This window comes from Anastrepha obliqua, chromosome 5 (assembly GCF_027943255.1).
Source record: "Anastrepha obliqua isolate idAnaObli1 chromosome 5, idAnaObli1_1.0, whole genome shotgun sequence".
Classification (NCBI taxonomy): Eukaryota; Metazoa; Arthropoda; class Insecta; order Diptera; family Tephritidae; genus Anastrepha; species Anastrepha obliqua.
In genome coordinates, this window is record NC_072896.1 from 111,022,493 (window position 1) to 111,094,581 (window position 72,089).

General features: G+C 39.1%; 5 protein-coding genes across 5 annotated transcripts; all 5 read right to left on the bottom strand.

Moving 5' to 3' along the window:
• Positions 1–23,984: 23,984 nt before the first annotated feature.
• Positions 23,985–24,422, bottom strand: LOC129248923 (uncharacterized). The gene has a single exon (XM_054888536.1). It carries the CDS (start codon positions 24,420–24,422, stop codon positions 23,985–23,987), a length of 438 nt encoding a protein of 145 aa, XP_054744511.1.
• A 6,769-nt stretch (positions 24,423–31,191) lies between these two features.
• Positions 31,192–36,447, bottom strand: LOC129248924 (uncharacterized). Its single transcript, XM_054888537.1, has 2 exons — positions 36,097–36,447; positions 31,192–31,457 (listed from the first exon to the last, which is right to left on the bottom strand). The coding sequence occupies exons 1-2, from the start codon at positions 36,422–36,424 to the stop codon at positions 31,192–31,194; spliced, it is 594 nt and encodes a 197-aa protein (XP_054744512.1). The 5' UTR covers positions 36,425–36,447.
• A 5,956-nt stretch (positions 36,448–42,403) lies between these two features.
• LOC129248241 (ctenidin-3-like) lies at positions 42,404–43,159 on the bottom strand. Its single transcript, XM_054887717.1, has one exon. The coding sequence runs from the start codon at positions 43,107–43,109 to the stop codon at positions 42,588–42,590; it is 522 nt and encodes a 173-aa protein (XP_054743692.1). The 5' UTR covers positions 43,110–43,159; the 3' UTR covers positions 42,404–42,587.
• Positions 43,160–58,184: 15,025 nt separating this feature from the next.
• On the bottom strand, positions 58,185–58,685 carry LOC129248925 (ctenidin-3-like). Its single transcript, XM_054888538.1, has one exon. It carries the CDS (start codon positions 58,683–58,685, stop codon positions 58,185–58,187), a length of 501 nt encoding a protein of 166 aa, XP_054744513.1.
• Positions 58,686–70,953: 12,268 nt separating this feature from the next.
• On the bottom strand, positions 70,954–71,426 carry LOC129249111 (uncharacterized). The gene has a single exon (XM_054888746.1). The coding sequence runs from the start codon at positions 71,347–71,349 to the stop codon at positions 71,089–71,091; it is 261 nt and encodes an 86-aa protein (XP_054744721.1). The 5' UTR covers positions 71,350–71,426; the 3' UTR covers positions 70,954–71,088.
• Positions 71,427–72,089: the final 663 nt, after the last annotated feature.

Sequence of the window (72,089 nt, forward strand, 5' to 3'; positions counted from 1 at the left end):
TTCTTGCTTTACTATCCTGCGGTAAACGAAGGCAAGAAAAAGTACCTTGAGTCAACAAACAAAACAACAAACAAACGCATATTGGACAGCAAGTTGGGAGTGACAATTACAAGTTCAGTGTAGTCAAGGACTTTGTCTACCTAGGATCCAGCATTAACATCAACATCAATCACTCATCCTCCCGGTCTTACTCCATGGTGCTGCGTTCTGGATATCGATGGGCGGTTATTGGTAGCTCTTCAAGAGAAAAATTCTGCGCAAGATCTATGGTCCGATTTACGTGAATGGTGCATACCGAATAAGATAGAACCACGAGCTGTACAAGCTGTACGCCGACATCAACGTGAAGCGCATAAAAACACAGCGGCTGCGCTGGCTAGGGCACGTTCGGCGAATGGACAATAACGCGCCAGCAAAGAAGATGCTCTTTTCGAAATGCACTCGGGGAACTCGTAAAAAACGACGTCCTCATCTAGGTTGGAAAAACCAAGCCGATGGCGACCTCACCGCCCTTGGTGTTTCTAACTGGCGTCCATGCGCATAATGCAAAGGCGATCGGTGCAACATTTTGGTAGCGACCGAGATCGACCATCGTTTGCAGCTGCCAGGAAAAAAAGTAAGTAAATTTTGATGTAATTTTTAATTTCGTCTTTCGTTATAGCTGGTCACGTTAAATTTTGAGTAGGTATTGCCTGATGCGCAGATCTACTGACGTCGGAGAAATGGAAAAAGAATGAATATATTCTTGCCACGTTTTTTTCTTTTCACAAGAACCTCATTATTGTCATTCAGTAAAAAAATTGTCATCGCTTTGCGGTAAATTCCGGCACTTTCTTTAGGCTTCTTGTGAAGCTTATACGCGTCATGTATATTAGTTTTTGTAGTCTCTAAATTTCTTCACATTGGTTGTTCGTTAGGGCGGGTTGATTAAAATCGCTCATTGCTCTGTGAAAATCGTATTCTAGGGATCGAAATAAGAAACTTTGCCGAGGGAACCATACCTCCAAAACGAATTCTGATGTCCCCCAATTTGGGTCGAACGAAAAATCCCACTTTGACCCATTTAGAGTGCTCCAATCGAGTACAAATGTATGACCGACCCCCACTAACTTTGGACGCCCGATCCACCCATGCAAATGGCACACCCCCTGGAACTCCCCTGGGGGGGCTTCCCATACAATAATTTCAAAATATCACCATTTTTGGCCTTTACATGAGAAAAGAAACTAAAAAGTTCGACCCAAATTGGGGGGACATCAGAATTCGTTTTAGAGGTATGGTTCCTTCGGCAAAGTTTCTTATTTTGATTCCTAGAATATGATTTTCACAGAGCAATGGGCGATTTTTTTGCCTCACTACAAAAGACACTAAAAGTTCGATCCAAATTGGGGGACATCAGAATTCGTTTTAGAGGTATGGTTCCTTCGGCAAAGTTTCTTATTTTGATCCCTAGAATATGATTTTCACAGAGCAATGGGCGATTTTTTTGTCTCCCCACAAAAGACACTAAAAGTTCGACCCAAATTGGGGGACATCAGAATTCGTTTTAGAGGTATGGTTCCTTCGGCAAAGTTTCTTATTTTGATTCCTAGAATATGATTTTCACAGAACAATGGGCGATTTTTTTGCCTCCCCACAAATCGACCCGGCCTATTGTTCATCCACTCAATTTTTGTCTGATGTATTTTGCGTCTAATCTCATTGTTAAGTTCTCCTGTCTGATTCTGGTGTGCCAAGCCGCATGATCGCACCGATGATGTCAAATGATGAACGCCCGCCCTGAGACGACGCAGCCGTCAAATTTCTGCTATACAACATCGAATGCTGAGTCGTTTGTATGACACGTAGTGGCGTGTTTTTGGAACCGCAGCTTGGATAATCGATGTTGGCGAGTGCTGCCTCTGTACCGAGAACTGTGTCTTCTTCATCATATCGGGAGGTGCATTTTTTAGGGCAAATTCAAATTGACGAGTGTGTACATCCTAAATTCCTTTTTCTCCTTCTTGTTAGCTTCACAATTCGTGGTGGACCATAGCTGAATCAACAATTTTCCTCCACTTTATTCTATCCGTGGCTACATCTCTCCAGTTGTGTATGTCCTAAGTGCCATAGCCTTAAAAATTTAACTACACCTGAGAGGAGGTTTTTCCACGAATGATCTTCGCCAGTTTCTGCGTCTGGAAGAAAAACAGAAGCAAAAAGAAAGCGCAAATTAACTTCGCACTTTAATTAAAGTGTACGATTTTTTTCAATGTGGCGGCGATGGGCACCGATATTAATTTAAAATTTGCCTTCAATTAAAATATAAATAAACAATTAATTCATTAAAAGCAGCTGTCGTTTGACTCGTCAGTTGAGATGAATACTCAAATGCACAGACTTGTTTTTAATTAACCTAATTTGATAAAGTAAAACAACAATTCGACATGATTTGAAAAACAAACATTGGAAAAGACTAAAAAATAATCCGCATTATATAATTTGATGGCGATATTATAATATATATAATTTAAAAAGTTAATTAAATTAATCCGATTATTCCAGTTTATCAACTTGATTGCAATTCGCTAATTTCAGTTGCAGCACTGAACGCGAAAATATAAAAGTGGCGTGAGCCCAAAAGCAACGCATGCACAGTTCGATCAAGTCTCAAATCAGCAACATGAAATTCTTCGCTTTATTTTTCGTTCTACTCGTCGCCTTGGCTGTGGTGCAAGGATACCCCCATGGTGGTGCCAGTGCCTCGGCTACGAGTACTGCTAATGCTCAATCAGTCGGATTCGGTGGTGATGCACAGGCTAGCGCAGTTTCTAACGCAATAGCATCAGGTAACGGCAATGCAAACGCTAATGCCGCTTCGTCAGCCTCGGCAATGGCCCGCTGATCCTTAATAAGAAAAATAAGCAGCAAATAATCTTAATAAAAATATAATAAAATTTTAGTTTAGTTGCTTAACTTAACGGAATTCTATTGTTGTTTTATTTCGTAGAATTTTTTCTGTCGGTCATTGGCGCAGCGTCTTTTGTGCCAGCTGTCAGGTAGGTTTAGTCATAAGGCAGGTTTATAAGGAATTATGTAGATATACTAAAGTTTAAAAAGTCACAAATCTAAAGAAACTAGAAAATTTACTATCGAATTCATGAAAACTTTGGGGTATTGTTTTTAAAGGAAACATCTATCTATGCCAATAACCCGAGTAAAATTTCCGAACTTACCGAGGGGCATGCCAATGTGGCATTGCATGCCGGAGCATTGCCTTTGAGTGATCCCCACCTCAAAAGGTCATTAAAAATATAGCCCAAGGAACGAGACTCCAATCTGTTTATATAAAATGGGCAAAAACAAAAATTGCTTTAATAATTTTCAGCATAAAAATGTCTAAGCATCAATTTGCTGCAATATGAAAGCTCTTCCAATTTTCAAAATAAGTTGAACACTGAGAAGTTTAGCTGCAAAAGGGAGATAAGCTAGCAATGAAAACCGAGCCTCTAAGACTTTTCGAGAGTGACGTCAAATACAAATGCATTTTTAAAATTGTATCACAATCTGGGATTTATCGTTCTATGTTATTTTAGCGAATTAAATGATGAAAGAAAATAATTGATTTTTAGTTTTTGTAAAATCTAACGATGTTGGACTTCAGGATCTCATTAAGTTCGCACAGAGTCCGAGCAATAGCCGCATTGAACTCGAAATTCGTTTTGTATATCCTGAGATAAAAAGGCTAAGAGCTTCGTAAAGTTCTCGCCGAAATAAGAAAGTTATTGCGTTGCGACAGAAATGCACAATCAATGTCTCCTTGAATTACACTAAACACAAAAAAAAAACGATAAAATCGACCTTCCGCACACAACCGACTTTAATCCAATTTATAACAAGCGGGAGCTATAGCAGGGAATTGGGGAAGAAAATATTAAAGATGGCTCAAAGCTCGAGAGCAGGGTGGGTGGATGTGTATATTCCGAGCATCTAGGGATCTCCTTCAGTTTTCGGCTGCCCGACTACTGTAGTGTCTCTCAGGCGGAACTGATGACAAAAATGAAAGCCGGGAGACTGATACAATGTGATGTGATGCCTGGAAATAATATCTACAGCAGTCGATAACCACTGATCATCAAACAAACAGTCGGCGCACTCGCTTATCGGCATCCACGTCACTGCTGACAGTTATGTTTTCGAGGTTGTAAAGGACTTCGTATACTTAGGAACCAGCATTAAGACCGATAACAATGTCAGCCTTGAAATCCAACGTAGAATATCTCTTGCCAACAAGTGCTACTTTAGACTAAGTAGGCAACTGAGCAGTAAAGTCCTCTCTCGACGAACAAAACTAACACTCTACAAGGCTCTCATCATGCGCGTCCTAACGTATGGCGCAGAAGCCTGGACGATGACAACATCCGATGAAGCGACACTTGGAGTGTTTGAAAAAAAGATTCTGCGTAAGATTTTTAGACATTTGCACGACATAGACATAGTGCAGCGAATAAAGATCCAGCGGCTTCGTTTGTTGGGTCATGTCGTCCTCTAAAAGTATTTAATGCGGTACCAGCTGGTGGTAGGAGATGAATAGGAAGGCCTCCTCTGGGTTGGAAAGATCAGGTGAAGAAGGACTTGGCTTCACTTGGTGAGAAAGAAACGACTGGCGCGCTTTGTTCAATTCGGCCAAAATCGCGTAAGCGGTTATAGCGCCAATTAAGAAGAAGAAAAAGTCGATAACTTCCAAGGTTTCCATGAAATGTCACACATCTCTTACCGAGATGGCTGAGTGATTTCACCTATTGAAGATTGAATGGCAGGGTCGATGAACTAGCGAGACTCTATACCAAGTTGAACGAATGAACCGACAATAACAAAGAAAAACCCTTCCAATTCCACATGTAAGCTACTTATCCTTGAGGTATTCGTAAGAGCAGCGAACGAAAGATAGCGTACTGAAGCCACTTACAGAATCGCCCAACAATTTTGGTTGACTCTCAATGCTAAACGCACAGAATCTCTGCTAAGCGCACATAAACAGAGTTTTAACACACTGATTTCAGTTATATCGGGGCATTACCTAATAGGTAGGCACGTCCAGAGAATGGGTGTGCCAAGACATGACTCCTGCAGGAGCTGTCTAAATCAGGAAGATACGATCTCGCACATTCTTTACTATTGTCCTACTCTATCCCGGCGTAAGTTTACCAGGTAGACATTTTTTTTAATGAATTCAATATTCTAAAATTTTTGGGAAGCACACACAGGTTTTAGGAGAGATAGGAACAAGTTCCCCATGCAGCATCACAATGGCGTATGAGCCTGAGTATGTTGCACAGGACAACCGCTTCAACCTAACCTAACATAGGACATAATTAAGAAACATCTTTTGGACCCCTTCTGTTCTTGTGATAGCAAATTGTTAATGAGGTCTACAAGTACATGAAACATATTCCAACCTAGATCGAACTATTGTGGTGAACAGTAATTTCATCGTGTAAGGGTATGAGCAGTTTGCACTATTAAGTTTAAGAAAGCCCAAAAGTAGTCCAATTTTCAGGTAATATAATGGATTTGACTGGAGAGTTAAGAATTAGAGTCAAAAATTACTCCAAGGCTCTGATCTCAACCACAGATAGGAGGGCAATTTTAGAGGTATTTTATGCCGATTCTAAAATATCGCGTGACTTAGAGTAAGTGGCTTGAAAATAGTTTTTAAAATTTAAAGAGATACGTGAATATGTATACCCGGAAATGAGTTCTTTAAAGACAGCATAGAACTAAGCACAAGCTCTGGGTTTCTTATTCAAGCAAAAAATTTTAAGTCGTCTAAATAAAATTTAAAATTTTTTTTTTTGTTTTCGCGGATGAGGAGGTTTAATATGCCTAATCTATCACCAAAGCTGCCGTCGTAGCATTGGTATGCCCGTAAGCTAAAAACTCTTCCCCATTTGGAACCATCGTACACCCTGGAACTGCGTTCTCATTATTTCATAGTGGAGTTCCATCTTCCTCTTTACAAAGTCTATGCTCGTGTGTAGGTCCCGCTTTCTCATCCGCTGAATTTTTTCCGCGAAACCACTGATGTTTTCCCACGCTTCCTCGCTGCTTATCATCTTGTCTATTACATTTTCAATGGTTATGTCACCGACTGCATTCTCCAACGTTCGACGTTCTTGTTCCCAGCGCGATCATTGGAAGATGTGTTCAGCGTCATCTTCGGCTACGTCGCCGTATTTATATGTACCTATGGTAGGGTGGTTTGCATTTCCTTATTTTGGACAGGTATTTCCTCGTGCCCCGAAAGCATTTATATATATAGATATAATTGGCGCGTACACCCGTTTTGGGTGTTTGGCCGAGCTCCTCCTCCTATTTGTGGCGTGCGTCTTGATGTTGTTCCACACAAATGAATGGAACTACAGTTTCGAGCCGACTCCGAACGGCAGATATTTTTATGAGGAACTTTCTCATGGCAGAAATACACTCGGAAGTTTGTCATTGCCTGCGAGGGGCGACCGCTATTAGAAATATGTTTTTCTTAATTTTGGTGTTTCACCGAGATTATTGTCATTTCTCTTTATTATAATAATACTGGTATGGCTCAATTACGTATGGAACAAAATATCGGCCAAATGGCTGCCGCGGCTTTGGCGGCACACCTCTATCCGATGGTCCAAATTTTCGATGACGCTGAGGCATAATTGAGGTTCTATGCCATTAATGTGCCGAATTATCTCTTCCTTCAGCTCTTGAATTGTTGCTGGCTTATAGGCGTACACCTTTTTTTTCAAATAACCCCAAAGAAAGAAGTCCAACGGTGTCAAATTACATGCTCTTGGCGGCCAATTGACATCGCCGCGACGTGAGATTATTCGGTCATCAAATTTTTCGCGCAAAAGAGCCATTGTTTCGTTAGCTGTGTGACGAGTGGCACCATCCTGTTGAAACTACATATTGTCCACATCCATATCTTCCAATTCGGGCCATAAAAAGTTCGTTATCAACTCACGATAGCGAACACTATTCTCAGTAACTGCCTGACCGGCCCATAAACCGCACCAAACAGTCACTCTTTGTGGGTGCATTGGTTTTTCGGCAATCACTCTTGGATTATCGTTCGCCCAAAGGTGGCAGATCTGCTTATTGACGAATCCACTGAGGTGAAAATGTGCCTCATCACTGAAGATGATTTTCTTCGAAAATTGGTCATTCACTGATACCCGTTTTCATAATAAACCTGAATAACTTTAACGCCTTGCTCGGTTGTGTATCTTTCCATGGTTCAAATTGAATTAGTCTGAAATTGAAAAATGTCAAATGAAATGTAGAGAAAAACTTGATGTTTAGGTCTGGTTCACATTCAACATCGACCCTTTTAATTTAACCACAATTTTACAAAAATTGACTTCACCGAAGTTCCTGCTGTAGTGACGTCTTGCCATAGCTTTACCGATTAATAGACTATTTCGCGCGTTGCAAGTTTGCTAACTAACTATTTCATTATCACGTTTTTTAATGCCCTTAGCCTTTTCCTCTCAAATGCGAGTAAATCTTTCGGTATTGAGCCGCTTATCACTTGCACAGCTGGCCCCGATACTGCGCTGCAAACAAACACAACTCTCGGAGCTGCCGTTCGTTGTACCGATGCTAACAAAGATGATTTGCCTTTAACACATTTGCCGACAATTCAGCTCCGTATAAAAGAACGGAAGGCCATCATTATTTCCCGTTTCCTTCGGATTGGCCCCCCTATGTTTGTCATCAGTCTACTGAGTACACTGCCTGACAAATGAAAAGCATCTGCTAATATCATTTATTCACCCCGATACAAAAAAATAGTTCAGAACTGGGCTTCTAAAAGGTGGTGTAGAATTATTATTCATCATAATTGTTTTTAAATAAGATTTTTGCAAAAGCAAAAACAATTGATTTTGAGGGATGCAAAGCGTTTACCTTTACGCGCTACATTGCTTGTCTGACTGCAGCTGTCTAGTTCACAAGTGTCAAATATGATTGACGTATGACGCAATTTGCAAAGCTATAATGTCTTCCAATAGGGTGACTAATTTTGCGTCACTTTGCAAATTTAGCCGCACTTGAAATAATTTTTCAGCATTTATGGCATAAAATGAAGTCAATATTTTGGCCGTTAGCATTGTACAGGGTGGGCCAAATAAGACCTACCGAAGCACAAATAACTTTTTTATTTTTTCACATATTTATTTTTCTCTTTTTGTAGGTTATAATTGAATTGTTGGAAATTTATTATGAAACCCTACAACACAACGCGTTAAAATTGTCGAGTTTTTCTATTCTTGTCAACGATCAATTGTTTTAACGCAGCGTAAATATCGGCAACATTTTAATTCCACATCAGCTCCCACAGCCTACATGATTAGAAGTTTGGTCGGTCGTTTTGAGGAGCTGGATTCAGTGGCCGACCGTCCTGGACGAGGTGCCCATCGAAATATTCGCACTGAAGACAACGTGTAAACTGTGCGGCAGAGTGTTGCAGATGATCCATCTGTCTCAAGTCGCCGTCGTTCCAGCCAATTGTGTATTTCCAGAACGACATTGCGTAGAATTTTAAAGTTGGATCTTAAGAAGTACCCATACAAAATTCAAATTGGGCAAGCACTGCTACCGCAAGACCACCAACAACGACTACAATACCCCATTCGTTTTACACAATTAGCCACACAAATTGATTTTTTAAATAATGTTTTGATGACGGATGATGCGTTTCATTTCCATTTAAATGGTTATGTCAACAAACAAAACTGTAGATTGTGGAACTCTGAAAATCGAAGGGCAACACACCAACATCAGTTGCACCCATCTAAATGTACTGTTTGGTGCGGTGTTATGGCCATTCGAGTTATCGGTCCATATTTCTTCGAAAATGAGGATGAAACGCCGGAATCGATTTCAAAAACTACTTACAGAACATTGATTGAAAACTTTTTGCGGCCAATGGCGGAGCAGTATCCTAATTTGTGGTTTCAACAAGATGGAGCAACTGCGCATACTGCTAGGCAAACTATGAACCTGCTGCGTGAAATTTTTGGCGAACGTCTGATTTCCAAAAATTCAGATTTCCCTTGGCCACCTCGTTCGCCAGATTTGACTGCGCCCGACTTCTTTTTATGGGGATATTTAAAAGACAAAGTGTATCTTAACAAACCAGAGACTATTAGACAGTAGACGCAAAATATTCGAGACGAAATACTGAGCCTTCAACCAGAAACATTACGTGGTGTAATGGAAAACGCGTTAAAAAGAGCCAATCTTTGTGTCGAGAAATAATTTCCATAAAATATATTCAATATATAAAAGCAATTAACCAAAATAAAGGATTTTTGCAAAAGTTATTTGTGTTTAACATTAGTAGGTCGTATTTGGCCCACCCTTAGTTGTATGCGTACTCCTTTAAAGAAAAACCCCCCTAGTTTCTACGATCTGTCCAATTTAATTGTTTATTTGATTTTTGCATTCAAACACACTGATTCTTTCTATGGCATGCACATTTTTGTTATGCCCCTTCACAGAATTTCGGTCTTCTTCTGTATTAATTGTTTCAAATCTTTCTTCCACACAACATCTAATTGAACCAGTTTGAGATATTTCAGGTTTGCCCGCAACCAGCAGTTTGTTAAACGTGCCCGCAAAATCGTCATTTAGCAAATGCTCATGCAAACAAACACATAGCAGCTATCCCATCTAAATATGTATATATGTAAATTTTTATGATATCGACCAATTACTGCTTCTGTTATAAAGTAAATAATCTGTAAACAAAACAAACAAAATTATCATAAAAGTGGCGCTGATAGGTAAATCACATAATTTTAGAAACAAAACAATAGAAGAAGGAATTTTATTTACACTATTAACTACTTTTTGGTATACAAATATAGTTCTTTATTGTATTCTTCGCTTTTCATTTTAATGTATGTTAATTTGTTAACATTTCATGTAAACTTCTGCCATCAACAGTTGGTCGCAGATAGTTGTTCAGGTTGTTGTCTTCTATATATACCTGGACCATGAAGGATCGTACTACTCTGGTTGGCTCTGATTTGGCTTCAGCGCCACTTGCTGAAGGATAAGTGCTCCACGCAGGACAAGACGCTAAGTTTTATCTACATACCAATTTCATTTTTTTGAAATTTATTTGACATCTTTTCTTAATTACTTAAAGTGAACTGTTTTCGGGAAAAAATAGACCAAATTTTGCACAACAACCCGCTAGAAAACGTAACGGCCGGTATATACGGTTAAATCTTATTTATGGTTCATACTCGCACAATATTTTAATTACTTCAAGATTTGTACCAAACAATTTTTTTATTTAATTTTTATTTATGTATATACCTATGAAATCAGACTTTCAGCTATGAGTCCATAGATGTCGCTAGGAGTATTTTTAAACCTTCCCAACTGTCTCGTTTCTTTCGTCGGTCATCTGTCAACAATATTCAGTTCATTGTTTGTTACGTTTCATACAGCAATGCATTTTTGTCGCTCTTAAAAATGTTGAATTTCGTGCCTTCAAACTACGATTTGCGGACATCGTTGATTTTCTGTTATCAATTGAAGAAAAACGCTTCTCAAGCTCATCAAATGCTTATAGAATAGAAGCTTATGGTGGACATGCTCTATGGTTACTAGAGCACAGTGCTTCAGGTGGTTTGAAAAATTCTGAAGTGATGATTTTAGCGTGGAGAACGAGGACCGTGGCCGGCCACCGAAAAAGTTTGAAGACGCCGAATTGCATGCATTGTTGGATGAAAATGATAGTCAAACGCAAGAAATGATGGCAGAGCTGTTGGGAGTGACCCAAAAAACCATTTCCAAACCTTTGAAGGACATGGGTATGATTTTAAAGGTCGGAAGATGGGTGTCGCATGAACTAACTGAAAGGCAGCAAGAGAACCGAAAAACCAGTCGTGAAATGCTGCTCTCCCGGTTCAAAAGGAAGTCTTTTTTCATCGAATCGTTACGGGTGATGAAAAATGGGTGTATTTCTCCAATCTCAAGCGTAAACGATCGTATGGTCCGCCCGGCCACAAGCCAAAAACATTGGCCAAACCAAATCGCTTCGGCCGCAAGGCAATGCTGTGTTTTTTCTGGGATCAGCGTGGTATGATTTGGTACGAGCTATTAAAACCAGGTGAAACAGTTGACGGTGCACGCTACCAACGACAATTGGCCGAATTGAACAGCGATATACTCCGAAAACGCCCAGAATATGCCGATCGGCGTCACAAAGTAATTTTTCTTGATGGCAATGCACCGCCACATCGAACAAGAGCGACCCGGGAATTTGTGGAGACGTACGATTGGAAACCGCTCGTGCATGCGACTTACTCACCAGACTTGGCGCCTTCCGATTATCATTTGTTTGCGTCGATGGGCCACGCACTTTCTGAGCAGCGCTTCAATTCTCACGAAGAAGCCAAAAAATGGCTCGATGATGGGTTTGCGGCTAAAGACGGCCAATTTTTTTGGCGCGGCATCCACAAATTGTCTGAGAGATGGGAAAAATGTGTCGCTAGCGATAGCTATTATTTTGACAATAAAATTTGTAACCATTTTTTGTTAATAAACATTTGAAATTGAAAAAAGTCTCATTTCATAGGCATATACCACATATTTAAAATTGTTTTTTGTTTAATCAATGTAATGATTAAGGGGTTAGGTGGGTTACAGAGGTTCAAAAAAAGGGTATTTTTACTATTTTTTTTTAATATATACAATCATATATTTTATTCAAACAATTCAGCATATCAAAGATACATATTTAAACAGTATTTTGTGAAATTTTTATTTAAAAATTCCGAAAACTCAGCCGTTGGTACCTCATCTCCCTTAACGTCTCACAAAAAAATGCTCTTGCCGTGGACAGCATAACTCATTATTGGTTCATTTAAAATCAAAAAACCAAAAATATTTCGTTAGTACATGGATAAATCTCGTTACTGGACGAAGGAAAAAAAAAATAAAATTTAATTTGAATTTTTGACAGACTTTGAACAAAAAAACACATTTTTTGGTAAAATTTTCGTCATGTGTTGGCTCGAAAAAATTAGTTGTAATAAAAATAAAAAAAAATCCTTCGTTCAATAACTTGATAATTTTATTCCAAAGATGTGTGCAAAATTTGAACAAAATCGCTTCATAACTTTTCGAGAAATCGTGTCCACCGACTTAAAAAATCGAGTTTTGAGATAAACGCGTGTACCTGCGAAACGCTGCACTGACATGGCCTGATGGGCGGAACTTCTGAAGGGTCTATCTCGTAGAATTTTACTCGGATCAATTTGAAATTTTAGGAGAATATTTTAAACATATTATACTATTTAATAAGACAAAAAAAAAAAATCGATTTTTTGAAATTTTCAAACCCACCTAACCCCTTAAAAAAAATAGACGCTGTATGTTTTATCTACCTAAAAGAAATATTTTTAGGCCCACTAGAAGGTGCAGTGGTGGGTGTATTCGAAAAAATAGTTTTTATGCCTCAATTTGGTCCAGACTGGGGAAATATAGTAACAATTTAAAACAACATTTGTGAAAAAAATGTATATATAAATTGCTTAAAAAATAAGTTTGTAATAAAATTTTCAAATAAATATAAAAAAATTTAATTTATTTTAAATTTAAATAAAGAAAATAAGAACGTAAATTTAAGTATTTCTTATATTATAGCTCGTCAATCGTGACGACTCTATTCTTTGCGTTCGATCGGTGGGAGAGGCATTGTTACGCTGCCGACTTTAGACGCGTTTTTCTCAAAACTAATATATATTTTTCGAATTGGCGTGCACGATAGCTCGAAAAGTTATCGAAATTTTGCACACATCTTTTTTATGATATTACTTTATATGTGAATTTACAATTAGAAAATTTTTCGAATAAACAATTTTTTCGAAGCAAAAATAGTAGGAAAATTCGTCCCAAAATTAATTGATTTTTTTGAAGCATTTTATTCCGCGATTTTTTTTTTATTTACTGTTAATTCATATAGAAATTATGACATTAATAAACAAAAAAATTATTTTTGTATTCAGGTCACTGACGCCGATGCTACAATGCACGCCGATTGAGAAGCCCCGCTACGACTGTCCTGGAAGAATTGAGTGTACATCCGCTATTTTAAATGATTAAAATAAAAAAAATGTATATTATTTTAATATATAAATAAACTATATGCCAATTTGGAAAACAATATATTGACTTCTTCATTTAAAAAAATTTTAATGAAAATCAGGGAAAATATGGCCGTTTACAGACAGGTATATGTCCGTTTAAAATAATTTTTTTTTGTAACTTTTAAAAAATTAAATTAATTCTTAAAAATGTATATTTTAAAACAATTCGTGAAAACAGTTTTTATATACATACTTCCTATAAAACCAAAATTTTCATATTTTAGCAAAAAATACATTTTTTTAATTTTTAAAAATTAAATAAAAAAAATCTTTCAAAATTTTTAAACAAATATTTTTTGTTTATTTGATTTTTATGAAATCAAATCAATTTAAGTTTTAAATATTTTTCAAAAAACAAATATTTTTAATTAAAATTTTTAATTTTTTTTAAATTTTAGACAATGAAATTTTCAAATCCTAGAAACTTTTTAAATTTTGTAAAATTAATTTATTTTTTCGAAATTAAAATTAATTTAATTTTTTTCTAAATTAAAATTAATTTAATTTTTTCCTAACAAAAAAGAATTTTATAATTAATTTCCTACAATTTAAAACGAAAATGTTCATATTTAAAAATTGATAAAATTTTCCCGTTTAAATTTTTGTTTTTAAAAAATTAAAAAAATTTTTTTTTAACTACAAAAATGTTCATTTTTAGTTGTAATCTCGATTTTCGAGAATTTTTCATTTTATTTCTGTTTAAGCTCAAATCAAATCGGCCTGAGTTTTTCAGATAATCGAAAATTTTATGTACGGTTTTTGATAAATTTTTTTACAGATTTTTTTTAATTTTGAATTTTTAACGGTGCCCATCTCTAATTCGTTCGTATTTACCTTACATTCCGGTACTTTTTTCGCAGTGCATTTGCATTTTGTGCAGTAATGAGAAACGATCAGCCTCTGGCTTGAAGCCGCTAATATTTGAGATGTAACTGAAGTACTCAAGATGAATAGCAGCTCAGTTGTAATTCACAGAATTACTAAGCTCATTTGTAAATACGAAACTATAGCCACACACAACTATTTACTCGCACACACGCAATCGCAACTACATTTCCCAAAGCCATTTATCCAACTATTTTTTTAATCTGTCAATTGGTTTTGAGTAAAATTAGTGGTAGGATTACATTGAAGTGCATGAAAACGCATTTATTAAATAAGGCTCAATGTTTAATAATAACTGTGAAAAATATCAGACATAATACAACTCAGAATGCAAATGTGAGAAAATAAAAAACAAGCAAAACTGTGTTATTTGAACAGAATTGCATTTAATTCGAAACTGGTTGGTGTATCCAGTTCTACCCAAAAATTAATTTATTAGATATAATAAAAATTGTGCACATTTATATGTACACATGCACTTATATAAACAAATACACACGCACAGAAGTCAGGCCTTGCTTTCCCCCTATAAAAAGGCTCGCATTTTCAGAGTGCAGCATTATAGTCTTCAAATCGTTTGAACTTAACTGCAATAAACATGAAATTCTTCGCATTCATTTTGGTTCTATTTGTTGCGTTCGCAGCTGTGTCGGCGCGTGGACGCCACGGCGGCCATGGAGGTTATGGCGGCGGCGCCCAAGCTAGTGCCAAAGCTGATGCCAGTGCCGTTTCCTATGGTGGCAATGCTGGTTCTTCAGCAGACGCACATGCAAGTGCCAATGCCCAGGCTGGAGGATACCACAATTAAATGCAAATCAAATACGAGATGGCAAAGGAGTCACCGAGTCACCGAAAGTCGCAAATGATTGAAAGTGGATTAAATAATTTGTAAAACAAAAAATTAAAAAAAAAATAAAAATACTTTTTCTCTTAATTTTGCTTACTCTTAATCAGCTGGTTGGATGGGTAAATATTTTAAAATAGCAAGAGGTTCCTTTAGTGTGGACGATGTTAACATCCGATGAAGCGACGCTTGGAGTGTTTGAGAGAAAGATTCTGCGCAAGATTTTTGGTCCTTTGCACGTTGGCAACGGTGAATATCGCAGGCGATGGAACGATGAGCTGTATGAGCTTTACGACGACATAGACATAGCGCAGCGAATATGTGAATCTCGGCGATTGTTAGAAAATGATAATCATTGGGACGAAACTATGGAGGAAGCGGTACAATGTCGATCACCAGATAAAATCAGGGAACTTTACGCTACGCTTTTATCTTCTTGCGGTATTTCTAATCCTCAAACTCTTTGGGATAAGTACAAGAATAGATACATGGCCGAAGATATTTTACATCAACTGCAGCGAGTACATACAGATATGACTTTCAATGAAGATATCTGCAACGAAACGCTAATTATAATCGAAAATAAGGTTTTTACAATGGTTGGGAAAAAATTAAATGATTTTGGAATGCAAAGCCCTCGACGAAACAATACAGATGACTTTAATAATGAAATTGCTCGAGAGTTAGATTATGATTTTATAGCACTGCAACATCAAGTAACAGAATTAGTCCCTCAATTAATTCCAGAGCAATATCATGTTTTCCACCAAGTTTTACGTAAAATAGACTCCGGCAATGGTAGACTCTTCTTTCTCGACGCACCAGGAGGAACCGGAAAGACGTTCTTGCTTAACCTATTATTAAGGTCCGTCAGAAAAGACAAACAAATAGCTTCTTCGGGTATTGCCGCGACGCTATTAAACGGCGGCCATACAGCACATTCTGTTTTAAAATTACCATTAAATCTGGCACAGGAAGATCTGTAATTTCAGTAAAAATAGTTCGCGAGGTAGGATGCTGCGAGAATGTAAGCTTTTAGTGTGGGATGAAAGTACAATGTCTCACAAGAAGGCTATAGAAGCTTTAAACCGGACTCTCCAGGACTTGCGAGATAGTTCAGATATAATGGGAGGAATGGTAGTTTTATTGGCTGGTGATTTCCGACAAGCCCTTCATTCAGAGAGGGACAGCAGATGAAATTCAAGCATGTATTAAATCATCATGCTTGTGGTCGAAAGTTGAAAAACTCAGCCTGAAAACGAATATGAGAGTTCATCTTCATAATGATGTGGACTCGGGACTTTATGCAGAAATGTTGTTGAAAATTGGTGATGGTTGTTTAGACGTTGACAAAGAAGGTTATATATCACTATCAAGAGAATTTTGCAATTTAGTAGAAAATGATGTGGATCTCATCGCTCATGTTTTTCCGGAATTGCAACAAAATTTGAGTTGTGATCAGTGGTTGTGCGCAAGAGCAATATTAACGCCAAAAAATGAAGTAGTTTCTAGGATCAACACTGACATTTTTAAAGAGGTGCAAAGAGAAATGGAGGAATATTTGTCAATGGATACAATTATGGATACGGAACTAAGTACTTCATATCCTATGGAATTTTTAAACTCACTTGAACTGTCGGGTGTACCGTCACATAAAATTCAATTAAAATTGAATGTACCAGTGATGCTTATGCGAAATCTAAATGCTCCTCTGATATGTAATGGAACAAGGCTTCGGATAACAAAATTGGGGCAAAATATACTTGGTGCTACTATTTGAACAGGTATGGGTAAGGGAAAAAGTGTCGCATTCCAATTATTCCCACTGACTTTCCATTCCAATTCAAAAGGGTCCAGTTTCCCGTCAAGCTTAGCTTTGCTGTTACCATAAACAAAGCGCAAGGGCAGACATTGCAGATAGCGGGAGTGCATTTAGAAAAGCCATGCTTCTCTCACGGTCAACTATATAATATGTAGCATGTTTGCGAGTGTCTAATGCCCGGAATTTACACATATTTGCAAAAGTCTACAAAAATATCCTAGCTTAATACTCTCCATTATATCTTTTTGAATTATAAGAATTTAAAATTATTTATTTTTGTTACAGTGAAATATATTTTAACATTTGTTTTTGTAATTAAATAAAGCATATTTTAAGTTTTTGAAACTGATTGTATGTAGTAATTTTAAAATACTAAATCACATTGATTCAGTCCTGTAGAAATGTAATGATCTTTGATATTTATTTAAGGGCTTCAACGTGAGCGAAGCCGCGGGTAACAGCTAGTATACCTATGAAATGCGAAATTTTTCAATTTCAAACGTTTCAAAAAATGATTACAAATTTAATCTTCAAAATAATAGGCATCGCTAGCGACACATTTTTCCCATCTCTCAGGCAATGTGTGGATGCCGGGCCAAAAAAATTGGCCGTCTTTGGCCGCAAACCAATCATCGAGCCATTTTTTGGCTTCTTCGTGAGAACTGAAGCGCTGCTCGGAAAGTGCATGAACCATCGATGCAAACAAATGATAATCGGAAGGCGCCAAGTCTGGTGAGTAAGCCGCATGCACCAGCCGTTCCCAATTGTACATCCCCACTAATTCCCGGGTCGCTCTTGTTCGATGTGGCGGTACATTGTCATCAAGAAAAATTTCATCGTGTATATCGCTGTTCAAAGCGGCCAATTCTCGTTGGTAGCGTGCACCGTCAACTGTTTCGCCTGGTTTTAATAGCTCGTACCAAATCATACGACGCTGATCCCCAAAAACACATTGAATTGCCTTGCGGCCGAAGCGATTTAGTTTAGCCGTTGTTTTTGGCTTGTGGCCGGGCGGACCATACGATCGTTTACGCTTGGGATTGGAGAAATACACCCATTTTTCATCACCCGTAACGATTCGATGCAAAAAAGACTTCCTTTTGAACCGGGAGAGCAGCATTTCACAAGTGGTTTTTCGGTTCTCAACGATGTCCGCAAATCGTAGTTTGAAGGCACGAAATTCGACATTTTTAAGAGCGACAAAAATGCATTGTTGTATGAAACGTAACAAACAATGAACTGAATATTGTGGACAGATGACCTACGAAAAAACAAGACATTTCGGAAGGTTTATTAATACTCCTGGCGACATCTATGGACTAATAGCTGAAATTCTCATTTCATATGTATATGCTCCTTTCATAGGTATATATAGAATCTTATAATATCAGCGTGTTATCGCTTTAGGCTATTATCGTGTGCAGCTGTAGCTATAACAAAATGTGCATAGTAGGCTGTCCCTTACAGGCAAATTTTTTTTTTTTTTCAAATTTTGAAATGCATACCCTCTACAATTTTTACTAATGCTGTAAGGCACTTAAATATAGAATTTCACCTTTCCTGCTTAATTGCAACCAGTGCCGATCGAGCTTCAAAATTTAGTAAAAAACGTTGTTTGTCTTTCTATGAAATCACTATAAATCCAATAAATTAAGTGAATAAAAGTAAAAATTAAATGAGATGAACATTAGCATTTAATTAAAAACATAAAATATCAACAACCAGTTAGGGTATCTTCTTTATAAGTAGTTTTTTACAGACCGGACACAATTTTCTCTGTTCCTGGGTAAAACGCAGCAAGAACTGGTTTTGTTCTTCTTCAGCCGTGATAAGTCCGTTAAAATCCGATTAATTTAACAGCCTTTTCTGCAGTATCATTCACAACATTCAAATGACTTATTCTTCATTTAGCTTCCAGAAAAGCAGGACTATTATCCTAAGAAGATGCATTTTCCTTTAGACAACTGTCGTCGATCTAGAGTCGTGATAGAAATTGTTTGCACTTCTCGTCTGAAAAAAACAAAAAATAAGTTAAATAAAAAAAAAGCAACAAAAAATTTAAAACTAATATAATATATCACAAAAAGTTAATTTAATTCACCAAACAACTTTTGAGTCGGTTCTTCCATTGACGGGTCATAGCGTTTGCTAAAATCTAAAGTTTTGTCCCTGTTGAATCATTTTCTTTTTAGTTTGGTTATCAACTTCATCATTAGTTTAGTTTGGTAATCAGCAACATCACCCATGCGGAGTTGCTTGATCTTCCATCGGGCGCATCCATAGATAGGGAAGCTCTGGCATTCCCAGTTAGGTTAGATTCCAACACTCGTGTGATGACTCAAAGTTGGTATAGAATCAGGTTGCCATACGTGAACCAAACTAGCTGAACAAAAACCTAAAAAGGTAATGGAAAACGAAGGATCGATTAGTCCAAGTGGAACCCACACAAATGGCAATCCACCCGTAGAGCCCTTTTGTCCTTCGCAATTATTCTGAATTGTGACTGAAGTCAACGTATTTTTAAAGAATAGATCGCTCTCGTCATTCAACATGCCTGATGTATAGCCCAAGGGGGCCTTAGTTTCAATTTTTTCTCTGTGTCTCCTCCCAAAAATATTACACACAGTTCGACCAATTCGTGGTAGTCATCTCTTATAAAACCTTTGTCTAATTCTGCCTTATAAAATATTAACAAAGCTTGAATGTCTGTCTAGATGACACGTTCTTTTATGAAATTGAGAGATGGTTCAGGGATACTAGAACCGATGTTTTTCCAATTTTCACTGAACTTTTTCAATATCGGAATATCTGGGCTGCTAGCTATATTATTTGTGTAATCTTGATTTCAAAGACAGCTTTTAGGACCAATGATAGCCGAAAAGCAACAAGGTTCCAGTCAAAGAGTGGCAGCGGAGTTCGTTCCAAAATTACTGAATTTCGACCAAAAACAACGTCGCATGAGCATCAATTGTTGAATGACGTCAACGATGATCCAGATTTACTTGAAAGGGTCATAACTGATGACGAATCATGGGTACATGGTTATGACATCGAAACCAAAGCCCAATCGTCCCAATGGAAGAGTCCATGAGAGCCAAAACAAAAAAAAGCAAGCCAAGCTCGATCAAATGTCGAGATTTTGCTCACTGTTTTCTTCGATTGCAATGGCGTAGTGCATCTGATGTTCTTACCACAAGGTCGCACTGTAAATAAGGAGTTTTAACTTGAAGTTATGTGCCGTTTGCGTGAAGCAATACGAAAAAAACGCCCGGAATTGTCGAAAAAACGCATGGCTTTTGCATGATAATAATGCACCTGCCCCCCCCATCTTTGCTTGTGGGAGATTATTTGGCCAAAAACAACGCCATTATCATGTCTCAGCCACCGTATTCACCAGATTTGGCACCCTGAAACTTTCCTCTGTTCCCACGATTGAAGAGACCCATGAAAGGACGGCGGTTTTTCGATGATTGAGGATATAAAAACCGAATCGCTGAGAGAGCTCAAGGTCATACCAAAAAGTGCATATCAGAACTACTTGGAGAATTGAATTGGATTGCTGGCTCAAGTGTATTATATCTGAGGGGGACTACTTTGAAGGAGATAAAATAGAAATTGATGAATAAATAAATATTTTTTGAGAAAAGTGAAAATTCACCTTATTTTTGGAATATACCTCGTGGAAAGGACTGTATGGAAAAAAAAAAGTTTTGAAAATCTATCTTTGTAGTTAAAACTTATGTTGAGAGAATTTCGCGTAAAAAAGGTGTAAAACCAATTTCTTGCTATGTTTGAGGTTATGTAACGAGAAAAAGTCGTTTTGGTTTCTTCAGTATTATCTGGTATTTTTGTTTTTTTGTTTTTTTACTATGAGTACACCCCTACGACTTTAATTCGATTTCAATAACGGACTTTCGTCGAAATTGGAGCTCTTTGTCTGTAATGGGTGGTGATTGGACTTCGATGACGGCATACGAGGGTCGGGAGCTTAAGAAGGTGGTAAGAGTCTCCCGATGAATGTCGTTAATTGTCTGTCTATACACTGTCTGATCTAGTAATTTTCGGTCTGATTTGTCCTGGATCGCGTTCGCGTAGTTCAGAAGGAGCCTCCTAACGTGCCTGGGAGGCGGCTCAGGATCAAGCAGGTGTCTGCATGGAACTGCTTGCTGAGCAGTTTATTATGCTCCTTTACATATGGGCCTCGTCGTGTAGATATTGATTTGGGAACATCAAGAGACATCCTGTGGCAGTCCAAATGGTAGTTTTTGACAAGTCTGCAGCTGCGTCTACTGCGAATCACTGATTCCATGCGACCAGACAGGTGCAGGGCTATTGCCTTAAATGTCGATAGCAACATTTCTTTGTCTTTGCCCCCACTGCTGCCGGCAAGCGATTTGACGACCTTGTTGCAATTTTGGACTTTAGTGGCAATAGCGGACTTTAGTGTATGCGCTGAGAAGGCGAGTAACTCCCAAGATTTTGGGGTTGTTAACAATAAGAATTGGTGTGCCATCGACTTTTACCTTAAGAAATGCCATCTTAAAGTGTCAATGTGCCTTTAATAGCCATGAGCTTAAGGGGTAGTTTGTTCAATAGGCGGACAGTATGGCTGCCAACCACAATAACGCCCCTCCTAATCCAAAATGAAGACTCAGCAAATTACGTATGTCTGATAATTTATTAGTAAACACTCAATTAATATAATTATTTGCCATTTAAACTTTCTTCGCTTAACGGTTTAAATTTTCATTTGTTTAAATTTTGCCTGCTAAACATATCAACAGGCTGCAGGCGCCATAAAAGTAACAAATTTCGAACAGTTGTTTAATTTATGCAAAACGTGTATTACTAGAAAGTTTGAAAGCTTTTGCCAATGCTTACGTTTAACGCACACACATTCACATATACGGTAGGTGTTCCCTGTAGAGCAACGCCAAATTATTCAGCAAAAGTGCATTAGTCATTACTTCTGGGAAGAAATCGTACTAGTTCGAAAGTGGCAAGAAGTGAACCAGTTGCAGAATATCCACTTAGAGGTGCAAGCTGAATGAATATTCTTCTATTACTATAATTAAGAATGAGAATGGCAGCGGAATGGAGACTCAAGCCAAACGTCGTGCTTTAGATGTACAACGTAGTAGTTCCGTCAAGCTGAACATATGAACGGACGCCTGGTATGGTGGGAAGCTCTTTGGAAGGGCTATAATACCACTAAACTGTGGCGGGTGCATGCATGCATTGGCATCATCGGAGCATCTAGAAGTTGTCCCAGTGCTGTCCTGATGTCGTTTTGCACTTACTTCCTTTCAACTTTTACGTTATTTCCATCGCTGCTCAAAGTGCAATCAAATTAAAGAAGGTTGGCCTCTGGAGGCCATCTTTCAAGGGACAAGATAGCATTTTTGGGCAGTTAACACCGTAATCCTCTGAATTTCGGACAGATCTCTATACGCAAACTGGAGTTTGAGGGCCGTGCCAGGGCAATCTTTGAAAGTTGGCAGGATTGTAATGAGGAAAAAACCTGCACCGAAGCTGGTAACTCTGTCTTCACTGATGGCTCCAAGATAGAATAGGGAGTCGGAGAAGGTGTTTTCTCTAAATGAGCCAATTTATCTTTGTTCTAAAAATTGCCGAATACTGCTAGTATTTTTCGCATAGAAGTATCTGCGATCCTGCCGGCATGTTAAATGCTTAGGTAACGTGGAAGCGAGGGAGGTATTCACATTTTTCCGGTTGTGTAGCTGCTATCGAAGCTCTGACGATGGTGCAGATCCAAACTAGTGAGCTCTTATAAGGAGGATACCAAATTTCTTGTGTGTGCAGATAAAATATCTCTGATCTGGGCATCCTCCTGACTGTTGTTAAAGGGGAATTTTTCAATTTATTCCACAAAACATTGAGGACCCGATGTGCCTGTCTTGCTTAGAGGAGGCGGATAGCACTAAGCACTTTCTCTGTGAGTGTCCTACCTTTGCTAGAGCACGACTATGAGCTTTGGGTTCCGATGAGTCAAATTCGTTCTATAAAACTGGAGGATATTTACAGATTCGCCAAAGAATCTGGAAAATTCTCACGGAACTAACTATCTCTATCTCTGTCCCTATTCTTTCCCATCTCTTTCTTTCACACTTTTCTCCTTCCCTCCTTGACTATGGAAAAAGGGTTCCAGAGCTCCAAATAACCTGAGTGTTTTAGGAGCCACCAAATCTCTTGGCGCTTCTTGGCTCGACCTAATCAAATTTCAATTTCAATATAATATCTTATGGGGGTATTCTAGAGGCATCGCGCGGTTTTCGAAACGCTGTACAAACAAACAAAATTTTTATTATAATTTTTTTTTAATTTTCACACTAAAAACTAACCCAAAAAAACAAAATTTATATTCACTAAATTTTGCGCAGTCAAAGTAGGGGGTTCAAGAAAAAACAGGATGTCCTGGCGTGCATGATTCCAACCCTCCTGGTGATCTGAAAAATTAAAACCAAACGGACTCTTAATTATTATAGATGCCGCTATCGAATGAGACTTGGACAAGCTAAAAAAAGATTTTTCACAATATGGCGGCTGTTTGGAAAAATATTTTTTCATATATTTTCAACAATTCCGATTTTTTTTAAATACTAAATGAAAAGTTAAAGTTTCGAGCTAGGGTCATCCGATGAAGAAATGCATAAGGAATATGCTTCCCAAATTTGAAGTCCGTTAGAACTCGAGTCTATCCAGCTCGAAAAAGGTAGTTTTGAGAAAAAAAGTTTTCACAAAAGATGGATCGGAATCATATCATATCACCAAAAAGGCTATAACTCATGAAATAATAGGAATTTTAAAAAATCCTCTTAACGACATATTCTTAAATATCTAGACTTTGAAAATATGCAAAAAAAAGTTCAATTTTTTCAACTACACTAGAATACCACCTTAAGAACCAAGAATCAAAGCAAAGAGCTGCTAGAGCTTCGGAAAGACCCTGTCAACTCTTGCGACATATTGATCAATCAGAAGCCACCTGGTTGAGCCACTTAGACACACTTTCGTTCCAATATAGCACCTTGAGTGTTCAAATATATTCAAGAATTTACAGTTATTATAATATTCACTTTTATTATTTTCCGTTTTTCATTCTTCACATAAAACAAATATTCGCACGCGTCGTGTCGTAGAATCAGGATACCAGCACAGTTGGCAATCATTGGTGTGCTTACTGATCGGATTTATGCACTCATCTTAATACGAATGTCTATTTGCCAAAACCACCAAATGCACCCGCGGTCGCACTCGCTTCAGCCTCGGCATTTGCCGAACCGCCGAATCCACCGGCGTTTGTCTTTGCAACGGCATTGGCATTGGCGTTACTAGAAGCACCACCTCCTTGATTTCTACCGAAACCACCTTGATTTCCGCCAAAGCCGCCGCCGCCGCCGCCGCCGAAGTTTTGTCCACCAAATCCTCCAGCACCAGGTCCTCCAAATCCTCCTGCACCAGGTCCACCATATCCTCCTGCACCAGGTCCTCCAAATCCTCCTGCACCAGGTCCACCAAATCCTCCTGCACCAGGTCCTCCAAATCCTCCTGCACCAGCGTTAGCTTCAGCATTGGCATTTGCATTTCCGCCACTATATTGTGGCATAGCCCAACTAACGGCTATAATTGCGGACAGCACTAGAAGTAATTTCATTGTTTTAATTTGAGGAGAAATTCCGAACCCAACTATTAAGTATCGATCACGAAACTGAAGTACTTTTGTCCAAATTTCCCCTTTTATAGCAAAAGCCATCAAACAAAATGCTGGTCACAAGTGATCTCTAGACAGGTTGCTAGACGGAGACTACTCGCTTACTCATACACCTACAAACCCTGCGTTCTTAATAGTTTAGTTGAGTGCGCGTTTTTTGCATTTCGTGTGACGGGTAAATTAAAGACGAATTTCGGATATTAGCACACGCGTGCACCAAGAAAAAATTTATCACGGAGGAGACGAACAAACAAACAAAAAAAATTCTAACTAATACTTTTTATGAATCCGATGGTATGACGTCCAAATACAGGTTTCGTTTTAATTTCATTGCTTTAAATGTGCAATTCTTGTATATGGGTACATTTACTAGGTTGTTCAATAAGTTTTGCGGTTCGATGAGAAAACCCCAATTTTATGGGTTGAAATACACTTTATTATTCAGTATTCAGGCTCGCTAAATATCAGAATAACGAGATTCCAATATATTATATAAATTCCCTCCCTGAAGTGAAAATCTGAAAGATCCGCAAAATACGCTTCCACAGCTGTTAAGACCTCTCCGTTTTATGAAAAACGCATTCCACGCATGCATTTTTTTACGCGCCTCATAAAAAATATCTGCCGTTCGGAGTCGGCTCGAAACTGTAGTTCCATCCATTTGTGTCGAACAACATCCAGACGCACACCACAAATAGCTCCTCCTCCTAAAACGGGTGTACGTGCCACTTATATAGGTATATATAAACATAGGAAGCTGCTATGAGCCAAATCTGGTGAATACGGTTTACGACATTTTCGACATTTTCTTTAACACCAAAAATACCTGAACGGAGTCGACAAAACCGATTGCACGTAGTTATCTGTTACTGTACCGGCACCAAAACCCCCATTCACAATTTCAGAGACCCGTGTTGAATTTTCGCCTTTATCGAAGGCAACTCCGAATTACCTTTTTTGACTTCCAATGATAACTCACACCTGTTTGGAACGAACAAAAAACAGCACAAGAATTTGTTTTCCCCAGACTAATTTATGTAGACCGGGATGCATGGGATTTAGCAATGCAAGGCAACGGCCTTGACTGGGTTTAACAAGGCAAATTCCAGGGACCTATCCTTGTCACTTGCTTTATTCAAGTTAACACACAGCCCCCTGGATTTGACCCTGTCTTTTCCTTGGCCATCCTGGATAGCTGCTGAGCACCCGCCGGGCAGTGAACGAATGTGTGAGACGAATGTCCCCCCAGGACATTAAATTTGGGTTGTGCGCTGGGTTTGGGACCCGCCACGGAAAACAAAAACAACCAGTGAAGACCGCAATAGCCTCGGATAATGAACCCCTCAACGTTGACGACCATCGCAAACGAAAACCGGACTCCGATTTACGGATATGCACCTGGAATGTCCGAACCCTAAATAGGGAAGGTGCCTCTATCCAGTTGGCGGAAGCCCTCGAAAAAATTAAGGCTGATATCACCGCCATCCAGGAGATAAGATGGACAGGACAAGGCTGCTCTAAGCAAGCAGGCTGCGATATCTACTACAGCTGCCATGCGGAGCGGCGCGAATTAGGATGCGGATTTGTTGTAAGCGGGAGGCTTCGGTCCCACGTCTCTAGGTTCACACCTGTGAGCGATAGGCTAGCCACAATCCGTATCCAGGCACGGTTCTTCAACATAAGCCTGATTTGCGCGCACGCCCCAACGGAGGAAAAGGACGATACCATCAAAGACAGTTTCTATGCGAGACTCGAGCAAGTATATGACCGCTGCCCAGCCCACGACGTGAAGATCGTACTCGGGGACTTCAACGCAAAGGTTGGGCGAGAATCTGTCTTCGATCCCACTGTCGGTCAGTTCAGCCTCCACGAGACCTCATCGAACAATGGTCTAAGGCTGATCGACTTCGCTGCGGCGCGAAACATGGTAGTTAGTAGCACCAGATTCCAATACCTCAACATCCATAAGGCCACCTGGCTGTCCCCTGATCAAAGAACGCGCAACCAAATTGATCATGTTGAGATCGACGGAAGGCATGCTTCATGTGTGCAGGATGTGCGAACGTTCCGTGGAGTGAACATCGACTCTGACCACTATCTTGTCGCAGCCAAGATACGCATGCGGTTATGCAATGCGAAAAACGTGCGCATCACTACGCAACGAAAGCTAGACGTCGCTAAGCTGCTATCACAACGGACTGCCGAAACTTACCCCGCTCACCTCTCGGAGTTGCTCCTCCACGATTCTCTACCTGCAGACGCAGGCGGACTTTGGGCACATATATCCCGCTCTATGCGAGCTGCCGCTGAAAAAACCTTTGGGTTTCAACGCCCACCTAATCGAAACCAATGGTTCGACGAAGAGTGTCGCGAAGCTACTGCAGCGAAGAACGCAGCTTACAAAAGAACTCTGCAGTCAGCTGCAACGCGGGCCGTGCGAGATAACTACAGGCAAAAGAGATCGGAAGAGAGGCGCCTCTTCAGACGAAAGAAGCGAGAACAGGAGAAGCGTGAGCGTGAGCTGCTAGAGGAGTACAGGGACAGGAATGATGCTCGAATATTCTATCAACAAGTCAAGCGTCTGACACAAGGTTTCAAGGCCGGAGTATCAGCCTGCAGAGATAAAAACGGAAATCTGGTTATGGATACGCAGTCTACACTGGGCATATGGAGGGAACACTTCTGCAATTTACTTGCTGCCGATGACGCACACAATTCCAACCCAGTAGAAGATGACCCGATACCGCCAATCGACGATCATTTGGACGTTCCACCACCTAGTCATGACGAAGTCAGAGTTGCCATTCAGCGGCTCAAGAATAACAAAGCGGCTGGCGCTGACGGCTTGCCCGCTGAATTGTTCAAGACTGGCGGCGATGTGCTGATAGGGAGCGTGCATCAGCTCATCTGTAAAATATGACTAGCAGAAAGCATGCCCGACGATTGAAATCTCAGTGTCCTTTGTCCTGTACTGAAGAAGGGTGACCCGACGATCCGCACCAATTACCGGGGCATTAGTCTTCTAACCATCGCTTACAAGGTGCTGTCTAGCGTCCTATGTGGAAGACTTAAGCCGTTTGCCAACACACTGATCGGGCCTTATCAGTGCGGCTTCAGAAGTGGTAAGTCCACCATCGACCAGATTTTCACATTACGCCAAATCCTGAAAAAGACCCATGAAAAGCAAGTCGACAGCCATCATCTTTTTGTCGACTATAAAGCTGCGTTCGATAGCCCGATTAGGGATTGCCTGTACGCCACCATGTTTGAGTTCGGTATACCAGCGAAGCTCATACGGCTTTGCAGAATAACGTTGAGCAACACAACCAGCTCCGTCAAGGTAGGAAATAACCTCTCCGAGCCATTCAGTACCGTTCGAGGTTTCAGACAAGGCGATCCGCTGTCATGCAACCTCTTCAACTTCGTGATGGAAGGGGTGCTCCGAAAAGCAGGTGTGCATCGTAATGGCACTATTTTGTACAAATGTGTCCATTGACATTATCGGCCGCTGTAAGCGAGATGTCACCGCTGCGTTTTCTGCTATCGAGAAGGAATCATCACGAGTGGGTCTGGCGATGAACGAGGGTAAAACAAAGTATATGCTGTCTACAACGCGGAACACACGGCGTGTAGGAACGCACGTCATTGCGGACAACTATACTTTCGAAGTTGTGCCAGAATTTATTTATGCTTGATAATAGGTGTTACTATGGGCAAAGTAAGCAATTGAGTAGTCGAGCCCTCTCTCGCATGACCAAACTGACACTTTACAAGACGCTCATCATACTCGTGTTGCTTTATGGCGCAGATGTAGTGTCACAAAGCGATGCAGCCGCCCTTGGGGTGTTCGAGAGAAAAGTTCTTCGTAAGATCTTCGGTCCTGTGCGCGTTGGCGAAGACTACCATTCAAGAATGAACCACGAGCTGTATGAGCTCTACGCCGACATTGACGTAGTTCAACGCATCGCCATCCAACGACTGCGTTGGCTAGGGCATGTCGTGCGTATGGATGAAGAAGCTCCAGCAAAGAAGGTGTTCGAGGGCGAAGTCCAAGGGAGCCGACGTAGAGGAAGAAAGACCAGGTGGAGGAAACCCTATGCTCGCTTGGTGCACAGAATTGGAGAAGGCGCGCGCGGAGCAGAGGCGCCTGGAGAGAGCTAGTGAGGTCGGCCGTAAGTTGGACGTGAGTTTAACACATTTCTGTTATAGCTAACAACTTGAGCTTTCAGGTACTTTTCTTAAAATTAATTTTCTATCGATTATTTGGATCTTAGCCATTGTCAAAATGCTCTTGTGACGCGATGCATTGTCCTAATGAGAAAAAATGTTTTTCGTTTGCAAACTGGGTCTTATACCATGAAATTTTTGTTCAACTGGTTTAAGAGGTTACAAAGAGTATAAAAATGTATTGCTTAATCAGTTTGTAAGTAATCCACAAACAAAATTCCTTTTGCATTCCAAAAAACCGATGCTACCACCATCTTGGCCGATTTCTGGACACGAACTTGTTTCGGAGCCGAACAAAAATCTTCACACGACTCTTTGGCTCTTGTTTTAATAAGGAATCATGATGGTAGACCCTAGTCTCATCCATAGTGCTGACGCAATTCTACTTTACCCTTTCGAAAATTCTCTAAATTTAGAGGAGAAAGCCTCATTCGAATGTGTTTTTGTGCCATTGTTTCTGAAATCCCATACTTGAGTCAAAATATGATTAACAGCGCCCAAATTTCTGTAATTTCTGGTGTTGTTACTGGTTTTGGAAGTGCTTGACGTGGATCCTCTCAAGGCTTCTACGACCACTTTTAAATTCAGCAAGCCATCTTTCTACTGTACCACAGGGTGAAGTCCAAAATAAATATAATCGGCAGGATCTTTGTTCTGATAACTTCGAGTTTATTTATTCAAAAAAGTCCCCTCTGGCTTCGATACACGGTTTTACGCGATTTAAAAACTTTTCGAAAGGGTGTTTCAGACAACTGACCGGAATGTAGTTCAGGATGTCGGTACAACCCTTTTGGATGACCTCTACGGACGCAAAACGTTTTCTTTTCATGGCCAAATGCAATTTTCCGCATAGGTAGAAGTCACAGGGAGCCATATCAGGCGAATACGATGAGTGATTGATGGTTAAAACATGATTTCTAGACAAAAAATCAGTCACAAGAGTGCATCAATGAGATGGTGTGTTATCATCAAATAAGCGCCAGCTTCCTCCTTCGCGGTATTCAGGGCGAATTCGGCGAACGCGATGCAACAAACGATTCAAAACGCCAAGATAGAAAATTGCATTGACGGTTTGGCCTTGTGAACAATTCCCTTGGAATCGTAAAAACTAATGAGCAATGACTTGATTTTTGACTTCTCCAAACGCGATTTTTGGGTGGTGGCTCGTCTAGGGCCTTCCATTCGCATTTTGACGCTTAGATTCAGGTTCATGTTTGAAACATAACATTTCATTACCAGTTACAATGTTGTAAAGGAAGTTCTCGTCTTTGCTCGTCTCTTTAATGAGTCTTTGCGGAATGAAACGTGCACAGACCTTTCGTAAGCCCAAATGATCAGTTAAAATGCGATAAATCGATGTTTTGAAGAAGTTCAACTCCGATTTCATGAATTTCAATGAGGATTACGGTTCATTTTTGTTAAATTTACGAACAATATCGATGGAGTTTTCGGTGATTACTGATTTTGGGCGGCCCGTATGTTCATTGGCATTCTCGTCCTCACAACCATCTCTCTCCACTCATGAACTCTGGCACGAGATAGACATTCATCGCCCTAAACTTTTTTCATCAATTCAAATGTTTCGGTAAACGATTTACCGATTTTAAAATAAAAGTTGATAATAGCTCTTTGTTCGAAACTCACTGAACCGAATGCACCCTAGCTTTCACTGGAAGTCAGCTAGGGATGTAACTGCCAACGTACTAACTCATTAGAAAGATGGCGCCATTAGTCTTGTTTATTTTGGACTTCACCTTGTATTAAATGGATACAGCTCAATTTTTTTTAACAATATATAAAATCAAAATCGAAATAAGTTTTAGTTCACTAATATTTTCTTTTATTTCAAATTGTTATTCTTTATAAAAAATATAACCTACGCATACCCAATGCTAACAAAAAGAGGGCAGCCACACAGAAGATGTTCGGCAGTGTCCTTAGTCAAGACTAGAAGTTCGATTTAGTTCAATCATAATCCTTTCCTCCGGAACAAAGCATTCGCGCTCGTCAGTATTCCTTTGTTTTTTTTTTTTGTCTTCGGAATAGCCGACTTCACAATTTCTACACGCTCCCTAAAAACATTTTTAGACACCCTGTAAAATGTTTGATTTCTAATAACCCTCTTGTAACTCTCTCGTGGCAATGACTAATCTGCTGTTTGAGTTATTCCTAATGTACTGAAGCACCCAGTGCCTCTTTTTTTTTGTTTTATTTCTCCTCCGCTGGAGTAAATAAAATAATAAAATGAACTCCCCTTCACCATTCGACATATTGACAACTCGTACTTTGACGATAGTTAGGCGCATTGTGTGTGGACTTGTAAGCGCATCGGTAATTATTTTACTATTCACTTTTATTTTTTCCATTTTTTATTCTTCATTCATTTACTATAAATTAATTTAATTCTAAGGCAGTCACATATAAAATATGTATGAATCAGGATACACACCGTTGGACTTCACACCCACGGACTCGCATTCCCATTTTATTTACCAGGACCACCGAATCCTTGATTTCCACCGAAACCGCCTCCATTTCCACCGAAACCACCTCCTTGATTTCCACCGAAACCACCTCCTTGATTTCCACCGAAACCACCTCCTTGATTTCCACCAAAACCACCTCCTTGATTTCCACCGAAACCACCTCCTTGATTCCCGCCAAAGCCTCCGCCATTGGATCCACCAAATCCTCCTTGTCCACCACCAAATTGTGGCATAGCCCAACTAACGGCTATAATTGCGGACAGCACTAGAAGTAATTTCATTGTTTTAATTTGAGGAGAAATTCCGAACCCAACTATTAAGTATCGATCACGAAACTGAAGTACTTTTGTCCAAATTTCCCCTTTTATAGCAAAAGCCATCAAACAAAATGCTGGTCACAAGTGATCTCTAGACAGGTTGCTAGACGGAGACTACTCGCTTACTCATACACCTACAAACCCTGCGTTCTTTATAGTTTAGTTGAGTGCGCGTTTTTTGCATTTCGTGTGACGGATAAATTAAAGACGAATTTCGGATATTAGCAGACGCGTGCACCAAGAAAAAAATTATCACGGAGGAGACGAACAAACAAACAGAAAAAATTCTAACTAATACTTTTTATGAATCCGATGGTATGACGTCCAAATACAGGTTTCGTTTTAATTTCATTGCTTTAAATGTGCAATTCTTGCATATGGGTACATGTACTAGGTTGTTCAATAAGTTTTCCGGTTCGATGAGAAAACCCCAATTTTATGGGTTGAAATACACTTTATTATTCAGTATTCAGGCTCGCTAAATATCAGAATAACGAGATTCCAATATATTATATAAATTCCCTCCCTGAAGTGAAAATCTGAAAGATCCGCAAAATACGCTTCCACAGCTGTTAAGACCTCTCCGTTTTATGAAAAACGCATTCCACGCATGCATTTTTTTACGTCTGCAAACATATGGAAGTGGTCGCCCCTCGGCAGGCAATGGCAAACCTTCGAATGTATTTCTGCCATGAAAACGCGCCTCATAAAAAATATCTGCCGTTCGGAGTTGGCTCGAAACTCTAGTTCCATCCATTTGTGTGGAACAACATCCAGACGCACACCACAAATAGCTCCTCCTCCTAAAACGGGTGTACGTGCCAATTATATAGGTATATATAAACATAGGAAGCCGCTTTGAGCCAAATCTGGTGAATACGGTTTACGACATTAACGACATTTTCTTTAACAACAAAAATACCTGAACGGAATCGACGAAACCGAAATTGCACGTAGTTATCTGTTACTGTACCGTTGAATTTTCGCCTTTATCGAAGGCAACTCCGAATTACCTTTCTTGACTTCCAATGATAACTCACAACTGATTGGAACGAACAAAAAACAGCATTTGTTTTCCTCAAAAACAGAATTTGTTTTCCTCAGACTAATTTATGTAGACCTGCTCCGAAGGTTTTGTAGGCGCTGAATTCGAATGGGAATATTTATGCGTTTAGAAAATCTAATCTTTTTACATATCCAAGTAGTATTTTGAGACACTGTACAAAAACCAAACAAAAAAATTGGCTTTATGATGTTACATAACCTTACACTTTTAAAGGGAAATATCTCAAGTGCTAAGTTTAAAAACTACACCCATGGTCTGATTTTTGCATCAAAATTTGTGTCGGCTTCTGCCAATTATAAGAATAAAAAGCAGGAGTGAAATTGGCCCACGATTAAGCGCGCCAGCTACGCAAATTGATTTTAGAATCATTATTCGAAATCCGGTTGAAAATCACATTACGAAAATTGGAATATTTTTTTGATTCATCCGAATTTATTGTAAAGCCACTAACAAAGACTCACCTTCAGCAATCGGGTCTGGGGTAGAGATTGCACGCTATCAGGCTGCAAAATTACGAAACGTAACGCGCCTCGTGGCTATTTTCACTGGAAATTTCCCTATTGGCGCTCGCGCCAGGTGACAATTAAATTTTGAGATCTAGATTTATTTCGAATTTACTTGAGATTTATTTGAGCTCAAATTCAGGGTAGATATTCAGCTTTATTGAGGGCACGGAGGACAACGTTATGACCATTGGTGTCTAACTCACCGCTGGATTTGTACAACCTTTAACCTCCTTATACTATTTAACCCTGGGCACCCGGGAAAGTCTGGCCGGACTTTTTCGACTTTGGACGTGAGTTTAACATATTTCTGTTATAGTTAACAACTTGAGCTTTCAGGTACTTTTCTTAAATTTAGTTTTCTATCGATTATTTGGATCTTAGCCATTGTCAAAATGCTCTTGTGACGCGATGCATTGCCCTAATGAGAAAAAATGTTTTTCGTTTGCAAACTGGGTCTTATGCCATGAAATTTTTCTTCAGCTGGTTTAAGAGGTTACAAAGAGTATTCAAAATTTATTGTTTAACCAGTTTGTAAGTAATCCACAAACAAAATTCCTTTTGCATTCCAAAAAAACCGATGCTACCAACTTCTTGGCTGATTTCTGGACACGAACTTGTTTCGGAGCCGACAAAAAAGGTTCACACGACTCTTTAGCTTCTTGTTTTAATTTAGGATCATGGTGGTAGACCCAAGTCTCATCCATAGTGCTGACGCATAAAATCTACTTTATCCTTTCGAAAATGCTCTAAATTTAGCAGAGAAAGTCGCACTCGAATGTGTTTTTGTGCCATTGTTAGGAAGGCGACACCCATTGAGCACACAGCTTTCTGAAACCCCATACTTCAGTCAAAATATGACTTACACTGCCCAACGAGCTGCCTAGGGCTTCTACTAAATATCTTTCAGTCACTCGACGATTTGTCAAATTTCTATGATTTCTGGTGTTGTTACTAGTTTTGGACGTGCTTGACGCTGATCGTCTCAAGGCTTCTACGACCACGTTTAAATTCAGCAAGCCATCTTTCTACTGTACCACAGGGTAAAGTCCAAAATAAACAAAACTGAGCTAAAATAGAATCGACAGCAGCTTTATTCTAATAACTTCGAGTTTATTTATTTAAAATAGTCCCCTCTGACCTCGATACACTGTTTTACGCGATCTAAAAGCTTTTCGATAGGGTGTTTCAGGTCATTGACTGGAATGTACTTCAGGATGTCGGGGCAACCCTTTAGCCAAATGCCAAATTTTCCGCATAGGTAGAAGTCACAGGGAGCCATATCAGGCGAATACGGTGAGTGATTGATGGTTAAAACGTGATTTCTAGACAAAAAATCAGTCACTAGGGTGGATCGATGAGAAGGTGCATTATCATCAAATAAGCGCCAGCTTCCTCCTTCGCGGTTTCAGGGCGAATTCGGCGAACGCGATGCAACAAACGATTCAAAACGGCAAGATAGAAAATTGCATTGACGGTTTGGCCAGTTGGTATGAACTCCTTGTGAACAATTCCCTTGGAATCGTAAAAACTAATGAGCATTGACTTGATTTTTGACTTCTCCAAACGCGATTTTTGGGTGGTGGATCATCTAGGGCCTTCCATTCGCATTTTGACGCTTAGATTCAGGTTCATGTTTGAAACATAACATTTCATTACCAGTTACAATGTTGTAAAGGAAGTTCACGTCTTTCCTCGCCTCTTTAATGGGGTCTTTCGAATATTGAAGTTTGACCAATTTTTGGTCCCCAGTTAACTTGTGCGGAATGAAATGTGTACCGACCTTTCGTAAGCCCAAATGATCAGTTAAAATGCGATAAATCGATGTTTTGAAGAAGTTTAACTCCGATTTCATGAATTTCAATGATGATTACGGTTCATTTTTGTTAAATTTACGAACAATATCGATGGAGTTTTCGGTGATTAATGATTTTGGGCGGCCCATATGTGCATTGGCATTCTCGTCCTCACAACCATCTCTCTCCACTCATGAACTCTGGCATGAGATAAACATTCATCGCCCTAAACTTTTTTCATCAATTCAAATGTTTCGGTAAAAATTTTACCGATTTTAAAATAAAATTTGATATTAGCTCTTTGTTCGAAACTCAGTTTTGTACCGATGACGCAAACGTACTGCCAATTTAGACGCAATAACTCAGCCTTCACTGAACCGAATGCCACCAAACTATCACTGGCGGTCAGGTAGGAATGTAACTTCCAACGCACTAACTCATTAGAAAGATGGCGCCATTAGTCTTGTTTATTTTGGACTTCACCTTATATTAAATGGATACAGTTCAATTTTTTTTAACAATATATAAAATCAAAATCGAAATAAGTTTTAGTTCACTAATATTTTCTTTTTTTCAAATTGTTATTCTTTATAAAAAATATAACCTACGCATACCCAATGCTAACAAAAAGAGGGCAGCCACACAGAAGATGTTCGGCAGTGTCCTTAGTCAAGATTAGAAGTTCGATTTAGTTCAATCATAATCCTTTCCTCCGGAACAAAGCATTCGCGCTCGTCAGTATTCCTTTGTTTTTTTTTTTGTCTTCGGAATAGCCGACTTCACAATTTCTACACGCTCCCTAAAAACATTTTTAGACACCCTGTAAAATGTTTGATTTCTAATAATCCTCTTGTAACTCTCTCGTGGCAATGACTAATCTGCTGTTTGAGTTATTCCTAATGTACGGACGCACCCAGTGCCTTTTATTTTTTTGTTTTATTTCTCCTCCGCTGGAGTAAATAAAAGAAGAAAATTAATTCCCCTTCACCGTTCGACATATTGACAACTCATACTTTGACGATAGTTAGGCGCATTGTGTGCGGACTTGTAAGCGCATCGGTAATTATTTTACTATTCACTTTTATTTTTTTCCATTTTTTATTCTTCATTCATTTACTATAAATTAATTTAATTCTAAGGCAGTCACATATAAAATATGTATAAATCAGGATACACAACGTTGGACTTCACACCCACGGACTCGCATTCCCATTTTATTTACCAGGACCACCGAATCCTTGATTTCCACCGAAACCGCCTCCATTTCCACCGAAACCACCTCCTTGATTTCCACCGAAACCACCTCCTTGATTTCCACCGAAACCACCTCCTTGATTCCCGCCAAAGCCTCCTTGTCCACCACCAAATCCTCCTTGTCCACCACCAAATCCTCCTTGTCCACCCCCAAATCCTCCTTGTCCACCACCAAATCCTCCTTGTCCACCACCAAATCCTCCTTGTCCACCACCAAATCCTCCTTGTCCACCACCAAATTGTGGCATAGCCCAACCAACGGCTACAATTGCGAAAAGCACTACAAGTAATTTCATTGTTTTAATTTGAGGAGAAATTCCGAACTGAAGTCCAGCATCACCAAATTTCCTCTTTTATAGCAAAAATCTTCTTCATTGGTTATTACTTCAACACTTTGCTGCACGGACAATACTTGCCTAATTATACCCACACATGCATAATTGTGTTGATGTTTCGTTGAGTGTGATTTGTTTTTGTTTTTGCATTTTGTGTGAGCTAAATTTAAGTTGAGATCCAAATAAATTCGCACGCGCGTGTAAAGAGAGAGAAAAAAACAATTATCCAATGGAAGCAAACTAGTTCCAACTAACACACATTTAAAGAGGCCAATAGTAGTTTACTGGTAGTTGGAGATGTTCACACATAAAAAGAGAATGACGTTTGCAAACCCGTATGGGGTTTAGTTCTGTTTAGTTTTATTATTATTTACTTAAGGGGTTATATATGTACCTTGTGAGCCCGAAAAAATGGATGATTGTCATAATTTTTTAATTTTTTTTAAATATGTTTCAGAACATTTATTCAAATGAGGCATAAATCACACTGAAGGGTAACTCTCGATGAATACATTTTGGTGTTTTTATTTCAAAAAATGTTATTATTTATTGTTGATTGATATCGCCCCTCTCCCGAAACGCCGTTTTTTAGAAGAGGCTTGCGGTGATCACGGTAGCGCATGAGCAGCTTAACTGAAATCAAAAAAAATTAAGTGATTATTGTGGAAAAATGTTTTTTAGTGAATCCGAATGGTTTATTTACCCAAAAAAAAAAATTTCACGATATGAAAACCGCTTTGTACCAAAATAAACGTTTTTTGAGGGTTAGAAAAATTAAAAAAAAAATTAATTCCAGCGAACTATGCAAATATTTATAAAAACTGAACCGTGCAGATTCACGAGGTTGTAACTTCGAATCATTAAAAAACAAAGTTTATGCAAATCGCTCAAGTAGTTTTTGATAAATAATAATCACCGCGACGGTAATTTTCAAAAAACACTACTTCGAGATAATCGCGCCTAAAGTTTTGCGTGCACTTCATTTATGGGTAAGGTCGCGCGCTTCCCCGGCCTGTAACTTTCATTCTAGTGCTCCGATCTTTATCATTTTTTGAATTTAAATTTTTAGGATGATGTACTTTTAGAATATGCCATAAAACAGTTTTCGATTTTTTAGTCCAACACAAGGTATATAACCTCTTAAATAACTTTTTTAGTATTTAAATAAATCAAATAAACTATAAGTTTCTAAAACTATTTCGAAATAAATATGCACAACAATAATAAAAATTGTTTATACTTTGAATCAATTAAAATATAAACGTTTGATTTGTTTTTGTTTAATGCGTAAATACTAAAAAATTAGCCTATTTATAAACATACAGCTACGTACACAATAATAGATACGCGACATATTGCAAAGTTTTGACTATTTATTTATTTTCTATTCACTTTTTACTACTTTTCATTACTCCGACAAAAACTATATTACAAAAAGTTTCAAACTTTCGTACAAAATTAAAAAAAATCTGGGTATGCAATTTTATAGTCAATTGAATTTTGGTGTAATAAAATGTAAGCTTGAAGTGGCTCAAAAGTCGCGTTAATTTTTTACAATTCTTTGCACAAGACAGCGCATTTTCTCCGTTTCTCGAGTATTTTCATATGAATAAAAATGCATAACACCGTCAACAAAAAAAATTATTAACAAATAAATCCATTATTTTCTCGGCAGATGGCCGCAGTGATCGAAATGTCGTAAAGTATCGTGCAAACTATTTGAAATGTATGCTCGTTGAAAAGGCGACATTTCACACTAAACAAATCTTTTGCTGTTTTTTTTTTTGTTCCATTCAGTTGTGAGTTACACGGTGGGAACAATGGAAGTCAACAAAGAGAAAATTTGGTACATTTCACTGTTTTTCTTTGATAAAAGCGAAAATGCACGCCAAGTCGCAAAATTGTGAACAGTGTTTAGGGTGCCGCTACTGTAGCAGTTAATTACGTGCAATTTTGGGTGCGACGATTCCGTTTAGGCATTTTTGATGTTTTCGATAACATCACGAAATATTCGGAGTTGACCGGCAGATTAGTAGTCGTAGCATCGCACAGTTGCATTCATTTACTTGCATTCTTCATTTTAATCACTATTTTTATTTAAATTTAGAACTTTGACCAAATTTCCAAATTATAATTCGTGTTTATTTTTACTTTGCGATCAGCTGTTTTTCTCACTTGCAAATTCTTACAAGTAAAAATGTATCCAGTAAAAACTTACGATTTCCCCTCAGGTGAAATGTCATTTTGCTCTCTCACTTTCCCCTACTTTGCAAGTCTTTTGCATGCATGAACACCAACAACTGTTACATATTATTTGCTTCATGAACAGACCCATTGATGTGACAAAATGTATTCAAATGGCGAACCGCACACGAGTCGTTAGCTGCTCGTCATCGTCATCGCAGGCATGCAGTGAGATGTCTATCGTACGACAGTCGGTTCTATGTAACCGGAACGACTCGGATTTATATTCGGCCAAGGACTGGCACTTCAGCAGCATTCCCCATATATATATGACCCCCTGCTACAACAACAACAACGCCTATCGTACAGCAGTGTCGTCACATATCATAGTTCGCTGGTAGTTTGTTATTGATTTTCATGTATTTGGCATTCAAAATGAATGTTTTTTTCTTTTTTTTTCTTTTTAGATTGATGGAATATTCTATTTAAAAGATCTGACCGGCTTTTGTCTGCAATTGAAAAATTTTCTATGAGCTTTCCTCAAAATTTTGTATTTTGCAAAAGTTTTGTTAATAATTTTTATATAAAAATTCTGTTAAGTTTAGGTTTGCCAGGTTGCTTGTAAAATACAAGATTCTCGGTGGCCCCAAGCCCATTGTGATACCCTCATTTGATTTCACTCCTCTAACTAAGTTGCTACAGCTACAGCGTGGCCGGATACCAAATAAAGTGTGGTGTTGTGTTGTTGGCGATAAGCGTGAGCGACCTCCAGCATTCTTTAACATATCTTGAATTGATGCGCGCTAAGGCCAGTGCCTTGTTCGCTGCTTGACTATCAACAAAAATGGTAAAATTTGCTGGAGGAAAATCCATGGGTCTTATCATTTTTGCTTTTCCTCTATAATGTACATCTCAGCTTGTAAGACGTTCCACCGTTTTGGGCGTCTAAAAGACCAATTTATGCATAATTGTTTCGAGTACACTTCCGATTCAATGACATTGTCCATCTTTGAGCTGTCAGTATAGATATGATTACCACTTTCATCTGATTTAACTCTGGTCTGCCAATCCTTTCTGTCGAGTATTCGTATTCAATAGGCGCTGTTCACATTCATCTTGGGTACCAGATGGTCAGCTTTCGATGCGTGTTGCAAGTGTTCCACAGAGAGTAGAACTGATTCATGACCGTGCGTGTTTACTTTGGTCAACCAGGCGTAGTATTTCTTTTTGTTCTAATTCCCTGTCTTTTTTTAATTTTTGTACTTCTAGTTTAAGGGATTCGTTTTCAGCCTTTAGCTTTTCAATTTCCAATTCCATTGGCCCCCCAAGATGAAAAACCAACAGTAGCTGTTCAAAAATTATGCGAAGATAAGCTTAGTCTGCATCACATTAAAATAAGAATATAAAGAGGAAAACTTTGTTTGTTTGTTTGGTTGTAATGAATAGGCTCAAAAACTACTGGACCAATTTTAAAAATTCTTTCACCATTCGAAAGCTACATTATCCACGAGTAACATAGATTATATTTGATTTTGGAAAAAAATAGGGTTCAGTAAGATATTTCGATTTTTCGGACACAAACTGAAAAAAATCTTATATCTTATATATAAAACTAGAAGGAGGCGTGGTGAAGATGTAGTTGGACATCCGGGGATAAAAAAAGATGCCGCTTTAGGTAGAGTCTACGGGATACATCCATCCCAATCAGAGTGTTTTTATCTTAGGATTCTACTGCACCACGTACGCGGTTCGACCTCATTTGCATACCTTAAAACTGTAAACGGTATTGTCAAAGAGACGTATCAAGCAGCATGCCATGACCGAGGTTTACTTGAAAACGATGACCATTGGGGAAACACTTTAACCGAAGCTTCGTTGTCACAGTGTCCAAAAAAACTAAGGGAGTTGTCATACTTTTATTTTGTCAACCATCGGAACCATTGAAGTTATGGGATACTTTCAAAGATTAGTTCTGTGAAGATATTAGACATCGGATCAGACAACAGAATCAGGATAACACTTTACCCTTGACTGAAGTTTATAATGAAGGATTAATTGAAATTGAAAACAAACTTATAGTATTAAACGACAAAAATTTAAGTGATTTTGGATTACCTTCTCCCGTTCGTACCCAGAATAATACTATTGACACAATGGTACAACAATATAACAGAAATCATCTAACAGGGTTTGTTAATGACAATGTGCCCAAATTAGTACCGGATCAAAGACATGCTTATGAGACTATTGTGGACAGCGTGATCAATAACATGGGGAGATTATTTTTTTTGGACGCACCAGAAGGCAAATCTCGCAAATTTGATACTTGCTAAGATACGGCAATCAGGGAAGATAGCGATTGCAGTTGCTTCGTCAGGAATTGCTGCAACTCTCTTGAACGAAGGAAAAACTGCTCACTCTACGTTTAAACTCCCGCTATCCGTATCTTTAGATCAACGGTCTACATGCTCTATTCGGAAAAATGGGCCTCTTGGTAAGTTGCTGCAAGACGCGTCGTTGGTAATATGGGATGAATGCACCATGAGTCATAGAGCTCATGTGGAGGCCGTGGACCGTACTTTAAGAGACCTCCAAAGCTCTGCTGATGTCATGGGTGGTATCACTTTTGTATTTGCTGGAGATTTCTGACAAACGCTTTCAGTCGTCAACAGAGGTACGCGAGCAGATATTATGAAAGCATGTTTAAAATCATCTCACCTTTGGACATCTGTAAAACATTTGAATTTGCGCACCAATATGAGAGCTCATCTACATGGAAATATGCATAGCAACTTTCCACAACAGCTGCTGAAACTTGGAGAAGGAATTTTTCCATCTTTAAATTTGGGCACCGATTATGCGGTTACTTTGGATGAGTCTCTAGGCCAAATAGTCCATAATTTAGATAATCTGATAGATGCTATATATCCTGACATAGAAAACTTAGATCAAAATGATTTTCGTTGGCTGTGTGGTAGAGCAATAGTTTCTCCCAGGAATGAAACAGTCAACGAAATAAACAATTTAATTATGCAGAAAGTACCGGGTGAAGTTAAGTGCTATAAATCCATAGACACCGTCACTAACATCGAGGACGCAGTGCACTACCCCCAGGAATTTTTAAATTCCCTGAACCCCGCTGGGCTATCACCTCATGAACTATCGTTACAAGTTGGCACGCCGATAATGCTTCTCAGAAAAAATTTGAGCCCCCCAACACGTGCAATGGTACGAGACTTCTTATCAAGGAGCTAAAAGATAATTTAATAGTAGCGAAGATTATCACCGGTTCTACAAGCTCCTTAAAAATATTTTTAGGCACCCTGTAAAGTGTCTGAAATTTGCACTAATCCACTGGTAACTCTCTCTCTTGTGGCAATGAATTATCTGCTGTATAAGTTATTCCTATTGTAGACTACACCCAGTGCCCCCTTTTTCTTTTGTTTCTCCTCCGATGGAGAAGATAATATAATAAAATGAATTCCTCTTCATCGCTCGACATATTGACAACTCGTACTTTGAAATAGTTGGGCGCATTGTGAGCGAACATTAAAAAAACAAGTCGTGCCGATGAGCGGATACGAGCCTTGTGCGAAGGGCCTAAGTTTACCATAATTGCAAGCAATCAGGTAATGCCAGTGTGTAGGTTAGTTGGAAAACCCACTTCTGCTGTTGTAAATTCCCTTGATGCGTGAGAATCTACCCGGTTAAATGAACTTAGACACACTTCCTTAAGTTTACAAATATATGCAGGAATTTACAGTTATTATACTATTCAGTTTTATTTTTTCCATTTTTTATTCTTCATTCATTTAATATAAATTAATTTAATTCAAAGGCAGTCACATATAAAATATGTATCAATCAGGATACGAACACCGTTGGTTGTCGTTGATGTGCTTACTGATAAGACTTCATACGCACGTTTTAATACGAATGTCTATTTGCCAAATCCACCGGCGTTCGCAGTGGCGTCAGCATTAGCCGAACTGCCTCCGAATCCACCGGCGTTCGCAGTGGCGTCAGCATTAGCCGAACTGCCTCCGAATCCACCGGCGTTTGCATTGGCTTCAGCATTAGCATTGGCTTTGTTGAGACCGCCGCCATTGAATCCTTGGTTTCCACCGAAACCGCCTCCAAATCCTGGATTTCCACCGAAACCGCCTCCGAATCCTGGATTTCCACCGAAACCGCCGCCATTTCCTTGGTTTCCACCGAAACCGCCTCCAAATCCTGGATTTCCACCGAAACCGCCTCCGAATCCTGGACCTCCGCCAAAGCCGCCGCCACCGGGTCCACCAAATCCTCCTGCACCAGGTCCACCAAATCCTCCTGCACCAGGTCCGCCAAATCCTTCTGCATTAGCGTTAGCATCGGCATTGGCATTTGCATTTCCGCCACCAAATTGTGGCATAGCCCAACCAACGGCTACAATTGCGGACAGCACTACAAATAATTTCATTTTGGTGGTGAAGTTTAAATTTGAGGAGAAATCTCGAACCCAACTATTAAGTAGCGATAACGAAACTGAAGTACTTTTGTCCAAATTTCCCCTTTTATAGCAAAAATCATCAAGCGGACTGCCGTTCACTGGTTGTCACTTTGAAACTTTGCTAGACGGACAATACTTGCCTATTCACGCGCATACATACATACAAACATAATTTTATTCAAGTTTCTTCGCGTGTGAGTATGTTTTGTATTTTAATAAATTAAAGGTGCGTTCCAAATATTTTCGCACGCGCTGCTAAAGAGAGAGAAAAAAAACAAAACAAAAAACAATAGAAGCAAACTAATTCTAACTAAAACATTTTAAGCGGCCGATAGTAGTTTACTGATATTTGGAGATGTTCACACATAAATAGTGGAAAAGTGGAAGAGTGGAGGAGGCTTTCAAACCCGTATGGGTTCAACTGCTATTTAGCTGTAGGTTACATACAAGTTTATCTTGAGTTAACATAAATGAGCTTCCACCAATCAAATTTTCAACAAATTACGTTTGCATGTCAAATGAGGCAAAGCTCAAAATGATTATTCTCATTTATCATATAAATACGTGCGTACTTCCTATTCTGTTACGTATGCAGAGCTGCTGTTTTGGTAGTTCCCCACTAAAATTGCTAGCTTTTTGCTCACCGAATTTGCTTCTTTAGCCTTTCGGTGTATTTTGTCGTTGACGTGGGTGATTTAAATTATTTAGCAATAAAACAGCCTTTGTTCTTTCATATCTTTATAGACACTTCGATCAGTGTCTACTTATTCCAAATATTAAACTAAAATAATTTTTTTTTATTAAAAAATAGTAGTAATAGAGTATGTATGTATGTTTATATGTTTGTATGCAGGTACGTTTTGGTTTTCATTGAAAAAAACTTTGTTTATCGATTGACAGAATTTATGTTAATTTTCGGAATGTTATTGGAATATCAAAGACTATTCAAGTAGTTATGTTCTTATACTTAGTCTTGCCATAAATTCTGTGACAAATTTTACTATGCATACGGCGAGAATAAATTCGCAGAAAAAAGATCCGTTATTTTTGCTTTTGTTCGTAAGCATTCTCTACACTGCACAATACCATGGCAGAGGATTGGGTTATGACATGTGATCTTAATCCAATATTTTATGAGGATTTCAAAGCTGTAACTGAAATTTAAGTATCTCTCTTCTCTTAATTGGCGCGATAACCGCTTACGCGATTTTGGTGGGATTCAAGGGGTTAAAATGTTCTACAAGAAAATCTGTCACTGAATTTTACTAGAAGTCTTCTAAGACGAGATTTAAGAAAAATCAATATTTCTACTGGATTTACCATATTATTTAATATGGCATTTGATCAATTTTGCGAAACTTTAATACACGGTAAACGAAAATTGTGACCCGGTAGATCAAAACCCAGTTAGGGCTTTACTATTCTACATGAGTACTCTCATTTACAATTGATTTGGTTTTTTTGCCCGAGCCGATGACTTGAAAATTGTCGCACTGTGTTATTATTCTTTCTAAAGGGTGGTTTTTTTAGAGGTTAGGTTTTCAAGTTGGTGTACGAAAAAAGTAGTAGATGGCCTTTTTGACAGCTGTCACTTGATTTATGCTCAGTTTGGTTTGCCATTTCATAATGAATAGACTTACACCTGAACAACGTTTGCAAATCGTGCAAATTTATTACGAAAATAATGGTTCGGTTCGCGCGACGCATCACAAGAAAATTTTGTTCAGCGATGAAGCTCACTTTTGGTTGAATGGGTATGTCAATAAGCAAAATTGTCGCATTTGGAGTGAACATAACCCATAAGCCATTGCTGAGACGCCGTTACATCCTCAAAAAGTCACTTATTGGTGTGCTCTATGGGCAGAGGGAATCATTGGTCCATATTAATTTAAAAATGAAGCCGGCCATAATGTTACAGTCAATGGAGAGCGCTATAGAGCCATGATTAATGGCTTTTTCGTGCCTGAATTGGACGATGTTGATGTGGACGACCTTTGGTTCCAACAAGACGGCGCTACATGCCATACAGCCAACGCAACAATCGATTTATTGAAGGAAACTTTTGGTGAGCGCATTATCTCGCGCCGTGGACCTGTGGCGTGGCCTCCAAGATCGTGCGATATAACACCGCTGGACTATTTCTTGTGGGGCTATGTGAAGTCGCTTGTCTACGCAGATAAGCCCGAGACGATTGACGTCTTAGAAGAGAATATTGGGCGCGTTATTGCTGACATACGGCCCCAATTGCTGCAAAAAGTGGTCGAAAATTGTGCCTCTCGGCTGGAATTTATTCGAGCCAGCCGCGGCGGCCACTTGCCCGAAATCATTTTTAAAACATAATGGCAAACCCTTATCTTTATAATAAAGCTAAATTCTTGGTCATAACATTAAATTATATACGTTTTATTTCTTCTTGAAAACCTAACCTCTAAAAAAACACCCTTTAGTTTTAGGCGTATCTCTGTGGTAGTCGATTGTAAAAATGCTCCATAGATACAAAATTATGCTAGAAAATGTAACTGCCCGACGAGAGTTTGATGCGCACAGGTAGCTGTCCCTCGTTAGAGGTAACTGGCCCTTACTTTCGGAGCCTTTCAGCCTGTCGGTTCTTTTGTTATTCCAAAGTATGTGTAGGGACATCTATAAAACATCAGGAAGGCATGCAATATGGAGCTGAAATGGGGATTAGACGTAAGTTAACAAGATGAATTAAAAAATTCATTTTGAGTTCTTGCTTTAAGTACGCGCGACCTCGAGCGGAATGCACGTGAAAGTTTAAAATGGTTTTTCTTGAAACTACTTTTTCCGGCACGCTCTGCATGATAACTCATATAGTTCATAATATTTTTTTATGCGGTTTTTATTTTAATATTCGAAAGTGTTTTCTCTATAGTCTGTGGAGCCGGATTTTTGATATTTTTATTAAAAAATTTCATAAACATAATTGAGTTGTGAGATTTATGAAATTCAATAATCTGGCTCGACAGACTATAACTACAATTTAATTTTCCATGTTTTTTTTAGCTTTTACAGATCCATCAACCATTCAAGGAGGAGTGATGCAGACCGTGGACCAACTCTTTTTCATTATAATTTGGGTCACGTGATTTTTTATATATTAGGTGTGCAACTAAGTTCTCGCTGTTTGTGAATAGAAGCCGCCAGCAGTGTGCGCTAGTTGATTCTAACAAAACCTAAACGTCATAAACTAAGCTCAGACATATGGTAAACAAACTGTTTCGACTCATTAGTGATTTTGTTTTGGTATCATATACTTTTGGTTTTGTGAAAATGTCTGACTTTTTGCCGAAGTCATGTGCGGGAAGCGTTGATTTTCCTTTTTCGTTCGAAAAAAACGGCGGCTGAAGCGCATCGAGAGCTACAAAAAGTTGACGGAGATGCTGCCTTAAGTGAAACAACGTGCCGAGATTGGTTCCGTCGCTTCAAAGACGATGATTTTAATGTTGACGACCGTCCGCGTGAAAGAAGGCCAAAAACCTTCGAAGACGCTGAATTGGAGGCATTGCTCAATGAGGATCCGTGTCAAACGCAAGAAGAACTTGCTTCAGTATTAGGAGTTACCCGCCAATCGATTTCGAAGCGGTTGCATGCTTTGAGAATGATTCAGAAACAGGGGACTTGGTTTCCTTATAAGTTAAAACCAAGGGATGTTGAACGTAGTTTTTTCGCCTGTGTCGCCTGTGAACAACTGCTCCAGCGGCAAAAAAGGAAGGGGTCTCTTCATCGCATCGTGACGGGTGATGAAAAATGGATTCATTACAGCAATCTAAAGAAAAGAAAGTCATGAGAACTACCCGGTCGTACTTCTACGTCGTCGCCTCGGCGGAATATTCACTCTGCGAAGGTTATGCTATGTATTTGGTGGGATCAAGTTGGTGTTATTTATTATGAACTGTTAAAACCAAGCGAAACCATAACTGGGTATCGGTATCGACTTCAATTGATGCGATTGAGCCGAGCACTGCGTGAGAAGTGGCCGCAATACGCGGAGAGGTGATTCTGGAATCACTGAAATGGGAAATCCTACCCCACCCGCCATATTCTCCAGATATTCGCCGTCCAATTATCACCTGTTCCGATCGATGGCACATGGTCTAGCTGACCAGTAGTTCCACAGTTCCATTCATTGTAGCCATTAAACCATTGCGTCTTCTTCAGCAAAATATTTCAGATGATTTTGTTCTCTTGTGCGGTAATAACAAATTTTAGTTTCCTTTGTTACTAAGTTTCATTCTTTTAGCCTAGTAGCCAAATATTCAGAAGCACACTTTGATAGACCCAAATCGCTGATAAGCTCGTTTAAATCATCTTGGTTGAATGGTCTTGGCGATTCCAGGTCACATTCAAAGTCACTACCCCTACAGTCAGTACTCGCCTTTAAACGCATCGAACCTGAATTTTCTGCAAGGGCTCTACGTTCATTCCAGCTCTCATTCAATGACCTCATTTCAGCCACCGTTGAATGGCGCCAAGAGGTTCGTGGTCTGCCTACATTTCGTCTAGTCTGTTGGCAGATGTTCCGCCGCAGCACCTGGTTAGCGACTCTTTAATAATAAATAATAAATAGGAAATTACAAATCCCGAAAAAGTCCCGTACCATAGTACACTTATCAACTTAAAAAACTTAAAAATAAGCGGAATAAGCTTCACAAGCAATTCTTAGAATTTAAGAATGAATCTATCTTTATAAATTACAAGCATTGTTTAAATAAATTTTTATACAGGAACTATATTCGTCGGACTGAAGAGAATATTAAGTCTAACCCAAAGGCCTTTTGGCGATTTGTTAAAACTAAAAAGTCAGGCGCAGGAGTCCCTTCTGCGGTTCGTTTTAATGACAAATCAGCGTCTACTCCTGTGGGCGTAGCCAATTTGTTTGCCGATTTTTTCAAACCTAATTTTACTAGTGATGATACGTACTCGTTTTCTCCTTGTCATGATAATCCACTTTCATCCTTTAGTTTTGGATATTTAAACCTTGTTTCCCTGGACATTGAGAATGGGATTTTGGGCTTAAAACCTTCTTCGCAGACTGATAAGGAAGGGCTGCCCATAATTTTTCTTAAAAACTGCCTGGCTATTGTCTTTTCTCTCAAATTAGTTTTTAATAAATCTCTATCTTCGGGAGTTTTTATCAACGTTTGGAAAATCACAAATATCACCCCTATTTTCAAAAGTGGCAAAAAGAATGATGTGTGCAACTACAGGCCGATCTCGAAGCTTTCTACTATTTCTAAAATTTTCGAAGGAATTGTAAAAGAAAAAATGTACTTTGCAACTAAGAGCTTAATCTCGCCCAATCAGCATGGATTTAACTCGGGTAGGTCTACAGTTTCCAACCTGGCTGCTTTTGGTGAATACGGCTTTGGAACCTTTGCTGCAGGTTTTCAAGTCGATTGTGTTTATATGGACTTTTCTAAAGCATTTGATAGAGTTTCTCGTGCAATTCTATTACGTAAATTAGCATCGCTTGGTTTCCATTCTGTTGTCTTCTTTCAATGGTTGAAATCTTATTTATCCGATAGACGATGTCTGGTAACGATTGAGGGTGAATGTTCGATACCTTTCAATGCATCTTCAGGCATTCCACAAGGCAGTATTTTAGGGCCTCTTCTCTTCGTTCTATTTATTAATGATATTTGTACTTGTTTTTTTTTTGCTAACTTTCTTTTGTATGCTGATGATTTTAAAATATTTTCGGCCATTAGAAAAAATGAGGATGTTCCTATGTTGCAAACGGAAATTAAAGCGCTCGTTCGCTGGTGCAGTAACTCTGGCATCTCTCTAAATGAAGGGTGATTTTTTTAAGGGCTATAGGAAAGTTTTTCAAAAAAACACACGTAAAATTCAGAAAAATGCATGTAATTTTTATTTAAATCGATAGTACCGTCCATATAATTTAATGTTTCAAGATTATTTCATGCAAATGTTGACCGCGACTGCGCCTGAAATGGTCCATCCGCTTAGTCCTATTTTGGCATACTCTTTTCAATGTTTCGGCCGGTATCTCACATATAAATGCTTTAGTGTTGTCTTCCAATGCGTTAATTGAAGCAGGCCTGTCTGAATAGACATGAGCTTTAACGTAGCCCCACAAAAAATAATCTAAAGGCGTTATATCGCCCGATCTAGGTGACCAATTGACAGGTCCCAAACGTGAAATAAAATCTTCACCAAACTTGCCTCTCAACAAGTCCATTGTTAGGCGTGTTGTGTGGCATGTGGCATCGTTTGGCTGAAACCACATGTCATGCAAGTCAAGCTCTTGCATTTTGGGTAAAAAAAAGTTGGATATCATTTCACGGTAGGTCTCACCATTCACAGTTACGTTACGCTTCACAGCATCTTTGAAGAAGTACGGTCCAATGATATCTCCAGCCCATAAACCGCACCATACTGTGACCTTTTCTGGATACATTGGTAGCTCTTGCAATTCTTCTGGCTGATCTAATAATGAAAAATTTGGTTCTAAATTTAGTCACCATAGCTCGAATAGCCGCTTCAGTGGGTCGATTAAACTGGCCATAAAATGGAAGAAGAGCGCGATAAACTTTCTTAACAGAACACGCATTTTTATAATAAAATTCAATGATTTGCAGGCGTTGTTCGTTTGTCAGACGATTCATGGTTAAATTATAGACTAAACTGTAGATGTTTGACAGTGAAACAAAACACGAAACGTGCGTCAGCTGTTTAAACCAACTGTTTAAAAGGATAATAGCTAAAAAATCACCCTTTATTAAAAAATGTTTTCATGTCACCTTCGCTAAAACTCAAAATGTTTTCCAGTCATCTTACAGCATTGATAATACTTTACTTCAATATGTTCATCAATACAAAGATCTAGGGGTGATCTTTGACTCACATTTTTCATTCAACAGTCACATTAACTTTATTGTGTCCACTTATTACTCAATCTTAGGTTTTATACGGCGTAATAGCTAGATGTCATCAGACCCGTACACTCACAAATTACTTTTTACTTCCTTTGTTCGCTCTAGATTAGAATATATTATTAATTAATTAGAATTAAATTTTAAACTTGGAGCACTAACAAAATCTAAGAGACGTTGTTCACTCAAAAGTAAAATTCAATCTAACTGAATTTGAAACACAGTCACTCGCTTCACAAAGAAAAATGTACTTATCGTTAAAAGCTCATTAACACAGTGCGGAGTGACAATTTTAAAAACTTATTCATAGTGGGCTGCGGGGGGTCCGGACCCATTAATCAAATGGGATACGAATATAAAAGGACCATAAATTATACTTATTCCACAATTTTCCGAAATTATAAAATAATTGTTGTCAAAGAACCTACATAAAATAACCTTACATAAATTACTACCCATTATGGCGATGAAAAACTATTACTCGTACGGCAAACTAAATTCAAACAATATGACCTTTCTTATTTCGGAAACTTCTAAGATTCTATTAATAAAAATTAACAGTAATATTAATAAAAAATGTTAATTTATTAAGTTGGAATAATATTAAAAAAAATATGATGTAAAACTGTGTTCTTTATACTGTATTGGTAAAGAATAAAGCATGCTGCGGGAGCTGCCGCGCGCGGCTACTAGGCCGAGCCATGCAGTGTAAAATTCAAAAATTAATTTCTCGAGAACAAAAAAAAACCCATCTCTATAATTTGCAGTATCTTTTAAGAAGGGTTCAAACTTTGATAAAAAATTTTTTTTATAAAATTCCACAGTGTACTTCGAGTAAAAAACCAACAATAACAAATTATTGTTTAAACAAATTAGCTAAAAATTATTTTTTTTTTATTTTTTAAAAAATATATTATGAAAATTCAACTTTTTCCCTATAATATTTATAAACAACTTTTTTTTGTATCACTAATATATTTCAAGATAAAAATTATCGAAAAAAAATTTAGCATAAAAATTCATTAAACAATAACTTGGCAAATAATTGAAATTTTGCAAAACCCTTTGGCATGCTTCCAAAGAGTCACAAACATAACAAAATTCCAAAGTATAAAGAAAATTGAAGGACCAACTGGTACTACTTTCATGGAACGCCCTATATGCAACTTTTATCTGGAGGCCTTGCCACCAATTTGCTATTGAGAGAATTGAACGTGGACAGAAGGTGTTCCTTAAATATGCCCTCAGGTCGTTAAAATTCTCAAATCCTATCACTTCCTTTCATTCGCGTTTGATTTTAATTAACTTAAAGTCTTTAGAGAGTAGAAGGTCTATACTCTCACTGTCTTTTGTTTTTAGTGTAATTAAAGGTGAAATGGACTGTTCATCCCTATTACGTTGCATTTACTTTCATATTCCTACTAGACCGTTAGACAATACTTATATATTTCATCTTAAATTTCTTAACACGAATTAGGCGCGTAATGCTCCTATTTCCCGCGCTTTAAGAGAATTCAATGAGATATCGCTTTTTACTCCGGTCGACTTTTCGGTAGCAAAAATGAATTTTACAAATTTCTAAACTCTTTTTACTAATTTATTTAATAGTTATACAATAGTAATATAGGTTAATTTAAGCTCATATTAGATCTAAGTGGTCTGTAAAAACAATAATTATGTTTTAGATTTATAATAAACGAAATAAACGAATCAGTTATTTCAATAGTTCGCAACTGCTGCTTTGAACAGTAGGTTTTCGTTTTATTTTTAACTTTTTTGACGAAAAATCTTTTTTCCATTTTTTGTTTGTTTTTATACTGAACGTGAATAGAAAGTGCAATAAATATGTAACAAAAAAACTTTCATTTCACACTTCCAATAGACACCTAATTAGCAATTTAAGCGAGTTTGGCTTCTAAAAGGTCCCCTTACAATTGCAATGACGTATGAAAAAATCGTCAAGCTGATAGCAGCGCTTGAAAACAAACCTAAAACCCATTGATATGTGAAAGCTTAACTTAACTATTCAATATTCAAACTGTAGACTTTTGTTGATTTCCAACTTATTTGTGAATTTCTTTAAACTTTATTATCATAATTAAGTAAATAAATTTAGTTCAAACAGGTGAATGATGATTTCTTGGAAAGTAGGAAAACTGGTATTAAGAAATCCCCGAAGATAATGATTTTGTTTAGAAAAGGGTGCATTTCAAGAATAACAGCAAGTTGAATCGTCATTAAGATGCATCTACGTATGAGTAAGAACTGTTATTTAATACACATTTCGCATCTGTTAAATATGTATGGCTTCGGCAGAAAAAAATAGATAAACCAGTTGCGTCGATGGATTGACGTCATAAACAGATTGAAACGGTCGTACAAGTTTTGCCCGCATGAAGCTGTGGATGCACATACATGCGGTTGTAGGTGTATATTTACAGTTGCGGACATAAAAATAGTAATATTTTGGGCTTTTCATCAATTTATAAAAGGGTGATCAGATTGGATGTACTTTTTCCTTTACTTACTTAGGTTTTTTGAACGAATTACGCGCGACTACTGTCAAACTTACAATTTTTTTTCAGTACTCATTGACATTTCATCGTGCAAAGACTTACGCCTCAACAATGTTTACAAATCGTACAAATGTATTACGAAAATCAACGCTCTGTGAAAATCGCGCCCTCAGGCCAATAATAATGTCCAGCGATGAGGCACATTTTTGGCTTAATGGCTCCGTCAATAACCAAAATTGCCGGACTTGGGTTGAAGAGCAACGCGAAGCCATTCAAGCACACTCATTGAATCCATTAAAAACAACCGTTTGGTGCTGGAGGTATAATCGACCCATATTTCTTCAAAGACAAGGCTGGTGCTAATGTAACAGTGAATGGCGAACGTTATCGCGCCACGATAAACCACTTTTTCATGCCGGAAATTAAAGCCCATGATCTAAACAATATTTCGTTCCAAGCAGATGGCGCTACTTGCCACACAACCCGTGAAACAATGGATTTACTGCGTCGTTTGATGTCGTTTCGGTGAGCGATTTATCTCTCGTCACGGACTAGTGGATTGGCCACCAAAATTGTGTGATGTTACACCTTTGAACTTTTATTTGAGGGGGAATGTAAAATATGACTGGCACTGAGAAGAAAGGGAGTTCTGGCGAAGATAATCCGCCTCATCAAAGTCCTCTGCGAGAACTCCGAATTGGCAGTGCTTCACAAATGCGATATCAGCGATCCATTCACTACCAACGTAGGCGTAAGGCAAGATTGTCCCTTGTCGCCCCTTCTCTTCGCTATTGTCCTTCATGACATCATGAGCCAACTGACCCTGCACAAAAAGGGCATCGTTTCGGAGTTTCACCAGACATCTTGAGGTTATGGACTTCGCCGATGACTTCTGCCTCCTCTCTCATAAACTCTCTAACATGCAAGCGAAGACGGACAAACGAGACGCGCTGGCACGCACTGTCTGACTGGAGGTCAACATCGCCAAGACCAAGGCTATGAGAGTTAACCACAATAACGGCAGATATTAGTGGAATTTGTCCAAAGCTTCTGCTACCTCGGCTGCACTATCACAACAGATGGCGGAACAGATGAAGATGTCAACTGCAGGCTAAACAAACCAAGGGCGGCATTCGGGCGAATGCATACAGAAAGCATACAAATATTCGAATCCTGCGTGAAGTCCGTATTGTTGTACGGAAGCGAAACATGGCTGGTCTCTAACACCATCACACAGAGGCTGTAATCTTCCGCCAACAAATGCCTCCGCATCATCTGTAGAATATTCTCGCCGTTGCTGATAAACAACGACGCACTGTGGAGATTAACGAATGAGGAACCCATCCTTAGGCAAATCAAACACAGAAAGTGGCGATGGATAGGTCACCCGTTGAGAAAACCACCAGATTGCATCACGAGAATGAAGAATGACACCCGCAAGGGAGCAGAGGTCGCGGTCGACCAAACACACTTGGAGAAGTTCGATGTTGCGCGAACTCGCAGATGTCGACATTTCATGGGACGCAGCAAAAACAACAGCACAGAACCGTGTACGATGGAAGAGTCTTGTCGAGGTCCTATGCTCTGGAGAAGAGCGAACAAGGAAAAAAAATCTTTAAAAAATAAATATCATGAATGGTTCTACACAAAAATAATAAAGATTGCCCAGTTTCGTTGTTTTATTTCAATATAAATCCGATACCTCCAAATTGATCACTCTTTACATACCTGCTCTAACCGCTATTTGTTCGTACCCCCAACGCTTTTTCTCATATAAAAAAAGTAAATAAAAAATCCTGTAGTAGTTTATATTGCAACAAAAACCTGTTTAACGCATAGTTTCGAAATTCGTAGAAAATTGTTCAAAACTGCAACAAAACGTCTAGAGTTTATGAAATTTTATAGCCCTCTGAATTTTAGAATTCATATCAAAATCGAATCACTTGAAGCTTTCAAGTGACCATAAAATACCACTGATTTTTGGCAATTCCTTTCCGGTGAGATGTCGGCGGAGTGTGCCTTCCATACAAAGAACTTCGAGCTTCATAGAGGCATACATGTGTACATGCACATTCATGTGTACATTTAAAAAAGATGATATCGATTTTTATTTTTATTTATTTAAAGACTCCAGGTCATATATATAAAATTATTTGCATTATTAGCTGAGTCTACTGTTAGATAAATACCGAATATAATTGTCAATGAGATGCTCAAAGTTAATCTGGAACTTTCATCAAACATTCTTCAAAGCCGTTTTGAGAGTATTTGGAATACGGCATAATTTCCAAAGGACTGGAACCTCGCATATCCTAGTTTTTATTTTAACCTCAATTTCAACCTAAAATATAAAAATTTTTCTTTCTCTTTCGGTTTCGATAATATTTAGAAGCCAATACCATTATATAAACGTTGGTTAAATTTCAAGAGTCGATGTTGAATGTTACTGATCGCCAATCACTTGGGAGTGGACAGGACGATTCTTCTGCATATGGTTCAAGCAGCTCACAACTCCCGGGATTAGCCCAAGTATCCTCTGGGTAGCTTCCGAACACCCGTTCGGGAGTAAGCTAAAGTGAGAAGGCGAAACATTCCAGGATAGCTATTTGTGCGCTGGGTTTCAGCCTGCACAACGAAACCTCCGGTAACGGACAGAGGCTGATCGACTTCGCCGGGGCCCGAAACATGGTAGCCTGCAGCACCAGATTCCAGCATAAGAAAATACACCAAGCAACGTGGCTGTCTCCTGATCGGAAAATCCGAAACCAAATCGATCATGTTGTGATAGATGGTAGACACGCTTCTAGTGTTTTAGATGTACGTACGATCCGAGGACCCAACATCGACTCGGAATTGACGTTGACGACGGAATTGTCGTTCCGTTACCCGACCATGACGAGGTGAGAATAGCGATAACGCGTCTAAAGAACAACAAAGCCACAGGCGCCAACGGACTACCGGCTGAGCTATTCAAACATGGCGGCGAGGAGCTGGTAAGGTGCATGCATCAGCTCCTATGCAAAATATGGTCGGATGAAAGCATGCCTGCCGATTGGAATTTAAGTGTGTTCTTCCCAATCCATAAGAAGGGAGATCCTGCAATCTGTGCCAATTACCGCGGGATTAGTCTTCTAAATATCGCCTATAAGGTTCTAGCGAGCGTATTGTGTGAAAGGCTGAAGCCCACCGTCAACCAACTGATTGGACCTTATCAATGTGGCTTTAGACCTGCATTCGACAGTACGAAAAGAGTTTCCTGTATGCCGCGATGTCAGAATTTGGTATCCCCGCAAAACTAATACGCCTTTGAAAAATGACGTTGCTCAACACCAGCAGCGCCGTCAGAATGGGGAAGGACCTCTCCGAGCCGTTTGATACCAAACACGGTTTCAGACTGGGTGACTCGCTGTCGTGTAACTTCTTTAACCTGATGGTGGAGAGAATCGTAGGACCGCAGAACTTAATCGCTCAGGCACAATTTTTTATATGTGCGTACAATTTTTGGCGTATGCCGATGATATCGACATCATTGGCCTTAACAACCGCGCTGTTAGTTCTGCCTTCTCCAAACTGGATAAAGAGGCAAAGCGAATGGGTCTGGTGGTGAACGAGGACAAAACGAAGTACCTCCTGTCATCAAACAAACAGTTGGCGCACCCGCGAATCGGCACCCATCTCACTGTTGCCAGTTATAATTTTGAGGTTGTAAAGGACTTCGTATACTTAGGAACCAGTATTAACACCAATAACAATGTCAGCCTTGAAATCCAACGCAGAATCTCTCTTGCCAAAAAGTGCTACTTTGGACTAACAAAACTAACACAACTCTACAAGACTCTCATGCCCTAATGTATGGCGCAGAAGCGTGGGCGATCACAACATCCGATGAAGCGACGCCTGGAGCGTTTGAGAGAAAGATTCTGCGTGAGATTTTTGGACCTTTGCACGTTGGCAACGCCGTATATTGCAGGCGATGGAACGATGAGCTGTATGAGCTTTACGACGACATAGACATAGCGAAGTGAATAGAGATCCAGCGGCTACGTTGGTTGGGTCATGTCGTCCGAATGGATACAAACGCTCCGGCTCTGAAAGTTTTCGATGCGGTACCAGCTGGTGGTGGTAGAGGAAGAGAAAGGCCTCTTCTGCGTTGAAAAGATCGGGTAGAGAAGGATTTGGCTTCACTTGTTGTGTCCAATTGGCGCCGGTTGGCACGAGAAAGAAACGTCAGGTTTTCTCCTCGTTACAATCCTGCCGACTTTCAAAGATTGCCCTGGCACGGCCCTCAAACTCCAGTTTTCGTATAGAGATCTGTCCGAAATTCAGAGAATTACGGTGTTAACTGCCCAAAAATGATACCTTGTCCCTTGAGAGATTGGCTCCAGAGGCCAATCTTCTTTAATTTGATTGCACTTTGAGCAGCGATGGAAATAACGTAAAAGTTGAAGGGAAGTAAGTACAAAACGACATTCAGAACAGCACTGGGACAACTTCTAGATGCTCCGGTGATGCCAACGGATGCGTACACCCGCCGCAGCTTAGTAATATAATATCACTTCCCTTCCAAAGAGCTTCCCACCCTTTGTACATCTAAAGAACGACCTTTGGCTTGAGTCTCCATTTTTCCCCCCAGAACATATGTATGTAGATATGCAGGAGTAGAAAACTGGCCTTATTTTCCCAATTTTCAGTGTGTCCAGTGGTGTTTGATGTCACGTATCACTCCAAGATACCTTCCGATGAAAGCGGAAGAACATGGTTATTTAATTTGGGAAGCTAAAGTAGAGGCTTATAATTTCTGGTAAATACGAGTAGCACCAGCACTGTTTTTTCAGAGTTCACTCAGAGGCCGAAACTAGCAGCCCAGCTACTGAGTACAACCAATGACCTTTCAAAAAATGTCTGACCGAGTGAAACGGCCCAGATACCAATAGGACCACGTCATCGGCGTTTGCCACAACCTCTACCCCACCCCCATTTAAACGAGTTAGGACTTCATCAATTGCTACTAGATATGTATAAAGAGACGTGAGGGCACCACCATACACACGAATCTAGTGATTCTGGCCGTCCCGTCACATCATTAGTTTCCCTGCAGCCTAGCAGGGTCGAGATCCAGAGCCATATTGGTCTATCTAGTCTCCTCTAGTCTATTTTGTGCAGTGACAATTAACTCAGACTTAACATTATTGCAAGCGCCTTCAATGCCCATAAAGGCCGCAAGAGTTAATTTTTTCCCCTATATAGATTTCTTCGTAGTCCCTACTACTTCATGTAAGTCTTTTTCAACTAAGGTATGAATTTTATCAGTATAGTAAGCTCATTTCTTTGTCGAGCCATTTTCATTCTTAACAATATGGCTTCTATGCAATTTTCATTATTTAACTCACGTAGAGCTGCAGAACTCCGCACAATACATGTAGTCTTCAAAACGGGTATTTTTTGTTCCAACACTAGAAACAAATTCAAATAAATATTAAATTTTAATTTTTTATTATTTTTTTTTCTTGTCATTTTTTTTTCTCTCTCTTTGTATCTTTGCTTAAAACTTTATACATAAATCACATTAGCTAAAAAATGTTGGGCAGTTCGAGATGAGTGTGGTGTGTGTTATTCTAGAATGCGGAACCGGCTGAGGCACTAGCCTGAGCGTTTGCACTAGCCTGGGCGCCACCAAAGCCTCCAGCTTGAGCCTTTGCACTGGCATTGGCATTGGCATTGGCATTACCACTACCATACGCGTTGGAGCTCGCCTTTGCGTTGGCATTCGCACTACCGCCTCCGTAGACACCAGGACCACCTTGGCCGCCTCCATAACCGCCTGGGCCACCTGGACCACCGGGAATAAATCCACCAGAACCTCCATGACCACCTGGACCACCTGGACCACCTGGACCTCCTGGACCTCCTGGACCTCCTGGAATAAATCCACCAGGACCACCAGGACCACCGGGACCACCATAACCGCCACGGTGACCCTGGGGGCCTCCGAAGCCGCCTCCGCCGCCACTAGCTGACGCATTAGCACCGGCATCAGCTCCAGCATTACCACCAAAGCCATGTGGGAAGGCACAAGCCACTCCCAAAGTAGCAATAAGTACAATTAATAACTTCATGATTTGATTTGATTTCGATGCTGGATGCTGGATGCAAGTCGTTATAACTAAACACACAACAAAACTAGTTTCTCACCGGCTTGCGAAGCTGATTTTATAGCAAACGAGGTGGGCAAAAGCAGCTACTCAAATGATGATAGTTGTTGATTGTGCAGTCGATTACCGCCGGCTACCTGCTGTCAGCGGGATGCTAAATGCAAAATCAACACCAACACTTAGGGGTGATTGCGGGAAAGTGAGAGAATCACAGATGCTCTAAGGCTTGAGGGTACGCGCAAAGAGCTGAGCAACAAATACAACTGTTTTTTTCGCGTGAAAACCCGAATCATTGTTGTACTTGACAGCAATAAGCTCAAGGAGAAAAAAACGTACCAAGTTTCGTATAGAAAATATACCATATGCATATGCATACAGACATATTCTTAAATGCATACATACATACAGACAAAGTGAAATAATCTTCTCATCGCAACTAATTGAAAACGTTTTAGAAATCGCCCAAACCAATCGATCGCTGTTATATTCAAATTACCACTAATTTCATACATAAAATAAATACATATTCACATATAAATATGTACGTATATATGTCCAGCACGTATCTGTTTAAAAATTAGCATTTCTTTTATTTAATCAGTAAATTATTTAAGTTTAGATTTCTTTCGTCATGGATTTCTCTGCGCGTAAATAACTTATGCCCACTGTCAGTTGTAGAAAGAAAAATTATAAGCACAAAAATAAATAACAAAATAAAGCATAGAAAATAAAATACAGCTAAAATTACTAACAGAAACATTTATTCATATTTTTTTCTATTTTTGTCAACACAAAACTCATTAATTGGCGAATTTTTCTTAATAGTTTTGTTGCCTAACAGTTTTTGTTGTTTCGCTAAACGTTATTATCCAATAAAATTTAATTAAAATTTCTTGTCATTCTGGTCTACAAAATTATACAAAGCTACCCTTTTTTTCGCATTCTTAATGAGTTCCTATGCAAAGCATCTGCGTTTCGTATTTTCGTGGAACCGGTTCTCGCAAAATAACTTATAAAATACATTAAGAACGAAAATTAATAAATTTACAAGAATTGCTTTATTTACTTAGCTACAATAAAAACAAATAGTTCGAGTCTCGTTTGAAGTGTTGAAAGAAAGGAGAAAAAGCTCGATCGATCAGTGCTGTCACTTTGCTTTCACTCTTTCCGGGGCGCTGGTATAAAATTTAGACCACTTATTTAAATGTTTTTCCTGCATTTTATGCGCATTGGTATAATTCTTTTACCACTTATACAGGCAAATTTAAGCTTATATTTTCTAAAAAAAAATATAACAAGTGTTTGAAAGAGATAAATATATATGTTTTTTACGCGCAAAATGAGTAGAATATTGAAGTATTAAATTGTTACTCAGAATTTATCATATTTTGTAAATAAAAGCGCGAACAGCATCGGTTTCCTACAATTTTAATAAAATAAAGTGTTAATGAATTAATTACTCAGCCAATGGAATAAAAATAATCAAAAGACTTAGTGTGGAAAGTGTTTAAAGTTCCTGGTACAAAAAGTATACCACCGCGCGGTATATACGTTACATACAATGACAATGGCTAAAAAACTTCAGCAGGGTTCGAGATATACTATATACGGGTAAAAAAGGAGATCTAGTCGAAAAAAAACTTGGAGAACGGGTCGTTCTCGGCTTAACTACTGATTTTGGGGGGAAACACCATAAAGTGTTTTTCGATCATTTTTTCACTTCGTTCAACTTGATTCTTGAACTGAAAAAGCTGTTGATAAATGGATGCGGAACAGTGCGAACCAATCGAAAATTTCTTCCTACCGATATTAGACCTGGGAAGCAATTAAAACGGAGCGACTATGATTGGCAAATTAGTGATTCTGGTATACTCTTCATGAAGTAGATTGACAAAAGAGAGGTTACAGCTTTATCTAACTTTCATGATCCGAAAAAATTTGTAACGGTACAACAACGCCAAAGCAATGGTTTAATAATACACGACTATAATATGCACATGAATAACGTTGACAAGTTAGATCAGCTAAAGAAGTACTACGAGCTGAACAGAAAAAGCCGCAAGTGGTGGCACCGAATATTTTTTCACTTTCTTGATATTGCAGTCGTGAATTCTTTTATTATTTCTAAAATCATAGGGTACCACTTATCCCTTAAGGACTTCAAACTTGATTTGATTTCAATACTATGCAGTTCAGCCTCACCACCTACTCTTGGAACCAAAAATAAAAAGCAAGCTAGAGTCCGCATAAAGAAAAATAAACCGTATGTAGATCCAAGCCTACGTTCCTCGTCATCTCACCAACCAGTCAGAACAACCTTGCGTAGATGTGCGTACTGCAGCACGACAAGCCACCAAAGAAGGACTCAGTGGATGTGCTCAAGTTGTAATGTGCCACTTTGCCTCAGCAAAACAAAAACTTGTTTCAATGAGTTTCATAAATAATCCTCGCACTCCATGCTCGATGGTATAAAAGTCGTACCACATCCTTGTACAAAATCCTGCAAGGATAAACATTTTTTTTTACATTTTCTTCATTAAATGTCTCGAATAAATGAAATAAAAAAATCTTTGTGTTTAATTTTTAGCGATTTTTTTCAGTGCGCCGGAAAGAGTTAACTCACAAACCGCCTGGTCTTATACTACTTACTTCGTGACTGAACTGCTACTGGTGTGACTTAGGTTGAAGTTGCAGATTTGGATTTCGTATAAATTGCTTTATAAAAGGTTACCTAAAGTTGCATTTTGAAAATAAAAGAATAATTAGAAAGGAAATGCTTTTCTCCACATGCGAAGTGTGAGTATTCAATGAAGCCTGATCAATTTAGAGGTATCGTATTTTAAATTGAAATAAAACAAGGAATCTCCAAATTGATTGTGCAATCTTCATTATATTTGTGTAGTACCATTCATGACATTTATTTTCTAAAGATAATTCCTTGCAAATGTTGGCCGCAACTGCGCCGTAATTCCGCCATCCGTAAACACCAATTTTGAATAACTCGCTGGAGGACATCGGTCGGTAACTCGTGAATATTTTTAGTAATGTTGGCTTCCAATGCGGGGAACGAAATAGTAGATGAGGTAGCAAAAAGTGCTGTTAGACTACCTTTTGAGCAAGAGAATGACATACCAAAACCGCTAAACACAATATACAACGAAATGGACGACCACATGAAAAGGCAAGTGGAAGCTAGGTGGACTAACCTGACCACATGCAAAACAGCAAAAGTCATGTGTAGAACTAACGACAAAAAACTGACTCAATTCGTACTTACGCTCTCGCGAAAGGAATGCAGAACTAACAGGTCACAATCTATTGGCTGCACATGCGTACAAAATAGGGATTGCTAACACGGACAAATGCAGAAAATGTATAGAGGATGTTGAGAAAACTTTAGAACTGACTGAGATGCCTGGGAGCCCCACTGTGTGAGGGTCTGGAAGACGTCTCAAAAGCGGAGCTCCCAGCTTTGCTTAGATGCGCCAAAAGCGTTGACATCCTACATGATGTCTACTTTAGGTATTCATAGAGGTCGGTCTCCATCTGGTATCGCTAGGGACCAAAAGGTCTATGCGTGGCTTATTCCCAACTAGGCTAGCCTAACCTAACCTGGCTTCCAATGCCTCTATCTGAGCTGATATATCCACAAAGCATTTAGATTTTACATAACCCCACGAATAAAAGTCCAAAGGTGTGATATCACACGGTCTTGGTGGCCAATCCACTGGTCTGAGATGAGAAACTGCGCAGTAAATCCATTGTTGTAGCGTCATCCGCCGTCTGGTTGGAACCAAATGTTGTGAAGATCAATGTTAGGTGTATAAGCTTAAATCCGCTGTTTTTTAGTAAAAGAAAACCCATTTTTTTTTATAGAAAGCAAAAAAATAATTTATTCAAAGTATTTGCCCTCGCTAGCTATACATTTTTCCCATCTCTCGGGCAATTTGTGTATACCACGCTAAAAGAATTCTTCATCTTTCGAGGCGAACCACTCGTCAAGCCATTTCCGGACGTCTTCGTACGAATCGAAGTGCTGTTCGGCGAGCGCGTGACCCATCGATGAAAACAGATGATAGTCCGAAGGGGCCAGGTCTGGTGAATAAGCGGGATGAGGTAGCACCTCCCAATTGATTGTCTCCAAGTAGTTTTGGACCATTCTTGACGTGTGCGATGGGGCGTTGTCGTGGAGGAAAATCAGCTTCTCATGTCTTTGTTCATAACGAGGCCTTTTTTCACGCAAAGCACGGCGCAATTTGATGAGTTGTTGGTGGTAGCGATGAGAATTAACAGTTTCACCAGGTTTCAACAGCTCATAGTAAACGACACCCTGCTGATCCCACCAAACGCACAGCATCGTCTTGATGCTTAGGTCTTGATGAAGAAGTTGATGGTTGGCCGGGATCGACCCATGATTTTTTTCGTTTAGGATTCTCAAAGTATATCCACTTTTCATCGCTAGTCACCACAAGATGCAGGAACGACTTTCTTTTATGCCTAGCCAGCAAGATTTCGCATGTGTTTTGGCGTCGCTCCATCTGTCTATCGTTCAATTCATGGGGTACCCATTTTCCGACTTTTTGGACCTTTCCCATGGCACGTAAACGCATGGAAATGGCTGGTTGAGTGACACCTAACTGCTCGGCAAGCATTTTTTGCGATTGGGTATCGTCCTCATCCAAAAGAGCCTGCAATTCATGGTCCTCAACTTTTCTGGGCCGATTTTCACGCTTCTTGTCACTCAAGTCAAAATGGCCGTCTTTGAACCGACGAAACCAGTCTCTGCAAGTTGTTTCCGATAATGCACTGTCACCATAGGCCTCCACAAGCATTCGATGCGATTCGGCAGCCGATTTCTTCAAATTAAAGCAAAAAAGTAGAGCTTCCCGCATATGCTCTTTTTTTGGCACAAAATTAGACATGATTACGCAAGGAAAAAAGTGTGTTGCTGTATGAAATCACTGATGATGTGCAGTGATTGATGTAAACAGGTGTCGAACCCATGCAAAAAAAATATGGCATTTCTATGGTAACTTGATATGCTCACTAACGCCATTTACGAGCAATCAGCGGATTTAAGCTTATACACCTAACAGTCGTTTACCATGACGCTACAGTGTACGACATTCATTGTTACATTGGCCCCAGCCTGTTCTATGAAGAAATATGGGCCGATGACTTCTCCAGCCCATAAGCTTCACTAAACAGTTGTTTTGAATGGATCTAACCAATGTGTCAAAAATGGGCCTCACCACTCAATAGTTCTGTACACCATAAGTTGGCCTGAGCGCGCGATGAACACTTCTCACAGAGCGTTAATTTTCGTAACACCATCTCACGATTTATTGTTGAGGGGTAAGTTTTTACATGATGAAATGAATATTGAAAATAAAATATATATTTAGTTTGACAGTAGTCACGCGGGATCTGTCAAAAAACCCTATTGGAAAGACTACCTCCAATCTGAGCATCATTTTGATTAGGTTAGGTTCAAGCGGTTTTCACTGGGTTAAAATGGTAAATCTACATCTGGAGAGACCAGGACAACGACACTGGAGTCTCATCTAACGGTAGACCCAGAAAACGTGCTGTTTCGACCTGTGTGGTTCCAGCGAGAGGAAAGTGTTAGGTGAGTAGATTTGATAGGTCTTGTGAATAGGTGGTTCGTCTCGTGTGGTGTGCTCTCACATGCGGAGCATATATTGAGTATGTCGTGGTCGATTCTTGCTGAGAAAGAGTTTAAAATAAATAAATAATTGGTGCGTACACTTTTGTTAAGTATTTCGCCGAGCTTCTTCTCCTATTTGTGGTGTGCGTCTGGATGTTGTTCCACAAATGAAGGAAGCTAAAGCTTTAAGCCGACTTCGAACGGCAGATACTTCTGTATTTTTTTATGAGGATATTTTCAATGCAGAATCAAATACACTCGGAAGTTTGTCATTGTCTGTCGAGGAGTGACCGTTATTAGAAAACACTTTTTCTACCATTTTGCTGTTTCATGAACGGAGATTCGAACCTACGCACTACCGAATGGTGCACACGTACCAATACAATTGGCTACGGCGGCCGACCAAGTAGGAGTTTAAGCTGCTACAAAATACAGAACATAATTGGCCAAAAGTACGCTGGTGGTTGAACTCCTATAACGGCATTCAAGGGTCGGGAGCTTAGCAAGGTGGTAGAGGTCTCCCGATGAATGTCGTTTAATGTCTGCCTCCATACTGTCTGGTCCTCATCTAGACAGCTTCTGCAGAAGTCATGTGCTTACACGCCCATCCTCTGGGAGTGTATGCCCACTAGGCAATCAGTGTACTAAGACTATGCTTATTTTGGCTTAGCAGAGATTTTGTGCATTTAGCATTGAGAGTCGGTCATAATTGTGGGACGATTGTGCAAATGGTTTCATTACCTCAACTTTAGCTTACAAGTCTGAAAGGGTATGTCCATGTATTAAATAACAGCACTAAAGCTTTTTGAGAAGCGTGGAGCCTCCAACTGCCAGTGACAGCCCGCTGCAAGCGTAAAGCTTTCTCTTTCCCAGGAAATAAACCTGCGAAGCCCTTGGTCATCTTAGGGTTATTTCCTTTTTTCATCGAAGAAATGTTAAGTCCAACAATAGAGCGTAACAGTAGAGCAATGAAATATTGTGTAATTTCAAATATAACTAGGCAACTCCGCCACTTAAACTTATAAGGTATTGAAAGAAGTGTGGCACAATGAATCTCGTTCGTGTGTTCGAGAAAGCCGAGCAGACGTTCAAGATTATTGAGAAAAAGGTAATCTGGATCATTCTGCCCGTCAGTTACGTACTCGTGCGATTGCAGAGTATCTAGGAATTGGCTTCGTCAAAGGATAAGAAAACAATTAGTTGCATTGTGGGCGAGTCACGGGTTCTTCGCCAAGCCAAGCACTGACGCAAGCCGCATTATTACATTTCTAGTCAAGCAAGACTATCCATCTTATTTGACCGATCTTGCGTCCGTTGAAGCTATGAAAGAGAGAGTGGCACGAATGTGGCACGGCCAAGAAAACTTACAGCACTGGAATGTTTCACAAAATGGCTATTTCGTATGGAATGCAGAGAGAGAAGAGGAGTGCATTGTGGATGTGATCAAGAAAATAAATTTTTTGAAACCACAATAAAATACTTCAAACCCAAGAATGATAGAAGAAGATTGCGCCCATCAGAGAGTGCGCTATGTCACGTTTGCTGAGTTGTGCAGTATGGCCAATCATTTGCTCTTCGTAACAAATTTAGTCCTTTTTTATACCGAAAATGCGAAAATTTTGAAGTTTCGTGTTTGTTTCTTTTTTTTAAATTTAAAGCTACCGAAACTTTAAGTTAAAAAAACTGTATTATTATACAAAAGAAGGTTAAAAAAGGCCAGTCTGAGAAGATTTTAGTGCTAATGGGAATTAGTTGGTTCTTATAAAATTTGATATTTTGAAAGTGTGAATTTAATTTTTTGCTCCTTTCAAGGTTTTAGATATCGAGGGTGCATTTGATAATATAGATTATCGCTCGATTGATAGAGCATTACAAAATAAAAACATTGACAAGCCGACTATAGGGTGGGTAAAGGCAATGCTGGAAAGCAGAGAAATCAGCTCATCTCTAGGAGATGTATCAGTCTCAGTCAAAGCATTAAAAGGATGCCCCCAAGGTGGTTTTTTTTTCACCTTTATTATGGTCCCTGGTTATTGACGACCTCCTAGTCAAACTAAGTGAGTTAGGCTTGGAGGTAATTGGCTATGCTGACGATATTGCAGTGATTATTCATGGCAAATTCGACAGAACAATATCCAGCATTATGAATCAAACATTAAATTTCATTCTAAACTGGTGTCGTGCAGAAGGACTTTCTATAAATCCCAGCAAGACTATTATTGTACCCTTCACAAACAGATATAAGTTGGACCTTGGTTCAATTACTGTCGAAGGAACAAATATAAACTATTCCAATGAGGTCAAATATTTAGGAGTTGTTCTGGATAAAAGATTAAATTGGAACTCTCACCTTAAATCGGTGATAGATAAAGCCACCAGAGCCATGTGGGCATGTCGCAGTCTCCTGGGGAGAACATGGGGTATTGACTCCAAAATGATTCATTGGATGTATACAATGATGATTCGACCAATCATCACCTATGCGTCCCTTGTTTGGTGGCCCAAAACCACACAAGTAACAGCCAAGAAATTACTGGCAAGTCTTCAAAGGCAGGCCTGTTTGTCTATAACAGGTGCCATGCGAAACTGTCCCACAACTGCAATTGAAGCGATAGTAGGACTATCCCCACTGCATATATTCATATGGAAATGTGCAGCCAGAAATGCACTAAAAATGCAAATCTTGTCAAATAAGGAATACAGTGACTTTGGTCATATGAGTATTCTAAGAAAAATACCGGATAAGGATATTAGCTGTTCAGTAACAGACTACATGATTCCGAAACGGGTCTTCAATAGAAATTATGAGATAATTATGTCAGACCGTGATGAATGGGAAATTGGAGGACCTTGGGTTAACCCAAAAAGTCTAATATGGTTCAAAAACAAATACTGGAGTTGGTGCCGGGATCTTTGGACCCAACACAAAAATTTCAGAACCCATGGGCAAATGGCCCAGTGTCTTCCAGGCCGAAATCCAAGCGATTTCGATCTGTGCACTGACAAATCTAAAAAGGGGTATCAAAGGGGCCCACATAACTATATATTCGGACAGCCAAGCGGCACTGAAAGCACTAATGTCTCATTCTTTGGAGTCGAGACTAGTGGAAGAATGTGTAAACAATCTTCAAAAATTAAGTACAAAAAATACGGTTGTACTTTGCTGGGTTCCAGGTCACTCTGGAATCGAGGGTAACGAAATTGCTGATGAACTGGCAAGGGCTGGATCGACATCAGACCTTATAGGACCAGAACCATATTGTGGTATCAACTGGGCGGAAGCTAAATCCAGGGTAGACCAGTGGGAACATACTCTCAGAATAGCTTACTGGGAAAATAATCTGAAACTTCGTCAAGCCAAGAGGTTGGTTAGACCCTTTACCTACAAAAAGGAACTGATTAACTTACGAAAAGTAGATATCAGGAAAATAGTAGGCTTTCTTACGGGCCACTACTATCTAAACTATCATCTTAACAGAATTCAACTCCTCAGGGACACTGAGTGTAGACTCTGTCTTGAAGATGATGAAACAACGGAGCACTTATTGTGCGAGTGCGTTGCACTGGCTAGAACCAGAATGCAAATTTTCTACCGCGATCAACTGGATCCGGAAGAAATAAAGAAAGCTCCTATTACAGATATACTAAGGTTTATACGTATAGCAGAAAAATTGTTGGAAGAACATGGCTTTCAACCAACTCCTTTCCAAAGGCAGAGAACAACTAGGCAAACTAGAACCTGATGTAGTGGTCGGGCAACTTTCGCGGATGATCAGAAGGATCATCCATATTAAATTAGGTAGCTTGACACAAAAGATCTTTTAGGTCGCAGTGTCGGTCATTGGACCACCTACTAGGATAAATTATTATTATTAAGGTTATGCAAAAATATTAAATGTTCCTCTCTCCACTCTTCTTAAGATTGAAAACCTTTTTACATATTTTAAAAGGCGTTTGAATTTACTGAATGCGGATTAAAACCATAGAAGTGTAATCGTTTCTTCCAGACATAGGACATTACGAGTTGTATTCATTGTAAAAATAAGCCACAAAATACCAGAAAATACTAAGAAACCATACTGACCTTTTTACAAAAAGGGTACCTTATCTAGTTGCATAACGTCAAATTTAGCAAATAAGTCGTTCCCTTAACAAAAGAGTCTCGCTTAACAAAAAAACTCATAAATTAAATTTTACATAAGCATAATATTTTTATTTAAAAAAAACGCACATTCTAAAGACAATTTGTCACGCATACAAAGTTCTTTAAGTAATTCAATTAAAATTTGGTATTTTATTTTCTTGAAATGGGCATTTTAGTGCGTTTGCATATCCAAAGCTAGGCAACACTGCAGTAGCGAGAGAGAGATTTGGCTGCTGAAAGCAGAAGAACACCAACAACAACTGCAATAGCGGGCAATGCCACCAGATGTTAAAAAAAAGTAAAGCTAAATAAAACTGAGTGAATTATTTAACTAATTATTAATAAGTGTATATTTTACAAAATTATAAACATTACATTTTAATTAGAACAAAAAAAATGATAAATCAAATTACGAAAATGGTAATCTGGCCATACTGGAGCTAAAATCACGTAACTCGTTGCCAAATTCGCTGAAAGCAAAGTAAGGGGACCACAATATGCGCCATCTCATTATTTTTCCATCATGCTTCAAACCGACAGTCTCCTTTTCTCTTATTTAATAGCCACACCTGGTTTTATCGTTTACCTACGAACATTTCCTTTAGTTGTATATAAAATTATAATCAAATATCTGGCTCTACTATCCTCTTAGCAGCACGTCTCACCAAACCAACTTTTTATTATCCTGTGGACAATTTTTTGTTTCTAACTTACAACTGATTTGAGCCTTATTTGCCTTTTTTCCATCTAAATCCTTTTTTTCCATAAACTTCGGGTGTCTTCGAGGCTCGCAAATAAATGCAGACATATCAGTGAGAATGACCTCAAGAGGCTTCGTGTTTTCAACAATTGAAAAGCTAATTGTCAAATCATTATAGATGTGAAATAAATGAGCACAATTTCGCTGGCAAAACTCCCGTGACGTAACAGCCAAAGTGACTCTCACCATTTTGCACCGGATGGCCAAACCTTGTATTCCATCGGCTTTTGGATATTTATTTCTATACCCTCTCTCTTGAAAGTCGAAGAGAACTTTAGTACGATAAAATGAGAGAGAGCCGCAAGCCAGACGTACGAGGGTCGTTTGAAATGTCCGCGCAAAAATAAAAACTGCTTAATTGTTTGGGGTAAAGCTTTTTTATTTTTCGCATAGCCGCCTTTTAGGCATATACACTTCGTTCAATGCTATTCTAGTTTGTTGATCCCATTGTAATAATAATCGGTTTGTCCAAATCTGCAAGTTATCCTGCAATCATCTGCTCCTTCGAATCAAATTTTTTTCCTGCCAGATATTTCTTCAAATTAGGGAACAAATAGTAGTCCGAGGGATCCAAGGAAGTCAAGCCTCGAGAATAGGAGGATATGTTGGAACCTTATTTTTCTTAAATTTGCAACCACAACTGCTGAGGCCTGAGCTGATGCGTTGTCGTGATGGAAAAGGACATTTTTGAAAATCACCCGACTCCTCGATTCAAACCAATGTCAAATGTAAAGAAATATGCCGATCTGGGTGAAACTTGGTGTTTGTTCTTCCAGGAGCTGCTACTGAATAAACATAACCTCGATACGCGACAGCAAGGCCATCTCTCGTACTTTGCACGGACTTTTCAAACGACCCTCGCATATATCTAAACAGGTCTAGGCCAATGAAAGCCGTCGACATGTTTAGCAATAGTTCAATGATTATTCTTGTTATTTAGTCTAAATATTTGCGTTGATCTGCCGTAGGGAACTGAAATCAAAAACGTTGACTTAAGTGGAAATAACTTACAAAATTAAGAAACTGAGAGAGAGAAAGAGAGAGGACACAAAAAAACTCTACCAATCCATAAACGGCGGCCGTAGTCGAATGGATTGAAGGGCAGCTACCATTCCGGAGTGCATAGGTCGAAGCTTCGTTCATGAGCATCAAATAATAGGAAAAACTTTTTCTAATAGTGGTCGCCACTCGGCAGACAATGGCAAATCTCCGAGTGTATTTCTAACATGAAAAAGCTTCTAACCATAACTGAAAACCATTCGCCATTCGGAGTCGGCTTAAAACTGTAGATTCCCTCATTTTTGGAACAACATCAAAACGTCTGCAACAAATGGGAGGAGGAGCTCGGCCAAACATCTAACAAAAGTGTACGCGCGAATTATTTTTTTATATTTTTAAATCTATAATCCATAACCAAAGAAGCGCTCCTCCTATGTATAGTTTTAATCTGCACACTTTATAATATTATTTCCACATTTTTAAGTACGTCAAATGTGAATATTTCTGAATAATTGCAAAATAGGCATCCGTTGTCGCGACACCTAAAGATAAAAGCGTGAATTTGGTTTCAATTTGATTAAAAACATTTCTTTAAATACCTTTTCAATGGACTTCAAATTAAATGAAACACACAACAAGGTTTTATTTATATATTTTCCACTTCACTTTTATTGAAAATAGTATAAAAAACAAATGGCACTTTTACACCAGCGCAACATTCAGGCATACACCTTACATCTTATCTAAATTAGTTAACAAATAATTTCTTAAACTACGTTTGCCTCGCTTGCAGCACTTAGAGACCGAACCCAAACCCACCAAAGCCTCCTGGGCCGCCGCCAAAGCCTCCTGGACCGCCAAAGCCTCCTGGGCCACCGCCAAAGCCTCCTTGACCAAAGCCTCCTGGACCGAATCCTCCTTGACCAAAACCTCCTTGACCAAAGCCACCTGGACCGCCAAAGCCTCCAAAGCCTCCTGGACGACCGCCAAAGCCACCGAATTGCGGCATCGCCGAAGCAGCCGCGATCAATAGCGCCAAAACTAATAAAACTTTCATGATATTAAACTCTTGTCTGAAGGATATTTCTTTAAAAAAATAGTGATACGTTTAAGTTACGAACGCGCGCCGATGTCTTTCCAATTCACACTAATGCCAAGTCAAAGCTATGCGGAAATTTATACTCAAGCGAAGTCGCTGACCGAATTAAACACAAACGCTGGCGGACACTATGGTGAGAAGATTTTGCGAACTACGCCAATACTACTTCGCGTAATATTTCGACGCACATATGGATCAACAACAATACACGCGTGCTCAGTACACACGCACAGTCAGCATGGAGAAGTGCATCACTTTGTGTTCGGCAAAAAACAAAAAGTGCTCGTTGACTGGCGATCACCAACGGCAAGAAAGTATTTCACTACCACAGCAAACCGCAAAGGAATGGAGATCAAAATGGCAAAGAGTAGCAGCAAACACAAACAACTACACGCATGCATACATACTTATGTATATGCTCCACTACCTGCACGCATGTCTGTTGATCGCAAAATATAATATAAACGATCGTGATTAATCGATGGGGAAATCTCCCCCAAAAACGAGTAAGAAAAAAACCGTCGTGTTTTCTAATCAATGCTAAACAAAAATATTTACTTTTCATGTGGGAAACTAAAAAACAATAAATTAAAAAAAATATAAAAAAAACTGCCACGTTTTGGTGGTTAATATTAAGTTGCCCGGCGCAGGTGTATAGGCATTGGAATTTATTTTCAATATTTGCAATATTTACATTT

Bases quoted from the DNA above. Each gene is read 5' to 3' on its own strand.
- LOC129248241 (XM_054887717.1), bottom strand. From the start codon at position 43,109: ATGAAATTATTTGTAGTGCTGTCCGCAATTGTAGCCGTTGGTTGGGCT.
- LOC129248923 (XM_054888536.1), bottom strand. From the start codon at position 24,422: ATGAAATTACTTCTAGTGCTGTCCGCAATTATAGCCGTTAGTTGGGCT.
- LOC129249111 (XM_054888746.1), bottom strand. From the start codon at position 71,349: ATGAAAGTTTTATTAGTTTTGGCGCTATTGATCGCGGCTGCTTCGGCG.
- LOC129248925 (XM_054888538.1), bottom strand. From the start codon at position 58,685: ATGAAGTTATTAATTGTACTTATTGCTACTTTGGGAGTGGCTTGTGCC.
- LOC129248924 (XM_054888537.1), bottom strand. From the start codon at position 36,424: ATGAAATTACTTGTAGTGCTTTTCGCAATTGTAGCCGTTGGTTGGGCT. The intron at 31,458-36,096 runs GTAAATAAAATG...AATTACTTCTAG, and splicing joins TCAAGGATTCGGTGGTCCTG to TGCTGTCCGCAATTATAGCC.